This window comes from Oncorhynchus mykiss, chromosome 1, assembly GCF_057628025.1.
Source record: "Oncorhynchus mykiss isolate SJ-2025 chromosome 1, ASM5762802v1, whole genome shotgun sequence".
Classification (NCBI taxonomy): domain Eukaryota; kingdom Metazoa; phylum Chordata; class Actinopteri; order Salmoniformes; family Salmonidae; genus Oncorhynchus; species Oncorhynchus mykiss.
In genome coordinates this window covers 22160128-22231751 of record NC_143022.1, presented here as the reverse complement: position 1 = coordinate 22231751, position 71624 = coordinate 22160128, and the positions used below count along the sequence as shown (strand labels likewise).

Genomic DNA, 71624 nt, shown 5'->3' with positions numbered 1-71624 from the left:
TTGGCCAGATCAATGAATACGGCTGCACAGTAATGTTTCTTATCGATGGCGGTTAAGATATCGTTTAGGACCTTGAGCATGGCTGAGGTGCACCCATGACCAGTTCTGAAACCAGATTGCATAGCAGAGAAGGTATGGTGAGATTCGAAATGGTCGGTAATCTGTTTGTTGACTTGGCTTTCGAAGACCTTAGAAAGGCATGGTAGGATAGATATAGGTCTGTAGCAGTTTGGGTCAAGAGTGTCCCCCCCCTTTGAAGAGGGGGATGACCGCAGCTGCTTTCCAATCTTTGGGAATCTCAGATGACACGAAAGAGAGGTTGAACAGGCTAGTAATAGGGGTGGCAACAATTTCGGCAGATCATTTTAGAAAGAAAGGGTCCAGATTGTCTAGCCCGGCTGATTTGTAGGGGTCCAGATTTTGCAGCTCTTTCAGAACATCAGCTGAATGGATTTGGGAGAAGGAGAAATGGGGAAGGCTTGGGCGAGTTGCTGTTGGGGGTGCAGTGCTGTTGTCAGGGGTAGGAGTAGCCAGGTGGAAAGCATGGCCAGCAGTAGAAAAATGCTTATTGAAATTCTCAATTATGGTGGATTTATCAGTGGTGACAGTGTTTCCTATCTTCAGTGCAGTGGGCAGCTGGGAGGAGGTGTTCTTATTCTCAATGGACTTTACAGTGTCCCAGAACTTTTTTGAGTTAGTGTTGCAAGAAGCAAATTTTTGCTTGAAAAAGCTAGCCTTGGCTTTTCTAACTGCCTGTGTATAATGGTTTCTAGCTTCCCTGAACAGCTGCATATCACGGGGGCTGTTCGATGCTAATGCAGAACGCCATAGGATGTTTTTGTGTTGGTTAAGGGCAGTCAGGTCTGGGGAGAACCAAGGGCTATATCTGTTCCTGGTTCTAAATTTATTGAATGGGGCATGTTTATTTAAGATGGTTAGGAAGGCATTTTTAAAAAATATCCAGGCATCCTCTACTGACGGGATGAGGTCAATATCCTTCCAGGATACCCCGGCCAGGTCGATTAGAAAGGCCTGCTCGCTGAAGTGTTTCAGGGAGCGTTTTACAGTGATGAGAGGAGGTCGTTTGACCGCTGACCCATTACGGATGCAGGCAATGAGGCAGTGATCGCTGAGATCTTGGTTGAAGACAGCAGAGGTGTATTTAGAGGGGAAGTTGGTTAGGATGATATCTATGAGGGTGCCCGTGTTTAAGGCTTTGGGGAGGTACCTGGTAGGTTCATTGATAATTTGTGTGAGATTGAGGGCATCAAGTTTAGATTGTAGGATGGCTGGGGTGTTAAGCATGTTCCAGTTTAGGTTGCCTAGCAGCACGAGCTCTGAAGATAGATGTGGGGCAATCAGTTCACATATGGTGTACAGAGCACAGCTGGGGGCAGAGGGTGGTCTATAGCAGGCGGCAACGGTAAGAGACTTGTTTTTAGAGAGGTGGATTTTTAAAAGTAGAGGTTCAAATTGTTTGGGTACAGACCTGGATAGTAGGACAGAACTCTGCAGGCTATCTTTGCAGTAGATTGCAACACCGCCCCCTTTGGCAGTTCTATCTTGTCTGAAAATGTTGTAGTTTGGAATTAAAATGTCTGAATTTTTGGTGGTCTTCCTAAGCCAGGATTCAGACATAGCTAGAACATCCGGGTTGGCAGAGTGTGCTAAAGCAGTGAATAGAACAAACTTAGGGAGGAGGCTTCTAATGTTAACATGCATGAAACCAAGGCTATTACGGTTACAGAAGTCGTCAAAAGAGAGCGCCTGGGGAATAGGAGTGGAGCTAGGCACTGCAGGGCCTGGATTCACCTCTACATCGCCAGAGGAACATAGGAGGAGTAGAATAAGGGTGCGGCTAAAAGCAATAAGAATTGGTCGTCTAGAACGTCTGGAACAGAGAGTAAAAGGAGAGAGTTTCTGGGGGCGATAAAATAGCATCAAGGTATAATGTACAGACAAAGGTAAGGTAGGATGTGAATACAGTGGAGGTAAACCTAGGTATTGAGTGATGAAGAGAGAGATATTGTCTCTAGAAACATCATTGAAACCAGGAGATGTCATTGCATGTGTGGGTGGTGGAACTAATAGGTTGGATAAGGTATAGTGAGCAGGACTAGGGGCTCTACAGTGAAATAAGCCAATAAACACTAACCAGAACAGCAATGGACAAGACATATTGACATTAAGGAGAGGCATGCTTAGTCGAGTGATCAAAAGGGTCCAGTGAGTGGAGAGGTTGGTTGAGGGTCACGGCGATTTAGACAGCTAGCCAGGCCATCGGTAGCAAGCTAGCATAGGATGGAGGTCTGTTGTTAGCCACCTCTTGCGTTTGGTCAGTAGATTAGTGGGGTTCCGTGTGGTAGAGGGGATTAATCCAAATCACACAACAACAACAAAAATAAGAACAATAGATATAGTTATAGAGGCCTGAGAAGAAAACATAATAATAATACAAATAAATAAATTGTCCGATTGTCTATTCAGATAGCAGCCGGTAAGACAGCTAACGGTTAGCGGGCCGCAGATGGGCGTTCAGGTAACGTCGCGACGGAGGAGCCAGCCGGATCTCCTTCAGGTAGATAACGTCGGCAGTCCAGTTGTGAAGGCCAGATGGGGCTCCGCGTAGGCAGTAAAACGGGTCCGGATAGGTGACTGCAGCCCAGGAGTGAATGATGGAACTCAGGAGTGATTGACGGAGCTGGCTAGCACCGGAATAATTGATGTTTGCTCCGGAATCGACGAAAGCCGATTGTCACACGGATAGCAGCTAGCTAGCTGTGAGATCCGGGTATGAATGTCCAGAGAGCAGTTGAAATCCAGGGACATGGAGAGAAAAATTGGTCCGGTATGTTCCGTTCCGAGCCGCGCTGCGCCGTACAAAACTGGCGATAGATTTTCGATAGATTTTCGAGCTAAAGGATAGCTGATGACCACAAACCGTGGTTAGCTGAATACTAACAATTTGCCAGTAAAGAAGCTAACTAGCTTCTGATTAGCTTCTGGATTAGCTTCTGGGCTAGCTCCTGACTAGCTTCTGGCTAGTTTCTGGCTAGCTTCTGGCTAGTTTCTGGCTAGCTTCTTGGAGTTTCTGGCTAGCTTATTGGAGGATTACAGATCTGAGGTAAATAATACTTTTTTATAAATATAAATTGGTGAGGCGGGTTGCAGGAGAGTGTTTTGAAGATGAGTTGATGGAAAATAAAAATAAAATGTATGTGAAAAAAGTTGTAAATATATATATATACAGGACACAACAAGACGAGGACAAAAGACGTCTGAACTGCTATGCGATCTTGGAGTGATGAAAGATGGAGTTGAACTTGTCTTTCTGCCCATAATTTTATTTAAAGTACAATGTTTTTTTCCATAATTTTTTACATCATTGATCTTGGCTTCATAATACAGTTTCTTATTTTTGTTGAGTTTAGTCACATAATTTCTCAATTTGCAGTAAGTCAACCAGTCAGGTGTGCAGCCAGTCTTATTAGCCACTCCTTTTGCCCAATTTTTTTTAACCATACAGTTTTTCAATTCCTCATCAATCCATGGAGCCTTAACAGTTCTAACAGTCAGTTTCTTAACAGGTCCATGTTTATCATCAATTGGAAGAAGCAATTTCATAAATTCATCAAGTGCAGGATCTGGATACTCCTTATCAGACCAACAAATATTTTTAACATCATCCACATAAGTCACAGCAAAATCTTTTGTATGATCTCTATACTCTATTTTAGGCCCAGCTTTTGGAACTTTGGCTTTCCTGGATATAGCCACTATATTGTGATCACTGCATCCAATGGGTATGGATACAGCTTTAGAACAAAGTTCTACAGAATTAGTAAGAATGTGATCGATACATGTGGATAATCTCGTTCCTGTAGTGTTTGTAAACACCTTGGTAGGTTGATTAATAACCTGAACAAGATTACAGGCACTGGTTACAATGAGAAGCTTCCTGTTGAGCTGACAACTTGACGAAAACCAGTCAATATTCAGGTCCCAAGAAAGTAGACCTCTCTGTTTACATCACATACACTATCAAGTATTTCACACAAATTATTTAGATACTGACTGTTAGCACTTAGTGGCCTATAGCAACACTCCAAAAGAAAAGGCTTTAGATATGCCGAGAGTCCTGCAACCACAACACTTCAATAACACTTGACATTAGATCCTCTCTAAGCATTACAGGGATATGGCTCTGAATATATACAGCAACACCTCCCCCATAAGCATTTCTGTATCTTCTATAGATGTTATATCCTTATATTGCTACTGCTGTATCATCCAATTAATTATCTAACTGAGTCTCAGAAATGGCTAATATATTCATATTATCTGATGTCAGCAAGTTATTGATTTCATGAACCTGTCATGTCCTGACCATAGAAAACCTGTATTTTCTATGGTAGAGTAGGTCAGGGCGTGATTAGGGTTTTTTGTTCTAGTTTATATTTTCTATGTGGGGTTCTAGGTTTGATTTTCTATGTTGATGATTTGTATGATTCCCAATTAGAGGCAGCTGGTTATCGTTGTCTCTGATTGGGGATTATGCTTAAGTAGCATTTTTTCCACCTGTGGGTTATGGGATATTGTTCATGTTAGTTGCCTATTAGCAGTGCATTGTCATCATGGTTCGTTTATTCTTTATTTGTTTTGTATTTTCTTAAGTTTCACTTGTTTCATTAAAAGTATGTGGAACTCTACGCACGCTGCGCCTTGGTCCGACCATCATTATTACGAACAATGTAACAGAACCTTATTTCTAAGGCTAAATATATTATTTTCAGCCCTTTCATGGGTAGCTTATTAGAGATAGACATAATATGTAAAAGAGCAAAGAAAGCAAGAGAACAGTCTCTGTGCAGGGTAGGCCCATACACAGTGCTGTCACTCAACCGTATCAAAATAAGAGCACCAACCACCATACAGTATGGGAAAATGTCATCTGTTTTCTTTAACCCTTCCCCCTCGTCATGGCAGCCTATTTATTTATACCCTGATGAGGCGATAGGGGCTAAAGTTAGAGCAGGCCCATGCAGGGCTGGCACTCCCCTAGTCTGGGTTACCCCGGGACCAGTGTACACCAGCCAGCTCCCTGTAAGGTTGAATACAGCAAAGGAAAATAAAGTGTGTTTTAGACCAGGAAAAGTTGCAAACCACCCCCTCTTCTCCCATGTTCAGGCAGATGTCACAGAGAAACATTTTTTAAGACCTTTTTTCCCCGTTTTAACCACAGATCATAGAAACACGCCGTTTTCACATACAGCGGTACCAGAGCGCCAAGTCTAGGACCAAAAGGCTCCTTAACAACTTCTACCCCCAAGCCATAAGACTGCTTAACAATTAATCAAATGGCCACCAGACTATTTACATTGACATCACCCGCTCCCCTCCATTTGTTTTGTACACTGCTGCTACTCTCTGTTTATCTATGCATAGTCACTTCACCCCTACCTACATCTGCACTGTTGGTTAAGGGCTTGTAAGTAAGCATTTCACAGTAAGGGCTACACTTGTTGTATTCGGCGCATGTGACAAATAAAGTTTGATTCGATTTTTTTCCTTCGACCGCATGGTTTTGTTTTTGCTCTGACATGCACTTTCAACTGTGGAACCTTAGACAGTTGTGTGCCTTTCCAAATCATGTCCAATCAATTGAATTTACCACAGGTTGACTCCAACCAAGTTGTATGAACATCTCAAGGATGCTCAATGGAAACAGGATGCACCTGAGCTCAATTTCGAGTCTCATAGGAAAGGGTCAGAATACTTATGTAAATAAGGTATTTCTGTTATTTAGTTTTAATACATTTGCAAAAACTGTATAAAAACCTGTTTTCGCTTTGTCATTATGGGGTATTGTGTGCAGATTGATGAGGAAAATTATATATTTCATCCATTTTAAAATAAGGCTGTAATGTAACAAAATGTGGAAAAATGGAAGGGGTCTGACTACTTTCCTAATGCACTGTATTATAGACACTGGTATGGTGCTGAAGATAATGAGTTTGAGGTTGAAAAGTTGCGGAGTTGCCCTTTAAGGTACAGTATATGCTTGTATTGTTAGCACACCAATAAGTTACAGATCAAGATCAAGAAATCACATTCAGCACCTTACTGCAAAGTAAGTGATAACAATACCGGTCGTATATCACACAAAATGTTTGTGTTTTATTGATTGAGATAAGTTGATTGTTGAGATCAGAAAGTGAGGCCTATTGCAGCTCTCTGCATCCCTATTCTCAGCTGGATTGGCCGTAGCTGCAGGCTGTCTAAGCAGCTGACTGAACTGTACTGTCTCTACTGATACAAAGCCCAGAGGAGTATTCCCCTCGTTTTCCTCTCAAATTGGGCATGTATGACCTTCTTTATATTTAGAGGTCACATCCAAATTGTGAGTGAACGAATATGGTGCCGGTGTTCCCACGACCCCCAGAGTCCCCCAGAGTGCCCGCTGCCCCCTCGCCCATGCTTGGCACACAGGCACTATGGGCATTTCTGAGGAATCCACCCCTGTGCACCTATCATTCATTACCTTATAAAGTATCCACTGGAGTCAGCCTCTAAGACAAGACACTCTCACCTATCAAACTGTAAAACACAACAGAATCAATGTTTTCATTCATACATCGTTGGCACTCACAAAATGTTCTATGAATGAAAACTCTTTACGAATAATACCGCTTTATTAAGACTGACAGAATTAGAAAGAAGACAAGTCTCATAAATCTATAGTGCAGCGTACTAGTAACAGATACTGGGCCAAATTAGTAGTAACTGCTCTGATATTGGATTGCATAAAAACAAGACGTCCACCAAGAACACACCAAATGACTGCACCATTTATGATTGCATCACCTTGCATTGTACTGAATGAAAATAACTGTGGCGCCATTACACTATACAACCAACTGTAGTGACATACCTCCCACCCTGTCTGCTGGGATGCGTTTTGCAGGAGCCCAGTGGGCAGAGCTGGGAGGATTGTCAGTTGATGTGGCGCACCTGGGAAGGCTTGGCCTACAGGCTATTAAGGGTGAGCACATCAGCCAACACTCTCTCTTCCCTGACTGGCAGGTTGGCTTCCACCACCTTCTGGGTTTTTAGTTTGTTTTCACCATACAACACCCTGCATTCACTACTGATCCTACATTGTTTATGTTATATTTTTGTATTTAGCATTATTTAGTTTAATACATGTATTACTTTTAACATTTAAGTCAGGCGTGGTTTATTTTTGTTGTTACGAACTATGAGCCAGGCCATAACACTGTACATGAATACACTCTATAAAAATGATGGGCTAAAAACAACCCAATTTGAGTTATTTGGTAATCCAGCACTGGTTAAATAGTGGACAGGACACAGCTCATTTTGACATAGCTAGTTGGGTTGTGTGAATAACCCAACATGTTGGGATGTTGGGATTACCCAAACATGGGTTAATTTAAGCATCATTTAGATATTTTTTACTCTCATGCTGGGTTGACCTAGCAGCTGTTTCTTTTTTAATGCAATCTTTAATGTATTTTCATGAGATGTGGCTTGTAGTGGCGTGGCTTTCAGCAAGCTCTTATTGGCAACCAATAAGAATAAATGTAGGTTAAGTTTGCATAATGCAAAGTCAATTTTTCCTTTTTTAAATTTTTTTACACATTCTTCTTTAATATTTTGATTATTTATTACGTATTAAGATATACCACCTTATTGCATCCCAACAATGGGATTTACATAGACTTTCAGGAAGCTCATACACTTCTATAAGCATCATTGAAACTACAAAATGTTTAATATCCAACCTTCACATGTGACAAGATTTCCCAAGAGAGGATGGCTTTCACTTCAGCAGTAATAAATTCATGAACTTCTTTGAGGAAAAAAATCATGATTATTAGAAAGCAAATTACGGACTCCTCTTTAAATCTGCTTATTCCTTTAAAGCTCAGTTGTCCTGAGTCTGCACAACTCTGCCAGGACCTAGGATCAAGAGAGACGCTCAAGTGTTTTAGTACTATATCTCTTGACACAATGATGAAAATAATCATGGCCTCTAAACCTTCAAGCTGCATACTGGACCCTATTCCAACTAAACTACTGAAAGAGCTGCTTCCTGTGCTTTGCCCTCCTATGTTGAACATAATAAACGGCTCTCTATCCACCGGATGTGTACCAAACTCACTAAAAGTGGCAGTAATAAAGCCTCTCTTGAAAAAGCCAACTATCGGCCTATAAAAAAAACTATCGGCCTATATCGAATCTTCCATTCCTCTCAATTTTTTTTGAAAAGGCTGACAAAGGCTGACAAATCAACTGTAAATGTCGGTGTTCCTCAAGGTTCCGTTTTAGGACCACTATTGTTTTCACTATATATTTTACCTCTTGGGGATGTCATTCGAAAACATAATGTTAACTTTCACTGCTATGCGGATGACACACAGCTGTACATATCAATGAAACATGAAATATGAAAATTGCCCTCGCTAGAAGCCTGTTTTTCAGACATAAGGAAGTGGATGGCTGCAAACTTTCTACTTTTAAACTCGGACAAAACAGAGATGCTTGTTCTAGGTCCCAAGAAACAAAGAGATATTCTGTTGAATCTGACAATTAATCTTAATGGTTGTACAGTCGTCTCAAATAAAACTGTGAAGGACCTCGGCGTTACTCTGGACCCTGATCTCTCTTTTGACGAACATATCAAGACAGTTTCAAGGACAGCTTTTTTTCATCTACGTAACATTGCAAAAATCAGAAACTTTCTGTCCAAAAATGATGCAGAAAAATTAATCCATGCTTTTGTTACTTCTAGGTTAGACTTCTGCAATATTCTACTTTCCGGCTACCCGGGTAAAGCACTAAATAAACTTCAGTTAGTGCTAAATACGGCTGCTAGAATCCTGACTAGAACCAAAATATTTGACCATATTACTCCAGTGCTAGCCTCCCTACACTGGCTTCCTGTCAAGGCAAGGGCTGATTTCAAGGTTTTACTTCTAACCTACAAAGCATTACATGGGCTTGCTCCTACCTATCTCTCTGATTTGGTCCTGCCGTACATACCTACACGTACGCTACGGTCACAAGACACAGGCCTCCTAATTGTCCCTAGAATTTCTAAGCAAACAGCTGGAGGCAGGGCTTTCTCCTATAGAGCTCCATTTTTATGGAATGGTCTGCCTACCCATGTGAGAGACGCAAACTCGGTCTCAACCTTTAAGTCTTTACTGAAGACTCATCTCTTCAGTGGGTCATATGATTGAGTGTAGTCTGGCCCAGGAGTGTGAAGGTGAACGGAAAGGCTCTGGAGCAACGAACCGCCCTTGCTGTCTCTGCCTGGCCGGTTCCCCTCTTTCCACTGGGATTCTCTGCCTCTAACCCAATTACAGGGGCTGAGTCACTGGCTTACTGGTGCTCTTGCATGCCGTCCCTAGGAGGGGTGCGTCACTTGAGTGGGTTGAGTCACTGACGTGATCTTCCTGTCTGGGTTGGCGCCCCCCCTTGAGAGATCTTTGTGGGCTATACTCGGCCTTGTCTGAGGATGGTAAGTTGGTGGTTGAAGATATCCCTCTAGTGGTGTGGGGGCTGTGCTTTGGCAAAGTGGGTGGGGTTATATCCTTCCTGTTTGGCCCTGTCCGGGGGTATCATCGGATGGGGCCACAGTGTCTCCTGACCCCTCCTGTCTCAGCCTCGAGTATTTATGCTGCAGTAGTTTATGTGTCAGGGGGCTAGGGTCAGTTTGTTAAATCTGGAGTACTTCTTCTGTCCTATCCGGTGTCCTGTGTGAATTTAAGTATGCTCTCTCTAATTATCTCTTCCTCTCTTTCTTTCTCTCTCTCGGAGGACCTGAGCCCTAGGACCATGCCTCAGGACTACCTGGAATGATGACTCCTTGCTGTCCCCAGTCCACCTGGCCGTGCTGCTGCTCCAGTTTCAACTGTTCTGCCTGTGATTATTATTATTTGACCATGCTGGTCATTTATGAACATTTGAACATCTTGGCCATGTTCTGTTATAATCTCCACCCGGCACAGCCAGAAGAGCACTGGCCACCCCACATAGCCTGGTTCCTCTCTAAGTTTCTTCCTAGGTTTTGGCCTTTCTAGGGAGTTTTTCCTAGCCACCGTGCTTCTACACCTGCATTGCTTGCTGTTTGTGGTTTTAGGCTGGGTTTCTGTACAGCACTTTGAGATATCAGCTGATGTACGAAGGGTTATATAAATACATTTGATTTGATTTGACAACTATGCAACAGAACAGATGAACAGGAATGACATTTACCCTCATGGGTGGTTAAAAAGAACTGTCTGAATGCCACGCCCCTACTAAACTACGCCTCGAGCCTACTGATCTGACCCGCTGGGTCATATCTCAATAACCCAGCACTAATAACCAAGCAGTTTTTATAGAAAAGAACCCAACTAAGAGAACCAACGCCTGCAACCCAGCAGTTGGGTCAACCAAACAAACCAGCAGTTGGGTCAACCAAACAAACCAGCGTTTTTTTGGAACGTAGCAGGCCTACATTTTCTTCTGCAGAAGATAGTATCTCACCTCAGATGTAAATTAAGAGAATAGAGGGAAGTGGGTGATCTGAGCTAAAGAGAAGCCAGAGATCTTTATCACATAGGGGTTTACAAAAAGTTCCTTTCTCTCAGATATAACTTCTCACCACAGACAACCTCCCCTCTCACACAGCCAGGCAAATATAGAATTTACCTCCCCTAACGGTGAGGACTTGGCCTTCTCAGAGTGGTTTTGAATGTTTCTCAAACCACTACTGCCAGCAAATCCGCACACGCCTAATGTCACCTAATTCTGGATAATGCAGTCTGTATGACAACTGCTGCTCAAGGTCTCAAAAAGGCTAAAAACAGCCAAGTAAGACAGCAATGTAGCTGTCAGCAATAGTTTCACTGTCTGTAAAATCATTGGAGTGTTGATGAGAATATACATTTGGCTGCCTTGGGAGCTAATGACCACATTTTATGGTCTTAATTTCCGATGACCCTATACATACACTTTTTTACACTCCAGAGATCCTGGTATCTACGACCAGGACCAGCTATGATCCTTTATTGAATTCAATCCACTTCAATCAGTGTAGATGAAGGGGAGGAGACAGGTTAATGAAGGATTTGTAAGCCTTGAGACAATTCAGACATGGATTGTGTATATGTGCCATTCAGAGGGTGAATGGGCAAGACAAAAGATGTAAGTATCCTTGAACAGGTTATGGTAGTGGGTGCCAGACGCACCGGTTTGTGTCAAGAACTGCAACGCAGCTGGATTTTTCATACTCAACAGTTTCCTGTGTGTATCAAGAATGGTCCACCACCCAAAGGACATCCAGCCAACTTCACACAACTATAGGAAGCATTGGAGTCAACATGGGCCAGCATCCCGTGGAACAGTTTCGACACCTTGTAGAGTCCATGCCCCGATGAATTGAGGCTGTTCTGAGGGAATAGTGCAATAATTGCACACATACAGGGTCTACAGCTCCTAGGGACCGTGAGCAGCTTCCTCTGACATCTTCCCGGAGGCCAGACAGTGGAAACGAGACCATTACACACTAACAGAGCAGGCCTCTAACACAGTCAGGCTCTTTCTCCCAAAGACACCCTGCAGTCCCTGGAGACAGGTAAAGACTAATTGCTGAGTGTCTCACTGAGACAACACGGGGTGAACACCAACAACACACTGTTGTGTCATTACCAGTCAAAGCTGTAGCACTACTTCATGAGTGGGGGACTTGATACAGAGGCGTTACTTCTCACTAACACACTGAATGTTAATTCCACTGAATGTTAAATGGGAACTTACTCATGAACACTGATACTTACTGTATCTTTACGCGACGATAATAACTGTGTCATGCACATTCCATTAAAAATAAATATGTTTTGTGCTAATGTTTACTCTTTGCAATAACTATATATTTACCCGTTTAGGCTTATAACTTTGAATAGAGAAGCATAGGTTTAGGTTACAGTATGATCCATACAATATTAGCTGGAAATAAGCATACAAGCAGAGCATATGGCACCTGACCAGGCCAAAGCCCAACACATTTTTTCGGTATTAGTTGTTGATGCTTCTGCCAGTCATTTCAGCTCAATGTCAAGATGAGAAACCAGGTCTCAAAATAGAAGGGAGGAATCCTATTTGCATAACACAATACATAAAGCCCCTAAGCCAAGGCAACCATGCCAACGCAAACATTTATTGACTTTACACAATTATCATCAACAAACCTCAATTATAAAAATGTGAAATGTAAAAAAATACTTGTGAGGCATGAAGATAACACTTAATTTATTGCTGAATGTATCACACATTAAGGTTTGCATGAAATCTGGGATAAAGACAGAAATATATTTTTTTTATACAGTATAAATTTGTGAGACTGATTTATGGTTGAAAAATCGACATTTTACCCCATGTGTATTTAAAATCTAGTGATATAGCAGGGTCAGAAAGTTCATACGCTTTGTCATATTCAATCACTCCCTGGCTGGACCTTTGCAAAACTGAGGTGTGAAAATATTTGGCTAATTTTAACAGGAGATAATTAAATTTCCTGGATATTTTGGATTGAGACAGAATAGAAACACACTACGGGTAGGACAACTAATTTTTCTGGACTGGCTTTGGGATTTTTGATGACCACAGTAGTGTCATGTCAAGACTATACTGTCATGTCTCAGCTTAGAAAACTTCAGAGAGAGACAGTGAGGTACTCATGATGACTGCACAAGGGGCAACAGGTTCAATACTGAGTGACCAAGTTTTGTGGTTTTATTATGAAACGAAGAGGTCAAAAATGCTCTCTTTCAGAACAAACATATTGCTGTCCATGGAAAAGCAATTTGACCACAAGAATAACAAACACAGAGGTTGTCAAGTCATGCAAATAATTTGAACTGTTCAGTATGCAATAAACACATATTTGTTGCAATTGAGCATAGGAAATATTTCAGTATTTTACAGAAAACTGTTGATTCTTAAACATTCTACTTTGAATACATGTTTTTCTTTATGGATCCTAACCACATAATGTGTGCCTTTCTATTGTTGTTTGCACACTCTCTGTTAGCAATGCTTGGATGCAAGTTAAGATTTTTGCAAAACGGAATGAGATTAAAGTGTAAGGATTAAGAAAATGCATTTAAACAGCCACTGGACAAGATTCCACTTAACATATTTGCAGCACAGAGAATCTTTCCATCAGGATAGAAAAGCTTGCCTCCCTATTGTGACAGTATCATTTACACCCACTAAGCCACTGGCATCATCTACAATAGATGTAGTGCTTACAAAAAACAGTGTATAAATGTTCTCTAGCATTTAAAAATGCACCATAACATATGCATTACTTAACAAAATGTTGTACATGCAATGGGAATTAAATAACAACACACACAATACACCCCTCACCCCAAATATCAATTATTTATGCACACTATAAATGTTATATTTGTCAGTCATTATTATGATGTGTAGATAAATTAGCTGAAAGTGTCATGTCTTGTTGGGTATACTTGGGGCATTACTCTTGCTATCCCTTTCCTTTCATCTTCAATTCTAAAACAAATATGATCTGACTGAGGTATGACTCAGTGGGATACAGCTATAGAATGAACATGTATTACTATTTATCATGCAAGCATTAGCCTAGGCCTACTTTTCCCATTACTTTTACTTCATTGGATGACATCTCACTTTTCAACTGCTCGAACACTACTATTAGCTTCTTGCTAACATTTTGAAAAATCATATATTTGATCCTATCAGGGGATTATAACTATCTATCTCTTTCCACCAAAATGAAACCATCAATAAAAACAGACCTACTGGTGATTGCCCATTAAATGTATCAAGTGAAATACTGTGTCAAGCACAGCATACGCAGGCACATGACAGTCTTACGTAATTATACAACTGGGCAACAGCACTATAAATACAGCTGTGAGGCCTGCGTGTGTTGTTGCTAATAATAAATAAGACTGCCAAATAATGACTGAATTGCTGACGTCATTCAAAAATACTCGGTTAATAATAGCCCTGTCCCAGAGTTAGGCATTCCTAAGTATCTATCTAAGTTACTTACATAGTAATAGCATGTGACTATGCAACAACTTACAGTACCCTCAGAATATAACATGTATTTTAGGCAACTCGGAGAGTAACTGTGTTAAATGTTGTTTTGACAGAGGAAAACAACAAAGGTATGCGCTCAGCTCACCTATTCTTTGATGTTTCTCCAGTGTCACGTTTTTCCCTTTTTCTTTACTGTAGGCTCTGCGTTTGACCCGGTATTTACTGAGAAATACGACAGCAGAGTATATTACTAGTTTGTTTCCTGTCTCAAAATGATTCAAGAGCTCTTCGTCCTCGTTGAAGTGAATAGAATACGCAGTTCCGTGGCTAGAGGTGTCCACTTGATGCTCGAGGATGATGATTCTGGAGCGCTCCTTCCAACATCGCGCACATCTCCGGCAGCAACAGCTGGCTGCAGCCCATTTGTAAATTACCATATATACCGCCCCCTCGGCTGTGCCCATTGGCTTAGCGCTGATACACTCATCCGCCTCCGCTAGCCAACATTTCAGTTGACGAGAGACTACAGAAGAAGGCTATAATTCAATGAAGGCTGTCACAACTGATGCCCCAAATAGTGTGTCAATATGACATGCTTGCTTCTTAGTTTTTATGTTATTGTTAGATGTGATATTTTCATCATACACATTACTGTACATGACAAGACATGGACATGTTATATTATAACACATGGGAATAAATTAGGAAAATGTATTATGAGATTAAAGAGCAACTGGCACTAAAACCCAACTAATCATTTTGAAAACAGCCCAATTGGCATCAAAATGAGTCAGAAACATGTATTCTAGTGTCAAAATGTACTAAAAAGTGTAAATAGGATAATTTTGGTCATTCAGTCTCGTCTAAAACGGAGTTTGGAACCTCAGTGCGTCACAAGTAGGCCTAAATTAAGGTTGGGTTTGGATTACAATTATGTCATCAAATAATGCCCCCCTTTGCCAAACTCCTCCTGCAAATCGCATCTCAGACCACTATGCTTCCCTTGAATGGGGCTCCATTGTTTCATCACCTGCAATGTGTTCAAAGGATCATGACCGTTTTAGACTGAAAGCCCTATACGGATTGACCATGCATGCATGCTTCCAGCAGGAAGCACAGCTAACTGGTTTGCATGCCCTGCCAAAGGACCAGTGGTGGAAAAAGTACCCAATTGTCATACTTGAGGAAAAGTAAAGATACCTTAATGGAAAATTAAAAGTGAAAGTCACCCAGTAAAAAACGACTTGAGTAAAAGTCTAAAAGTATTTGGTTTTACAGTGGGGCAAAAAAGTATTTAGTCAGTCACCAATTGTGCAAGTTCTCCCACTTAAAAAGATGAGAGAGGCCTGTAATTTTCATCATAGGTACACTTCAACTATGACAGACAAAATTATGAATTTACACAAGAACAGTGAGCAAAAATCCCAGAACCACACAGAACCACACCTAGTGAATGACCTGCAGAGAGCTGGGACCAAAGTAACAAAGCCTACCATCAGCAAGGACATGGAAGATGAAACGTGGCTGGGTCTTTCAGCATGACAATGATCCCAAACACACCTCCCGGGCAACGAAGGAGTGGCTTCGTAAGAAGCATTTCAAGGTCCTAGAGTTGCCTAGCCAGTCTCCAGATCTCAACCCCTTAGAAACTCTTTGGAGGGAGTTGAAAGTCCGTGTTGCCCAGCAACACCCCCAAAACATCACTGCTTTAGAGGAGATCTGCATGGAGGAATGGGCCAAAATACCAGCAACAGTGTGTGAAAACCTTGTGAAGACTTACAGAAAACGTTTGACCTCTGTCATTGCCAACAAAGGGTATATAACAAAGTATTGAGATAAACTTTTGTTATTGACCAAATACTTATTTTCCACCATAATTTGCAAATAAATTCATTAAAAATCCTACAATGTGATTTTCTGGATTTTTTTTTCTCTCATTTTGTCTGTCATAGTTGAAGTGTACCTATGCTGAAAATTACAGGCCTCTCTCATCTTTTTAAGTGGGAGAGCTTGCACAATTGGTGGCTGACTAAATACTTTTTTGCCCCACTGTAAATATACAAAGGTGGGTATCATAACATGTCCAGCAATATGATTGCAATGGTTTAGACCTCCAAAAATAATTTCACTCACTGTTCACTTGCTATTTTCACAGTTTGTCAGGCAAGACCTCAGAATGAAAGTAGTTTATGCGACACAAGTACCCTTGTTACACCTCCTATGTTGTTGCCAGTCCCCCTCGACTACTATGAAAAGGATACGCCATCATGAGGCCTCTGATAGTGACCCGAGTTACTGCCCTAATGACACAGTGGCTTCATCAACAATGACAGGTAATGTGCATTATGTGAAAAGTTGTATTCAAAAGTTGCATTAAAAAATACCTTGCTTGATAAACTAGTTGGCTAATTCCCCAGCCAAGCAGATACAACCAGTAGAGTAATTTTGGTTGTGAAGTGCATTAGCAAAAAGCTTTGTCCTTTCTTTAGAACAAAATGCAATTTACCACTTGGCTGTCTATTATATAATCCTGTCACAGGCCCTTCCATTCAACACCACCTCATAAGATTGCCTGCTGCAGTTGTTCAAGAGGATTCCAGTTTGCAGCCGAACACGCAGCATAAAGAAGGCCAGCAAGGGGGCCCTTATCAGCATCATGCGGACATGCCTTCGCTGTGAGCACTCCTATGAATGAAACAGTCAGCCACATGTTGGCTGTATCTGGCCAGCAGCCTTCACCAGTCAGCAGCAACAGCTTTCACAGGCTCATTATTTGTACAAATACAGAAGTTAACCCACTTCATTACTTTGATAACCCAATTGTGAAACATAATTTATGTACACTGACATCATTTGTTGCTTATTTTCTACTTCTTAGATGCATATAACGTCCAGTGCATAACCTGGTCTGATGGAACCAGCCTGATCACTGTGTTCACCATTATATTTCACTTCCAATTTATGATATCTGAAGTGAAATAGAGAAGGTGAACGCAGCAATTAGGTTGATGAGGAAGTCCAGACTGACAGACGGGCTTGATACTGATGTCTCTGAATGGAGAGAGACTTGGCACTCTACAGTCGTGGCCAAAAGTTTTGAGAATGACACAAATATTAATTTTCGCAAAGTCTGCTGCCTCAGTTTGAATGATGGCAATTAGCATATACTCCAGAATGTTATGAAGAGTGATCAGATGAATTGCAATTAATTGCAAATTCCCTCTTTGCCATGCAAATTAACTGAATCCCCAAAAAACATTTCCACTGCATTTCAGCCCTGCCACAAAAGGACCAGCTGACATCATGTCAGTGATTCTCTCGTTAACACAGGTGTGAGTGTTGACGAGGACAAGACTGGAGATCACTCTGTCATGCTGATTGAGTTTGAATAACAGACTGGAAGCTTCAAAAGGAGGGTGGTGCTTGGAATCATTGTTCTTCTTCTGTCAACCATGGTTACCTGCCAGGAAACACGTGCCGTCATCATTGCTTTGCACAAAAAGGGCTTCACAGACAAGGATATTGCTTCCAGTAAGATTGCACCTAAATCAACCATTTATCATCAAGAACTTCAAGGAGAGCGGTTCAATTGTTGTGAAGAAGGCTTCAGGGCACCTAAGAAAGTTTAGCAAGCACCAGGAACGTCTCCTAAAGTTGATTCAGCTGCGAGATCAGGGCACCACCAGTACAGAGCTTGCTCAGGAATGGCAGCAGGCAGGTGTGAGTGCATCTGCACGCACAGTGAGACGAAGACTTTTGGAGGATGGCCTGGTGTCAAGAAGGGCAGCAAAGAAGCCACTTCTCTCCAGAAAAAAACATCAGGGACAGACTGATATTCTGCAAAAGGTACAGGGATTGGACTGCTGAGGACTGGGGTAAAGTCATTTTCTCTGATGAATCCCCTTTAGATTGTTTGGGGCATCCAGAAAAAAGGAGATTACAAGGTGAGCGCTACCATCAGTCCTGTGTCATGCCAACAGTAAAGCATCCTGAGACCTTTCATGTGTGGGGTTGCTTCTCAGCTCACTCACAATTTTGCCTAAGAACACAGCCATGAATAAAGAATGGTACCAACACATCCTCTGAGAGCAACTTCTCCCATCCAGGAACCATCCAGGAACAGTTTGGTGACGAACAAGGCCTTTTACAGTATGATGGAGCACCTCGCCATAAGGCAAAAGTGATAACTAAGTGGTTCGGGGAACAAAACATAGATATTTTGGGTCCATGGCCAGGAAACTCCCCAGACCTTAATCCCATTGAGAACTTGTGGTCAATCCTCAAGAGGCGGGTGAACAAACAAAAACCCACAAATTCTGACAAACTCCAAGCATTGATTATGCAAGAATGGGCTGCCATCAGTCAGAATGTGGCCCAGAAGTTAATTGACAGCATGCCAGGGCGGATTGCAGAGGTCTTGAAAAAGAAGGGTCAACACTTCAAATATTGACTCTTTGCATCAACTTCATGTAATTGTCAATAAAAGCCTTTGACACTTATGAAATGCTTGTAATTATACTTCAGTATTCCATAGTAACATCTGACAAAAATATCTAAAGACACTGAGGCAGCAAACTTGGTGGAAATTAATATTTGTGTCATTCTCAAAACTTTTGGCCACGACTGTACATTAAAATGATACTAGACACAACTTTTACTTGTGTTGTCTTTTTTAAATTATTGAATTGAATAGTATCAGTTAATATGAGGTGGGAGAAACCCTGTATATTCTGTACGAGGATCAGGGAACTCCTGTTGTTGTCACGCCCTGATCATGGAGAGCTTTTTATTCTCTATGTTGGTTAGGTCGGGGTGTGACTAGGGTGTGTCATCTAGGTGATTTATATTTCTAAGTTGGCCTGGTATGGTTTTCAATCAAAGGCAGCTGTTTATCGTTGTCTCTGATTGGGGATCATATTTAGGCAGCCATTTCCTTCTTGGTGTTTGGTGGGATCTTGACTATGGATACTTGAATGTTAGCGGCACGTTTCGGTTGAGGTTATTGTTTTGTTGTGAGTTTCACTTAGTAATAAAAAGATGTGGAACCCAGATCACGCTGCGCTTTGGTCCACTTATTATGATGATCGTGACAGTTGTATACAGGACACCACACAGGAAGATGTTTACCAAGGTTTGCCAACTTTGACATGTTTGCCAAGTTATCCTGATTACCGCCAGACAAAATGCAGATAGGCACAGTATCTCTATCGGCTGGAAAACAGCCGCGGGCAAGGTTCTGACAGATGGGCTTGGCAGTGGCAAGGACACACCCAAGAAACACTGACATACCCCCAAGCCAACTCACGTATTGATTCTGTCATGTCTTGAGGAGCAAGCCAAAAAACGAGGCAAAATCAGCAGGTGTAACTCCCCTTTAAAATTGTTGGACACTTATTCCATTTTACTCAAGCTATTGGTGGCCATACCAAATGATGCAATGGTATAAAGCAATTTCTCTGACAAAAATGTGGTGATGTGAGTGTGACAGAGAGATGCTAGACCTGGACTGTTACGGTGCGTGAATGAGGACCCAAAAGCGAATCAACTTAAACAGAGCTTCTTTAATTACCAAACATAGGTAGGCTCAGATGGACCGGCAGATTCCGACAGGACAGGACAAGGTTACAGCAAACATGACGGCAGTCTGGTTCAGGCATGAATGACACAAACAAACAAGAATCCGACAAGGACAGGAGCAGAAACAGAGAGAGATATAGGGACCTAATCAGAGGGAAAAAGGGAACAGGTGGGAAAAGGGGTGACGAGGTGGTTAGGAGGAGACAAGGCACAGCTGGGGGAAAGAGGGGGAGAAAAGGTAACCTAACAACGACCAGCAGAGGGAGACAGGGTGAAGGGAAAGGACAGAGACAAGACACAACATGACAGTACATGACAGTACCCCCCCACTCACCGAGCGCCTCCTGGCGCACTCGAGGAGGAAACCTGGCGGCAACGGAGGAAATCATCAATCAGCGCACGGTCCAGCACGTCCCGAGAGGGAACCCAACTCCTCTCCTCAGGACCGTACCCCTCCCAGTCAACTAGGTACTGATGACCACGGCCCCGAGGACGCATGTCCAAGATTTTACGGACCCTGTAGATAGGTGCGCCCTCGACAAGGATGGGGGGGGGGGGGGAAGACGAGCGGGGGCGCGAAGAACGGGCTTAACACAGGAGACATGGAAGACCGGGTGGACGCGACGAAGATATCGCGGAAGAAGAAGTCGCACTGCGACAGGATTAATGACCTGAGAGATACGGAATGGACCAATGAACCGCGGGGTCAACTTGCGAGAAGCCGTCTTAAGGGGAAGGTTCTGAGTGGAGAGCCAAACTCTCTGACCGCGACAATATCTAGGGCTCTTCGTTCTACGCTTATTAGCAGCTCTCACAGTCTGCGCCCTATAACGGCAAAGTGCAGACCTGACCCTCTTCCAGGTGCGCTCGCAACGTTGGACAAAAGCCTGAGCGGAGGGGACGCTGGACTCGGCGAACTGAGATGAGAACAACGGAGGCTGGTACCCGAGGCTACTCTGAAAAGGAGATAGCCCGGTCGCAGACGAAGGAAGCGAGTTGTGGGCGTATTCTGCCCAGGGGAGCTGTTCTGACCAAGACGCAGGGTTGCGAAAAGAAAGACTGCGTAAGATGCGACCAATAGTCTGATTGGCCCGTTCTGCTTGACCGTTAGACTGGGGGTGAAAGCCGGAAGAGAGACTGACGGAAGCCCCAATCAAACGGCAAAACTCCCTCCAAAATTGAGACGTGAATTGCGGACCTCTGTCCGAAACGACGTCTGACGGAAGGCCATGAATTCTGAAAACATTCTCGATGATGATTTGTGCCGTCTCTTTAGCAGAAGGAAGCTTAGCAAGGGGAATGAAATGAGCCGCCTTAGAGAACCTATCGACAACCGTAAGAATAACAGTCTTCCCCGCTGACGAAGGCAGTCCGGTGACAAAATCTAAGGCGATGTGAGACCACGGTCGAGAGGGAATAGGAAGCGGCCTGAGACGGCCGGCAGGAGGAGAGTTACCGGACTTAGTCTGCGCGCAGACCGAACAAGCAGCCACGAAACGACGCGTGTCATGCTCCCGGGTGGGCCACCAGAAACGCTGGCGAATGGAAGCAAGCGTACCCCGAACGCCAGGGTGGCCGGCTAACTTGGCAGAGTGAGCCCACTGAAGAACGGCCAGACGAGTAGGAACGGGAACGAAAAGAAGGTTCCTAGGACAAGCGCGCGGCGACGGAGTTTGAGTGAGTGCTTGCTTTACCTGCCTCTCAATTCCCCAGACAGTCAACCCGACAACACGCCCCTCAGGGAGAATCCCCTCGGGGTCAGTGGAGGCTACTGAAGAACTGAAGAGACGAGACAAAGCATCAGCCTTGGTGTTCTTAGAGCCCGGACGATAAGAAATCACGAACTCGAAACGAGCGAAAAACAGCGCCCAACGCGCCTGACGCGCATTAAGTCGTTTGGCAGAACGGATGTACTCAAGGTTCCTATGGTCAGTCCAAACGACAAAAGGAACGGTCGCCCCCTCCAACCACTGTCGCCATTCGCCTAGGGCTAACCGGATGGCGAGCAGTTCGCGGTTACCCACATCATAGTTACGTTCCGACGGCGACAGGCGATGAGAAAAATACGCGCATGGGTGGACCTTGTCGTCAGAGAGGGAGCGCTGAGAAAGGATGGCTCCCACTCCCACCTCTGACGCGTCAACCTCGACAACGAACTGTCTAGAGACGTCAGGTGTAACAAGGATAGGAGCGGATGTAAAACGATTCTTGAGGAGATCAAAAGCTCCCTGGGCGGAAACGGACCACTTAAAGCACGTCTTGACAGAAGTAAGGGCTGTGAGAGGAGCTGCCACCTGACCGAAATTACGGATGAAACGACGATAGAAGTTCGCGAAGCCGAGAAAGCGCTGCAGCTCGACGCGTGACTTAGGGACGGGCCAATCAATGACAGCTTGGACCTTAGCGGGATCCATCTTAATGCCTTCAGCGGAAATAACAGAACCGAGAAATGTGACGGAGGAGGCATGAAAAGTGCACTTCTCAGCCTTCACAAAAAGACAATTCTCTAAAAGGCGCTGGAGGACACGTCGAACGTGCTGAACATGAATCTGGAGTGACGGTGAAAAAATCAGGATATCGTCAAGGTAAACGAAAACAAAGATGTTCAGCATGTCTCTCAGGACATCATTGACTAATGCCTGAAAGACAGCTGGAGCGTTAGCGAGGCCGAAAGGAAGAACCCGGTATTCAAAGTGCCCTAACGGAGTGTTAAACGCCGTCTTCCACTCGTCCCCCTCCCTGATGCGCACGAGATGGTAAGCGTTACGAAGGTCCAACTTAGTGAAAAACCTGGCTCCCTGCAGGATCTCGAAGGCTGAAGACATAAGAGGAAGCGGATAACGATTCTTCACTGTTATGTCATTCAGCCCTCGATAATCTATGCAGGGGCGCAGAGACCCGTCCTTCTTCTTGACAAAAAAAAAACCCCGCTCCGGCGGGAGAGGAGGAGGGGACTATGGTACCGGCGTCAAGAGCTACAGACAAATAATCTTCGAGAGCCTTACGTTCGGGAGCCGACAGAGAGTATAGTCTACCCCGGGGGGGGGGTGGTTCCCGGAAGGAGATCAATACTACAATCATACGACCGGTGTGGAGGAAGAGAGGTGGCCCTGGACCGACTGAACACCGTGCGCAGATCGTGATATTCCTCCGGCACCCCTGTCAAATCACCAGGCTCCTCCTGTGAAGAAGAGACAGAGGAAACAGGAGGGATAGCAGACATTAAACATTTCACATGACAAGAGACGTTCCAGGAGAGGATAGAATTACTAGACCAATTAATGGAAGGATTATGACAAACTAGCCAGGGATGGCCCAAAACAACAGGTGTAAAAGGTGAACGAAAAATTAAAAAAGAAATGGTTTCACTATGATTACCAGAAACAGTGAGGGTTAAAGGTAGCGTCTCACGCTGAATCCTGGGGAGAGGACTACCATCCAGGGCGAACAAGGCCGTGGGCTCCTTTAACTGTCTGAGAGGAATGTCATGTTCCCGAGCCCAGGTCTCGTCCATAAAACAGCCCTCCGCCCCAGAGTCTATTAAGGCACTGCAGGAAGCTGACGAACCGGTCCAGCGTAGATGGACCGACAAGGTAGTGCAGGATCTTGAAGGAGAGACAGGAGTAGTAGCGCTCACCAGTAGCCCTCCGCTTACTGACGAGCTCTGGCCTTTTACTGGACATGAAGTGACAAAATGACCAGCGGAACCGCAATAGAGACAGAGGCGGTTGGTGATTCTCCGTTCCCTCTCCTTAGTCGAGATGCGGATACCTCCCAGCTGCATGGGCTCAGCACCCGAGCCGGCAGAGGAAGATGGTAGTGATGCGGAGAGGGAGGCGACGGAGAGCGCGAGCTCCTTTCCACGAGCTCGGTGACGAAGATCAACCCGTCGCTCAATGCGAATAGCGAGTTCAATCAAGGAATCCACGCTGGAAGGAACCTCCCGGGAGAGAATCTCATCCTTTACCTCTGCGCGGAAACCCTCCAGAAGACGAGCGAGCAAGGCCGGCTCGTTCCAGCCACTGGAGACAGCAAGAGTGCGAAACTCAATAGAGTAGTCTGTTATGGATCGATTGCCTTGACATAGGGAAGACAGGGCCCTGGAAGCCTCCTCCCCAAAAACAGATCGATCAAAAACCCGTATCATCTCCTCCTTAAAGTCTTGATACTGGTTAGTACACTCAGCCCTTGCCTCCCAGATTGCCGTGCCCCACTCACGAGCCCGTCCAATAAGGAGAGATATGACGTAGGCGACACGAGCAGTGCTCCTGGAGTAAGTGTTGGGCTGGAGAGAAAACACAATATCACACTGGGTGAGGAACGAGCGGCATTCAGTGGGCTCCCCAGAGTAACACGGCGGGTTATTGATTCTGGGCTCCGGAGATTCGAAAGCCCTGGAAGTGGCCGGTGGATCGAGGCGGAGATGGTGAACCTGTTCTGTGAGGTTGGAGACTTGGGTGGCCAGGGTCTCAACGGCATGTCGAGCAGCAGACAATTCCTGCTTGTGTCTGCCTAGCATCGCTCCCTGGATCTCGACGGCTGAGTGGAGAGGATCCGAAGTCGCTGGGTCCATTCTTGGTCGGATTCTTCTGTTACGGTGCGTGAATGAGGACCCAAAAGCGAATCAACTTAAACAGAGCTTCTTTAGTTACCAAACATAGGTAGGCTCAGATGGACCGGCAGATTCCGACAGGACAGGACAAGGTTACAGCAAACATGACGGCAGTCTGGTTCAGGCATGAATGACACAAACAAACAAGAATCCGACAAGGACAGGAGCAGAAACAGAGAGAGATATAGGGACCTAATCAGAGGGAAAAAGGGAACAGGTGGGAAAAGGGGTGACGAGGTGGTTAGGAGGAGACAAGGCACAGCTGGGGGAAAGAGGGGGAGAAAAGGTAACCTAACAACGACCAGCAGAGGGAGACAGGGTGAAGGGAAAGGACAGAGACAAGACACAACATGACAGTACATGACATGGACACTGTAATTGATTAAGAATATATTGTGCAATATATACCTAACTTGGCAAACACTTATCACACAGGATTTAACTGTAGGCCTTTGATGCTGTAATATACAGTTACGTTTCAACTTCACAACATTTTTGTATTGTAAATAATATTAATGAGTTCAACGCCTTATTTAAGTTGCATATTAACAACTTAGGCTGGTGTTGCACCAAGTAACATTTCACACACTCCATATTTTCAAGCATTGTGGTGGTGGCTGCATCATGTTATGGGTATGCTTGGAATCGTTAAGGACTGGAGAGTTTTTCCCAGAAAGACAGCTGTAATCGCTGCCAAAGATGATCCTAACATGTATCGACTCAGAGGGTTGAATACTTATCTAATCAAGATTTCTTAGTTTTACTTTTCATATTTTTTTTTTAAATACAAATGTTCCCCAAAAAATTCCACTTTGACATTTGAGTATTTTGTGTAGATCGTTGACAAAAAAAGACAATTAAATACATTTTACTACCACTTTGTAACACAAGAAAATGCGGAAAACGTCAAGGGGTGTGAATACTTCTGAAGGCACTGTATGTACTATACATACAGTGCCTTGCGAAAGTATTCGGCCCCCTTGAACTTTGCGACCTTTTGCCACATTTCAGGCTTCAAACATAAAGATATAAAACTGTATTTTTTTGTGAAGAATCAACAACAAGTGGGACACAATCATGAAGTGGAACAATATTTATTGGATATTTCAAACCTTTTTAACAAATCAAAAACTGAAAAATTGGGCGTGCAAAATTATTCAGCCCCTTTACTTTCAGTGCAGCAAACTCTCTCCAGAAGTTCAGTGAGGATCTCTGAATGATCCAATGTTGACCTAAATGACTAATGATGATAAATACAATCCACCTGTGTGTAATCAAGTCTCCGTATAAATGCACCTGCACTGTGATAGTCTCAGAGGTCCGTTAAAAGCGCAGAGAGCATCATGAAGAACAAGGAACACACCAGGCAGGTCCGAGATACTGTTGTGAAGAAGTTTAAAGCCGGATTTGGATACAAAAATATTTCCCAAGCTTTAAACATCCCAAGGAGCACTGTGCAAGCGATAATATTGAAATGGAAGGAGTATCAGACCACTGCAAATCTACCAAGACCTGGCCGTCCCTCTAAACTTTCAGCTCATACAAGGAGAAGACTGATCAGAGATGAAGCCAAGAGGCCCATGATCACTCTGGATGAACTGCAGAGATCTACAGCTGAGGTGGGAGACTCTGTCCATAGGACAACAATTGCACAAATCTGGCCTTTATGGAAGAGTGGCAAGAAGAAAGCCATTTTTTAAAGATATCCATAAAAAGTGTCGTTTAAAGTTTGCCACAAGCCACCTGGGAGACACACCAAACATGTGGAAGAAGGTGCTCTGGTCAGATGAAACCAAAATTGAACTTTTTGGCAACAATGCAAAACGTTATGTTTGGCGTAAAAGCAACACAGCTCATCACCCTGAACACCATCCCCACTGTCAAACATGGTGGTGGCAGCATCATGGTTTGGGCCTGCTTTTCTTCAGCAGGGACAGAGAAGATGGTTAAAATTGATGGGAAGATGGATGGAGCCAAATACAGGACCATTCTGGAAGAAAACCTGATGGAGTCTGCAAAAGACCTGAGACTGGGACGGAGATTTGTCTTCCAACAAGACAATGATCCAAAACATAAAGCAAAATCTACAATGGAATGGTTCAAAAATAAACATATCCAGGTGTTAGAATGGCCAAGTCAAAGTCCAGACCTGAATCCAATCGAGAATCTGTGGAAAGAACTGAAAACTGTTGTTCACAAATGCTCTCCATCCAACCTCACTGAGCTCGAGCTGTTTTGCAAGGAGGAATGGGAAAAAATGTCAGTCTCTCGATGTGCAAAACTGATAGAGACATACCCCAAGCGACTTACAGCTGTAATCGCAGCAAAAGGTGGCGCTACAAAGTATTAACTTAAGGGGGCTGAATAATTTTGCATGCCCAATTTTTCAGTTTTTGATTTGTTAAAAAAGTTTGAAATATCCAATAAATGTCGTTCCACTTCATGATTGTGTCCCACTTGTTGTTGATTCTTCACAAAAAAATACAGTTTTATATCTTTATGTTTGAAGCCTGAAATGTGGCAAAAGGTCGCAAAGTTCAAGGGGGCCGAATACTTTCGCAAGGCACTGTATAGGTAGGGGTAAAGTGACTAGCAGCAGTGTATGTGGTGAGTGTGAAATTGTGTTTGTGTGTGTGTGGCGTCCGTGTGCATGTTATGCGTGTGTCGGCATGTGTAGTGTGTGTACAGTATGTGTGTGTCAGTGTATCAGTGTAAGTATGTGTGAGTATGTGGGTAGAGTCCAGTGTTTGTATAGTCAGTGCAAGAGAGTTAGTGCAAAAAAGGGTCAATGCAGGTTGTCCGGGTAGCCATTTGATTAGCTATTTATCAGTCTTGTTTAAAAGTCTTATGGCTTCGGGGTAGAAGCTGTTCAGGGTCCTGTTTGCTTCCAGACTTGGTGCATTGGTACCGCTTGCCGTGCAGTAGCAGAGAGAATAGTCTGTGTCTTGGGTGGCTGGGGTCTTTGACAGTTTTTTGGACCTTTCTCTGACGCCACCAGGCATAGAGGTCTTGGATAGCAGGGCCTCAGTGATGGACTGTCTGGGCCGTATGCACTACCCTCTGTAGTACCTTGCGGTCGAATGCCAAGCAGTTACCATTCCAAGCGGTGATGCAGCCAGTCAAGATGCTCTCAATGGTGCAACTATAGAACTTTTTGAAGATCTGAGGACCCATGCCAATCCTAAACAACACTGTAGTCCCGGTCTTGGTCTGTGTTGTTCATAGATATGTTACTAGTATACTTTTTGTGCCTTGTTCTGAAGAAAACATAGATAAACCACAGAGAAGACATCTATTTCTGTTCACTGTATTGGGTTTTCAAAAAATGTTATTGGTCGGAAATGTTCTAATGAAGGCCTACCATTGGTATGACAAGAGTTCAACTCAAGTTGGATTGTGGATAAAAATGACCCATTTTCTTTCCATGATGAAAAGTGAAATAATCCTTTCATTTTGGTTCAGAGCAAATTCTAGGAGCTCCCTATTTGCTGACTTGCTTGCTAACTCACGTACATTGGCTGTGTGTCAGTAAAAAGGTAATTCAAGATGAATGATGTCAATAATACAGCCTAAGAACAGAAGGGGATAGTGGTGGATAAAATTACAAAAAAATACAATAAAATGCTCCAAAGAGAGGTACACTACTGTACATAAAACAATTTGATAGGTAACTCAATTGGTGAGTGTATAGATTGGCACTAAGAGCATCAAATATCCAATACCTCTGTCCTTAATGTCTCACTTTCTCACAATCTGCATTGAATCTCACTGCATACTTTTCCAGCTAGTATTACTTACATTGGTTGTGCTTGCTTTTGCTAGATCTACAATACATTTTTCACCGTTTTACTGAACTCACACAGCTAATCAAGGCTTATTACTCTTCAATAATCTAGCCACATCCCTTAGGCCAAACATAGTACTGTCATGGTTTATTATATATAGCATGCATTTGTCAGTTCAAAGATGTCAAAAGTTAGTCCACATACTATCTTAATAGATACGGTATATTTAGAGGTAATTACTCAATCATTTATGTGAGCTACACTATTCTTGACTATTTTGGGAGGTGGCACATTGCTTTGGACACTCCTAAAAAGTATTTAAGGACAAGTGTTATTAACATCGAACAATCACAGAAACACACACCCACACTGATCTCCAAGGAGGCCTTTCATGATGCAAGAGTTAGCAACATCCCAGAAGGCCGCTTCCACCCTGGCGATAGGCTACATCCCTGTGTGCAGCTGGATTCACCAAATCAGTGGAGAAAACACACAACACCATCACCTTTAAATAAAAGAGTAAACCACCTGCTAAGAATCATAGAAGCTGTGTTGACCTTTTGTCTAAAAGTTATTCATTATGGAGGTTTAGGTTCAAAGACAGGGCAGAGGAGATCTGTTATGTTACATTCAGTTACATTATAAATGGAATAGTGGTCGACATTATCATGTGAATTAATGCATGTATAGTATCATACATCTTACACGGTTGTCCAATAGCATCCAATAGCATACAACTTGGATGACGTATAGTATTGCACGTCTTTATCTGAGACCAGGTTGCTTCTTGCGCTGTAACAACATAAGATAATTAGGGGGAGAATTTACATTGACGGTTAGGGAACCTAAAGACAAAGGTTAGGAGAACTAAAAAGAAAATGGTTAGATTAATTTACGTAGCAGGTTAGTGAATTGGGTTAGGTTTAGTATCAGGGTTAGCTAAAATACTACAGTTGTCCCTGACACCCCTCAAACATGCAACCTTTGGATTGCAAGACTGTTGCGGATTTCACCCACCCATCCTCACTGACAAACCTCCCTAAAGTAGACCATTAGTAGGTATCATACATCTTGGAGGTGTTCAGAAATAAGTAAAATATATTTTGCATGGCTCTGAGGCCAGACATACCAAAGTATGTTTCCCCAAAAGCCTTATGAATCACATGAAGAGAGTATATTCTAAGTCAGATGAAGGAGCCTTTGGAAAGTGTTCACATTTAGACTTCTTTTTTGTTTTCCTGAAACTGCTCACTTCTGCTTTCGACAACATCAGATGCTGCCATTTTAGTATGTGTGGTGAGGCTGTCAAATTCAGAAATAGACTCCATGGTCAGTGTGCATATGTGAGAGCAATTCTTCATGTGTGTACTTTTATAGCTGCAAGCTTATCTCCATCAGAACAGCTTTAGCTGCACTACAGGTGTCCTGCTGTCTTCAAGACAATCACATGCAGATAACATTTCCCTTACCCCTTATTACTAGAGATCAGCATCAGTACATACACATATATAGAATTATACCTAATTAAGCTTTGGTTTTCTTTGAACTTTTGTTGTTGTAGGGTTTTAACATGTGCTATACACTTCAGAATGGATAAAATACAACCATGCTTGTTTGCATGAAATCAAAAAGGTATTCTATTTGCATACTAGGGAGGTATCCATGTAATTAAAGTAACTTCAGAAAATGGAGACATAGCCATAGTCTAAATATGGATGATGGAAATAAATAGTAGGAATATTAATTAATCAAACTGTAGGCATTGTTTTTTTGTTAAGTGGTGCAATCCATAGATGTCACAATGATCACCAATAGGACACATTTACTGTCAATCAAGTATTTTCTGAAATTCAATATACTGTAAACTGAACAAAAGTATTAACGCAACATGCAACAATTACAGTTCATATATAGAAATCAGTCAATTTAAACAAATCCATTAGGCCCTAATCTATGGATTTCACATGACAGGGAATACAGATATGTATCTGTTGGGCACATATAGCTTAAAAAAAAGGTAGGGGCGTGGATCAGAAAACCAATCAGTACCATTTCCCTCATGCAGCGTGACATATCTCCTTCGCATAGAGTTGACCAGGCTGTTGATTGTGGCTTGTGGTCCCACTCCTCTTCAATGGCTGTGCGAAGTTGCTGGATATTGGCTGGAACTGGAACACGCGTAAATTCAGAGCATCCCAAACATGCTCAAATCACTCGCTCACATCTACCCGGTACAGTTGAAACCTGGGATTCATCCTTTTTTAATTTGTTTTATTTTTACCCCTTTTTCTCCCCAATTTCGTGGTATCCAATTGTTGTAGTAGCTACTATCTTGTCTCATCGCTACAACTCCCGTACGGGCTCGGGAGAGACGAAGGTTGAAAGTCCTGCGTCCTCCGATACACAACCCAACCAGCCGCACTGCTTCTTAACACAGCGCGCATCCAACCCGGAAGCCAGCCGCACCAATGTGTCGGAGGATACACCGTGCACCTGGCAACCTTGGTTAGCACGCACTGTGCCCGGCCCGCCACAGGAGTTGCTGGTGCGCGATGAGACAAGGACATCCCTACCGACCAAGCCCTCCCTAACCCGGACGACGCTAGGCCAATTGTGCGTCGCCCCACGGACCTCCTGGTCGCGGCCGGTTACAACAGAGCCTGGGCGCGAACCCAGCTGGCGCTGCAGTACAGCGCCCTTAACCACTGCGCCACCCGGGAGGCCCAGGATTCATCCTTGAAGAGCACACTTCTCCAGCGTGCCAGTGGCCATTGAAGGTGAGCATTTGCCCACTGAGGTCGTTAAGACGCCAAACTGCAGTCAGGTCAAGACCCTGGTGAGGACGACGACTTCGCAGATGAGCTACCCTGAGACGGCTTCTGACAGTTTGTGCAGAAATTCTTTGTTTGTGAAAACCCACAGTTTCATCAACTGTCCGGGTGGCTGGTCTCAAGATGCTCTCGCAGATGAAAAAGCTGGATGTGGAGGTCCTGGGCTGGCTGGCATGTGGTCTGTGGTTGTGAGGCCGGTTGTGCATTCTGCCAAATTCTCTTAAACGACATTTGAGGCGGCTTATGGTATAGAAATTAACATTAAATTATCTGCCAATAGCTCTGGTGGACATTCCTGCAGTAAGTTAGCTACCTCAAAACGTAAGACATCTGTGGCATTGTGTTGTAACAAAAGTGAAAAAGGTACACCTGTGTAATGATCATGCTGTTTATCAGCTTCTTGATATGCCACACCTGTCAGGTGGATTAGTTATCTTGGCAAAGGAGTAATGCTCACTAACAGGGATGTAAACAAATTTGTGCACAACATTTGAGAGAAATAATATTTTTGTGCAGTATAGAACATTTCTAGGATAGTTTAATTCAGCTCATGAAATCAACACTTTACATGTTGCATTGATATTTTGATTAAGTGTACAATAACAGGTCAATGGTGAAATGAATTACGTTTCCTAAAGAAGCCAAACATGAAAGGTGGGTGAGTGAATGCACAGGGCAGTAGCCTCAAATCAACAGAGCAACAGCAGTGCGCTCTCTGGGTAAACAGTGTGTGTTTCCAAGGCAACCACTGAAAAGTTAATTGGATTCAAAGAGGGAGATTTCGGGGAGAATGAATGAGAGGGCAGGACACCCCATTTCAAATTCCCAGGACCTCTTGGGGCGTTGCACAATCGCGAGCTGATGGCATTGCGTCATCTTTTGGCAATTACAGACGCTCGTGCATGATAAGCGAAACAATAACTAATGTAGACACTTTTAGTTTGATTATTTTCAGGAGGCTACTATTGATTAATTAAACAAACAATGCTTAATTAAAGAGCTATTGAGAACTAAAGAATGTATCTTGATGGATCCTTATTCATTTTAATAGCATGTCTGCACCACAAATATGACTGTGGCCTAGTCAACCCAACATAAATAAAAACCAAGTCATAATATACAAATAAAAATATTTGTTTTCTGGAGCATGGTTTCTTCATATGTAAAATGTATTTGAGGTTTAAATTCAATGCGCACTACTGCAATTGTGTTAACGTTCCCAAAATGCCTTCATGCCGGTGTAATTCATGTTTTGCAAGGGAAAGTGAATAGTTTCTAACTTGTATAAATTTGTATAGTTTCCCCCCGGCTGTGGACTGCTTCGGACGAGCACATCAACGCATTGTTCCGGAGAATCCAAGTGAAAAGTCCATTGTTGTTGCGAAGTTTTTAATCTGGGGATTTAAAGAACATCACATGCTCGGCTGGGGGAGTGGGTGCTCGCGCACAATACGCAAATAACACTCTAATTCCATGATCGGACTCTAAATCACAGGTTTCTTACCTTTTCCTATTCAAAACATTTTTCTACACTTAAAACTACATTTTATGTTAGTTTGAAGCCTTTGGAAAAGAGGACCGCAAGAAGGATCCGGAGGATAAAGTGGATTCCCACCGCGATAACTTTTTCCAAGGAAGACAAGTGCGTCGACGTCAGTCCGTGATTTATTACCCAAATATGACGGTTTACAGCCAGCGGTCTTTGATGGTCCTTGCTTTATTAGGGATCCTATCAGGGATTATGTCTCTGCTATCGGTCAATCTGATTTTCCATTTACAAACACAACAGATTGCTGTGAAGGAATCTCCCCCCACCATCTCCATCGTGCCAACTAATGTTTGGGCAGTGCTGATGCCAGTGTCTACAGTGCTTTCTGCTCTGTCTCTCACGCTCAATTTGAGCTCTGTCGTGGTCTGCCTTCTGCACAGCTACTTTACAACCGAGATATGCAGAGGAGAAGATGATACTGAAAGGTAAATCCATCAACACACCTATACTTAGGATGCTATTTGTTGTAGGCTAACATCAGTGATACACCAGTAGTTTATTTGGTTGAATAATGTGCTTTAATTAGCCTATATTAATGTTTGACATTGATAGAAATTAAAGAATACTACATTCTTATACATTCATAACTTTCAGTGTGCAGAGGCTGCTTAAATGACCGACCCCTATCTCTAAACTTGGTATGAATCCTGGACAAACAATAGCATTTCCTCATTATGCACCCAGTGCACGGCCCCTGGCCTCAGTGGCCCTGCTCTTTCCCACTTTGGCTTATAAATGTACTTTAATTTAGCTTCTGTGCACTCCAGTGCAAGTAATGACAAAGCATTCTGTTTAAAACGATCGATTTTGAGCAGAAAAGTATCCCACATGATAGAACAATTATGGACAGAAGGCCTAATTGCAACCTTGAATTGATTTATTTTGGTCTAAATACATAATTTAGCACTTTCCACAAATAGTATGGTCATGTAGCTGATTGCATTTGCTTCATTTCCTCCCACAGAGCAGACTGGTTCCTATTGGATAGCCGAGCTGTCCGACATGTGGCCATCGGACTATTTTGCCTTGGGGTTTCAGTATACTTAGCAGGTAAGACCAACAAATAACGGTAAGGCCTAGTTAATGACCAGAACATATTGTGGAACAAAGCAATCTGCATCCAGCTGGTCTTAACACGTGTCACCCAAAACTCATTGGCAAAATCAAAAGTAACAAACTGCTACATATTTGGTAGCATTATGTACACAGTAGTCAGCCCACATAACTCTATTCCACATCAAGTAACTCCCAAAAGCAATAAAATCAGATTTAAAAAAGACAAATACACCTTATGGAACAGTGAGGACTGAAGCGTCACACACACATGGGTACATATGTACACACACAGGTACCCGACACACATATATGCGCACACACACACACACACACACCTGGATAGTGTGTTGCATTAGAGTAGTGGCCTGCAGAGAGACAGTTAATATGTTGTAACATTTATTTTAATGTTTAAAATTATATTCTAATATATATTACTGCATTTATTTTTTGCTGGATCCCAAGAAGTGTAGCTGTTGCTTTGGCAGCAGCTAATGGGGTTCCATAATAAATACAAATGAACCTCACGTGCAAGCTTTTAAATTAATCTGCTTTAGCTAAATTATCAGACATTACATACGTTTAGACCAACGGCTAAACAATTAACAGCTTCTACCAAATAGTTGTGATCCTAGAAAGGAAAACTTAATTTAGATTCCTACAGATATTTTCCAGTTAATTTGCAGCAGAGGCAAAAGTCACTACTTTCAGAGTCCCTCCAATTGATTGATACACAAGGCCCAAAATAATGACTTTGACATGTTAATGCATGTCCTGGCAAAGCAAAGCTGCTGGCTTTCCATTCCATTGAGTCTCTTGTTGAGGTGGTGGGGGCAGGGCACCATTGTGATGGTAGGGTGAATGACCTCCTGACCCCACATCTCCCTTTCAGAGGGAACTTAGCCAGAGCCTCACTGCAATGCCACAATGTCGTCATCATCATCATGTCCCAGAGCTGTGTTTCTCTCCTCCTTCCTTCAGCACTCTTGGGTCTGTGGTTCTTCTCCTGCTGAGAGATGTCCAATATAGTAAAATAGGTCAAAAACACAACCGTGGCAATGCACTACATTAGTTATCCACCCCAGGGAGAAAAAGGGATCTGAAAAGTGATCTTTCTTACAGTGTATAGACTCATCTTTCTGTACCGGTCACTGTGTCCATCTCCCCCTCTTACTCTGTTTATCTTTCTCTCTCTATCCCTCTCTCTCTGCTGCAGCTATGTCCATCTACATGCTGCTGGTGTTTGAGGTAGAGACAGGCATAGCGAGCGCATGCGTACTGGCCTCGGGCATCCTGATTCTGCTGATGATCGTGATTCACTCCCTGGTCAAAGCCGCCCGTACCGCCCAACACTACCGCGGTGGGGAACACACTGACACCTTGTACCAGAACCAGCACGGTGGGAGCACCCCTGCCGCCCGGCAAGGCAAGCTCCAAGACGGGGAAAAACCCAGGAGGCACCGCAACAACTCCCAACTCCACCGGCATTTGTCCTACCCCCCTCCCTGCACCGACCCTAAGCAGCATCACCAGCATCAGTACTCCCCATCCCACAGCCCTCAGAGCCACAGCAGTGACAAGGAGGGCTACAGTAGCGGTGGAAGTGGTTCTAGAATGCACAGGACCCTGTCAACAGAGTCAGGGCTGCTGCAGTCTCCATCTAAGCCCTGGAATGGCATTAACAATGAGATGCGGAGCGTGCTGGCCCGCAAGTCAGGAGCCTCCAGTAAAGACTCTACTCTGGTGTAACCTGACCTACAAAGTCTTAGCAGTTAGTACATTCCTAACCAACCATCAAACGTTCCGAAGAATACAGTATGGATAGAAAATATCTGAAGCTATTTAAAAGCTCTGAGCTATCCCTTCATGATCCAAGCACCACTAATACTATTACTGTACATTTCAATACAGACATACAGTGAAACTGTCATTTTAATACACCTTTCCTAACATCTCGTTCCCTTATTGCCTTTGTATTGACTTTTTACACAGAAACCATCACTATTAAACCCTCTAGAATGTTTACGTACTGGTATTCCAATGGAAAATGTTAGTAACTTATAGCTACAGCTAATGCTATAGTTGCTACGTGATTATACAATTTAACAAGTGGCAGAGAAATGCTTTATATTTTCAAAGTTGTTTGGTAAAGACCAAAAGGTGGTCTTTGAAATATATTGCCAAAACTGTATATTACACAATGTGTAGATAAATTTGGTAGTGTTTAGTCTGCATACTGTGAAACAAACATAAGTCATAACTTTGAATAAAGGTTGTGAGTATGTTGATACAAAACACTGTGTAAAAAATAAAGTGGAGCATTTTAAGTAAACCAGTATTAGCACATTCAGCTTCATTCTAGTGCACTTACTTGAAAGTCAAGAGAGTGCCTAGAAGTCCTTGAGTCCAAGTATAGCTTTGAGTGATGCCTGAGGAACGACTAACCTTGGACAGCGTCTTCCAGAGGTCAGGAGGAAGTGGATGGGGGATGTGGTGGAGTGGCAGGGGGAATGGGAGAGGGGGTCGCTTCATGTGCGCTGCATGCATGTGCCAATGGAGGGAAATAATAAAGTAAACAGAACTGAGACACAAAAATGGCAAATAAAATAATGCAAAGAAAGGATGATTGCACAGGAAAATAACTACAAACAATAAATGGTGGCCCACGTCTATGAAAAAGTTACCTTGGCTTTCACTCAAAAGGAGTTCATAAGCCTCATCAACTCCACCCTTGAGCAGGGAGATTGTGTTTTTTCTCCTCAGCAGTGATGAGTGGGTTGTGGGCAATCAGACAAATGAAGGATACAGTGTTGTTACTGTGTAAAGGACACAGTGTTATTATGGTTTCCCAGAGCCAAAGTGAGTGGTTGTTTACTGCCTCTTACCTGCGCCCCTGGGAGGTGCTGATCTGTTCCTTCATGCTGATGGCTTGACGAAGGAGGCCATCGATGCTTTTGAAGTACAGGCTGCTGTTTGTCATGCTTTTCACTGCACTGGAAATGAAAATATGAATGTGTGTTAACAAATACAACATTGAATTGCCGATCAATGTTTTCAATATAATTAAAATCCTAAACAGTAGACTTTAGACCATGACTCCAATTCCATCGCATAACTTTGGGTCATTGGACACCCCCTTTAGCCTTGTGGGAAATGCCCTGGCACTGCCCGATGCACCTGGCTGTGTTGAGTAACACTTGCCTAATAAATCTGACTTTTATACCAATTCTTGGTATACAGTCTGAAACAAAGCACTGCAAAATCGTAGAGTTTAATGACAAGCCAGAATGTTGAATAAATTACATTTGAACTTTACCAGTTGTCTGTGTGGTTGGTCCTTCAGCTGCTCGAAATTTTAAACAAAATATCCACAGAAAAGTATTGTTTCCCCAACTTTTTAGAGCACCGGTACAACACAATTTATATCACCTGGGGCGGCAGGGTAGCCTAGTGGTTAGAGCGTTGGACTAGTAACCGGAAAGTTGCGAGTTCAAACCCCCGAGCTGACAAGGTACAAATCTGTCGTTCTGCCCCTGAACAGGCAGTTAACCCACTGTTCCCAGGCCGTCATTGAAAATAAGAATTTGTTCTTAACTGACTTGCCTGGTTAAATAAAGGTAAAATAAAAATAAATAAAATAAAAACATGCGCAAGTCCATGTACAGTTGAAGTCAGAAGTTTACATACACTTAGATTGGAGTTTTTCAACCACTCCACAAATTTATTGTTAACAAACTATAGTTTTGGCAAGTCAGGGAGGACATCTACTTTGTGCATGACAACTAATTTTTCCATTTTTTATTTTTTTTTTACAGACAGATTATTTCACTTATAAATCACTGTATCACAATTCCAGTGGGTCAAAAGTTTACATACACTAAGTTGACTGTGCCTTTAGCTTGGAAAATTCCAGAAAATGATGTCATGGCTTTAGAATCTTCTGATTGACTGAAATGATGTCAATTAGCCTATTGGAGGTGTACCTGTGGATGTTTTTCAAGGCCTACCTTCAAACTCAGTGCCTCTTTGCTTGACATCATGGGAAAGATCAAAAGAAATCAGCCAAGACCTCATAAAAAAATTGTAGACCTCCACAAGTCTGGTTCATCCTTGGGAGCAATTTCCAAATGGCTGAAGGTACCAAGTATGCATATGCAAGTATGAACAGCATGCAACCACGCAGCCATCATACCGCTCAGGAAGGAGACACGTTCTGTCTCCTAGAGATTAATATACTTTGGTGCGAAAAAGTGCAAATCAATCCCAGAACAACAGCAAAGGACCTTCTGAATATGCTGGAGGAAATAGGTACAAAGGTATCTATATCCACATGAAAAACGAGTCCTATAAAGACATAACCTGAAAGGCCGCTCAGCAAGGAAGAAGCCACTGCTCCAAAACCCCCATTAAAAAGCCAGACTACGGTTTGCAACTGCACATGGGGACAAAGATCGTACTTTTTGGAGAAATGTCCTCTGGTCTGATGATACAAAAATATAACTGTTTGGCCATAATGACCATTGTTATGTTTGGAGGAAAAAGGGGGGGGGGGCTTGCAAGTCGACGAACACCATCCCAACCGTGAAGCACGGGAGTGGCAGCATCATGTTGTGGGGGTGCTTTGCTGCAGGAGAGACTGGTGCACTTCACAAAATAGATGGAATCATGAGGCAGGAAAATTATGTGGATATATTGAAGCAACATCTCAAGACATCAGTCAGGAAGTTAAAGCTTGGTCGCAAATGGGTCTTCCAAATGATCAATGGGGCGGCAGCGTAGCCTAGTGGTTAGAGCGTTGGACTAGTAACCGGAAGGTTGCGAGTTCAAACCCCCGAGCTGACAAGGTACAAATCTGTCGTTCTGCCCCTGAACAGGCAGTTAACCCACTGTTCCCAGGCCGTCATTGAAAATAAGAATTTGTTCTTAACTGACTTGCCTGGTTAAATAAAGGTAAAATAAAAAAAATAAAAAAAAAATAAAAAAAAATGACCCCAAGCATTCTTCCAAAGATTTGGCAAAATGGCTTAAGGACAACAAAGTCAAGGTATTGGAGTGCCATCACAAAGCTTTGACCTCAATCCTATAGAAAATTTGTGGGCAGAACTGAGAAAGCGTGTGCGAGCAAGGAGGCCTACAAACCTGACTCAGTTACACCAGCTCTGTCAGGAGGAATGGGCCAAAATTCACCCAATTTATTGTGGGAAGTTTGTGGAAGGCTACCCGAAACACTTGACCAAAGTGAAACAATTTAAAGGCAATGCTACCAAATACTAATTGAATGTATGTAAACTTCTGACCCACTGGATATGTGATGAAATAAATAAAAGCTGAAATAAATAATTCTCTCTACTATTATTCTGACATTTCACATTCTATAAATAAAGTGGTGATCCTAACCAATTTTTACTAGGATTAAATGTCAGGAATTGTGAAAAACTGAGTTTAAATGTTTTTGGCTAAGGTGTATGTAAACTTCCGACTTTGTAAACACCTGTTAGTATGCATGCATCGCGTGCATGTACTTCCGTCTTGTGCACCTGCCTTCGTTCATGAGCAAACATCCGGATTGCAACACATCGACCTGCGTTTAGGCCCTCTAACTCTTTTCTATTTTTACCAGTGACCTGCCACTGGCATTAAACATAGCATGTGTGCCCATGTATGCTGATGATTCAACCACATACACATCAGCAACCATAGCTAATGAAGTCACTGAAAACCTTTAAAAGTTGCAGTCTGTTTTGGAATGGGTGGCCAGTAATATACTGGTCCTGAACATCAAAACTAAAAGCACTGTATTTGGTACAAATCATTCCCTAAGTTCTAGACCTCAGCTGAATCTGGTAATGAATGGTGTAGCTGTTGAACAAGTTGAGACTAAATTACTTAGTGTTATTTTAGATTGTAAACTGTCAAGGTCAAAACATAGATTAAATGGTTGTAAAGATGGGGAGAGGTCTGTCCGTAATAAAGAGATGCTCTGCTTTTTTGACACCACACTCCAAAAAGTCCTGCGGGCTCTAGTTTGATCTAATCTTGATTATTGTCCAGTTATATGGTGAAGTCCTGCAAAGAAAGACCTAGTTAAGCTGCAGCTGGCCCAGAACAGAGTGGCATGTCTTGCCCCTCTTTGTAATCAGAGGTCTAATATTAATACTATTCATGCTCTCTTGGCTAAGAGTTAAGGAAAGAACACGTCACTACTTTTTTTTTTTGTTATAACAAACATTAATGTGTTGGTAATTCCAAATGGTTTGCATAGTCAACTTACACACAGGTCTGGTACACACAATTTCCCCCACCAGACATGCCACCAGGGGTCTTTTCACAGTCCCCAGGACCAAAACAATTTAAAGGAAATGTACAGTATTATACAGAGCCACAAGTGCATGGAATTCCCTTCCATTTTATATAGCACAACTGAACAGCAAACCTGGTATCACGGCACAACAACTCTCCCCATGTGACCTACTTGTGTGTATGTACTGATATGTATGTGTAACTAAGATTGACGCACACACACACACACTACATGTTGTTTTTAAATGCATGTCAATTGTAAAGTCTTTTGTCTGTAATGTCTTTTTTGTTATGTGTCGGACCCAAGTAAGACCTGAACTGCTTTATTACAGCCAGGCGCAACTTTGTTAAAATGCGTATTTGAAATATTCTCTCTCATTGGTATATTCTCTCTCATTGTTTCTAAAACCGTATCACAAGCGAGGATTATTAACATTTCTATTCGTTAAAACAAAGTGTCAGAATTGTAGTTCACATGGAGCCAGCTGTGGTCCATACCTTCAGCTGAGAACCCAAAAGGGGGTTGACTCGCAGTTCTATTAAAATTACACAGAAGTCACTGGACGAAGGCGTTTTCTGTACAAGAGAGTTTTGTTAAGACACCTGACGCTTGGTCTGAACATTAACACACATCACTTGCGGTACAGGTTTGGAAGCATAAGGACCTTATCTTTCATATCAGCGAGAAATACTTAAATTGATACACACCTTTAAATGGTTCCCACACGGCCATATCTCCATGTTACTGCGCATGTTTACGACAGACAGAGGGTCCACCTGTGCTAATTAGCTATCTAGCATGCTCCAAACACCAGTTTGTAACAGAAGAAGGCCACCAAAAACATGTTGTCACTGAAAAATACTGTTGGCTGCAACTGTGATTAAGCCAGTTAAAACAGTGTAGAGTAAGTGTATTTGTGATGCGAAATGAAAGTAAAGGACTTTATGTTTCTAGAACCGTATCGCAATTGAGGCTCCTTAAGAGTACATCTTGGGCTAGATTACCTGCATGCATATTCCACAGTGTAGATTGCTCCTTGGCTTTGCTCCTCCCAGCTCTGCATATCTGTCTGGAAGAGATGATCAGAGAATAATATTATGAATTACGTTACTGCAAAAGTAGCTACCGGTATACATTTAGTTTTTAGACAGCCCATTATAGCTACTGTAAAGTAACAAAACTACATTTATTCTCCTTAGCAAGTTAATATGTAGCTAAACTGCTTTGGATTCACTAACGTTACTTACTTTGTGTTGTACTAGCTCTGGGAGGGACCTTCTAACGTGTTCTTGCAGTCGATAAAGAGCCACTGATGGCTCGTTAGCCAACACGTACATGTTTTCCGTGAATTTGTCAGTCACTGCAGAGATAAACATATAATAATATATACTGTTACGAGAAATAGTTACGTTAGCTGTTTAGCTAATGCAGCTACTAGCTAAGGTTAGCTAGTTGGTGATGACAGTTGACTTTAGCAAACAATTGTACTATAAAGTATTCGCTAATTACCTCTTTTAACTTTCAGTTGCATCTCCTGGTCCTCCATCTTATACACAGTAAACGATCTACAATTAAATATTTGCAAGGGTTTAATTCGTGTTAAAGCGTTATCAAAAATAAACATGCAGTTTCCGTGTTACTGTCATGCGCATCACAAATCATGTTCGGAATGCAACACGAATAAAAAATGAGCTCCTAGATATTTATTCTCTCGACATATCTCGCGTTTACTGGTGAATTGAACAATTATCGTAGATAAAATCAGTCAAACAATTTCATACATTACACATGCACACATTCAAAAACACTTAATTGGATAAAGTTATTTATAAGCAATGTAATGAATGGATGGACAGTTCGGGCGGCTTACCATTATCAATTGCATCATGGGATTTTGTAAATAAACTCACTTTCAGTTTTGATATCAGGAAGTTGGAGTGAAGAATAAAACATTGATGTTGCTATTTTATCCGATATTGTGAGCTGGACATATAAACCATTGCTTGCGACATAAAGGTAAAAATGAATCTATTTATAATGTTCCATTGAGACTTTCCTATTTTGCAAGAGCTGATGTGGAATGGTATTCCATCATTTCAGCTTTGAAAAGTAAGAGATAGTGAGATAATCATAGACATTTGTTCCATATTTGTTCTATTGACTTCTGTTGGCTAAAGCTAATCTATATAGTAATATATATCTCTACTTTGATTCAAGAGACCATGGATGGCACAGATGGTGTTGAGATACCAGATCTTGCAGCCAGTTTACACATATTCTCAGATGACCTAGCATTGGAATCCACTACATGTCTATCAGGGGAGGCCAGAGGAGAGTGGTTAAATGGTATGACTGTCAGTCCTACAACTCTTTGCTGGTTTTGCATGGTCTATAGGCTTTCTCATACAGTAATCACACTTGTCCATTTGTCTGCAGTGAATGTGTCAACACCATTTTCAGTTTGCATAAAGTCTCAAATGATTATAGGCATTGGGGTATGCAAATGTGATGAAATATCTGTATTGCTCCTTGCTACCAGGTGTGATGGTGCCTACAGAGAACATGGGTGTGGATGAGGAGGAGAGCCTGTTGAAATACTCCACCACCCTCACGAATAGGCAGCGTGGGAACGAGGTCACAGTCAGACCAGCTACTTTAGACAGTAAGTATGTCTGTCTGAACTCAGAAAACACAATCAACTCTTTGTTTATGGCAAATTACCTTAAACACTACTGTGTATGCACTCTCATTCATAATCTATTAGATAATGCACAGGAATGTTACAGGAATGACCCTAAAATATCTCTGTGGTTTTATGTACACTGTATATGTATATTCCTGTGTATTTGTATATAACTGAGGGAGGTATATTATGCATATCATTTAGTATATGGACAATGAAATGTACAAAACACTGACCCTTTGATGTCTCATCAGTTCTGTCCATCCACCAGCTAGCTGCCCAGGGGGAGGTCTTACAGGTGTCCACACACCTGAGCAAAGGTGAGAAATGTCCATATCCACTTACCAATAGTGCAAAGAGTAGAACTTGCCTGACTTGTGTAGTATTGTGGAACCAGCATGATGACTTGTAGGCAGTGTCCTGTGTAAAATTAAAATGTTTGTTGACCTTGCAGACAGTTCATTATTAAACCGGCAGGATGAACGGGGCTTAACTCCTCTCATGTGGGCAGCAGCGTTTGGAGAGAAAGCCATGGTGGATTTCCTCCTGGAAAACGTTTGTGATATTTCTAGACCCTTGTTAATTTAATTCAATGTTTAGTCATAAACAGGGTGGTGGTTGATTATAACCTGTGTGGCTGCTATGACCTTGTGTCTTAGGGGGCAGATCCTAGTACGATAGCATGGGAACGGGAGAGTGCCTTGACCCTGGCGAGCTCAGGAGGCTATGCAGTCATAGTGAAACGTCTTCTTGAACATGGAGTAGATATCAATGCTTATGACTGGGTAAGGGTGTAAATTAGGATTCTTGATTTCTTCAGAAATATCACACATCAGTCTTCAATATGTTTTTGGGTGATTTAATTAATGGGATGTTGTATGTTTAAGAATGGTGGTACTCCTCTCCTTTACGCTGTTAGAGGGAACCATGTAAGGTGTGCTGAGGCCCTCTTAGGTACGTTGCCTCATACCCCTGCACACAGGTCATTTTAATTAATGATCTCCAAAACCAAAATACTGTAGTCATCTCAAAGTGGCACAAATACATATGATGGTCTTATGATTGTAATTCAGATAAAGGGGCAGACATGAACATTGAGGCAGATTCTGGGTATAGTCCAATGGCCTTAGCTGTTGCCCTCGGACACAAACAAGGTAAGCACCCTCTCTAATCTGTCATCTTCAACAACAAAAAAGTTGTACTTTTTTTTTTACACTTCCCTGGCAAAAGTAAATCATGTAATCAAGTAAAAAAAGTTTTGTAAATCATGTGTTGTTTCAGTCCAAAAGGTGTTAGAGGACCATATTCTGAAACTCCTGAAGAAAAAAGCATGACACCAGCTAAGGGCACCAGGATGTGGTTAGAGAGGACGTTGTGCTGAACAGAGGATCACCTGCTGGCATCAGTGGTGAGGTGGTTGACCAAAACACTGAAGCCACAAAAGGCGGTTGGTTGGTAGTGAAGACACTTGGAACGGAAGCTCCAACGTTAAGGGACACTGTGGTTCTTATCTTGTACATTTATTCAACATGTTTTTTATATTATGGAAATGCTTATATTTCTTTTTTTTTGGGGGGGGGGGCAAACTATCTTTAAATATCTATTTAAAAAAACTGGAGGTTTTGCACCAATGGATAGTAAACAAATGTTCAAAAACAAAATGCATACACATTTTACGATGTTCATTTGGAATGGGAAATCAAATGCACAGCACAAGCATTTGAATATGCAGGTGGTTGCATGACCTTAAAGCCTGGAAAGCTGCAATAAAATCCAGATTCTTTGTCTGAGCCAAATCCTCCCTTTTCCCTTGTTGTTTGTGTGCGCAAGCAGGTAACCAACTTAAAATGTCCTCACCAAAAGCAGTCAGATATGGTTCTCAAAACAATTGATTTGGGGTGGTAGTCTTCCAGCAGTCATGTTATTCAATGGCACTATACCCTCTCGTTCCCTATATGTCTCTCCCTCTCTCACACAGAAACAGAAATGTCACAAAGCTCTTTCCCCCAGGATGTCCAAGGAGTAAACAATTATTCTGCCAAAGAAGTCGGCACTGTTCTCAAACACTATTTGTAGCTTGTGCACCGTGGGGACCTCCTGGATGGGAAATCTGGGGGTGTGGAGTTAAGAACCAGATAAGCAGAGGAGTAATGAAAGAGAACGGCACAGAACAATGTTAATTGAAAGCTGCTCTGTAGCTACTATGCATTAAAATCAACATTTCTGTATTACAGTATTTAGGTCCAGGCATAACTTTTCTGTACTATTACAACTCATTTAAGCAATTATTACAACTAAGACTAGTGTCCTGTCCAGGCGGTGCAGTTCTACATCAAGCTCCCTCACATTTGAATTACAAGGCCATTCTGTCTCGAACAAGACTTACTACAACTAATTTGAACTGGTATGATTTTAGAGACATTTAATAATACATTGAAGAATATTTGTAGTGAGCTGCTGTCTTCTGGGTAAAAATCTATGATTTTAGCCAAGTCTCCATCTTTTGGGCATCTTGACGGGAACACAAGTGAAAGCCTTTTCAGGATCATTGACAGTCTGTCTCTTTTTATTTTTATTTTACATATGACGTGTTATAGCATAGTATGACAATGAATCATTGAAAATAATACCTTAATAATAAATAATTTGGTGAGAACTTATTTGTCCTTGTCACGTTCTGACCTTTATTTCCTTTGTTTTGTATTTATTTAGTATGGTCAGGGCGTGAGTTGGGTGGGCAGTCTATGTTTGATTTTCTATGATTTGGGGATTTCTATGTTTCGGCCTAGTATGGTTCTCAATCAGAGGCAGGTGTCATTAGTTGTCTCTGATTGAGAATCATACTTAGGTAGCCGGGGTTTCACTGTGTGTTTGTGGGTGATTGTTCCTGTCTCTGTGTTTGCACCAGATAGGACTGTTTTGGGTTTTCACGTTTCTTGTTTTTGTATTCAGTTGTTCATGTGTACATTTACATATTAAAAGAACCATGGACACTTACCACGCCGCATATTGGTCCTCTGATCCTTTTTGCCTCTCCTCTTCGGAAGAAGAGGAGGAAATCCCTTACAGTCCTATTTCACATGTGAATTGTTCTTCATGGTGGTACACTGACCAAAGGAGTTATGGGTGTGTGTGTGTATATATATTTAACACCTTCCAATCCACGTTTTACCTGAAAAGCCACCTTGGAACTGCACCTTTAATTCTGAAACTCTGAAGGACTGTGGGAATTCCAGAGTAACTCACTGAGAATCGCCCTGTAAAAAGTTAACATAAAGTAGGTGCTAGTGTCATGGGTTAGTCTGCTGCAGGCTTTCACCTCACCTTTTGTGTGGTGTGGTGTAGTGTGCACACACACAGTATTCGGAAAGTATTCAGACCCCTTAACTTTTTCCACATTTTGTTACAGGCTTAAAAATAGATTAAAATAGATTTTTTTTAAGACTAAATGTTCCTCATCAATCTAAACATAACAGCCCATAATGACAAAGCAAAAACTGTTTAGACATTTTTACTTTGTTGAAGCACCTTTGACAGCGATTACAGCTTTGCGTCTTCTTGGGTATGACTCTCCAAGCTTGGCACACCTGTATTTGCAGAGTTTCTCCTATTCTTCTTTGCAGATCCTCTTAAGCGCTGTCAGGTTGGATGGGGAGCATCACTGCACAGCTATTTTCAGGTCTCTCCATAGATGTTCGATCGGGTTCAAGTCCGGACATTCTGAGACTTGTCCCAAAGCCACTGCGCTGTCTTAGCAGTGTGCTTAGGGTCATTGTCCTGTTGGAAGGTGAACCTTCGCCCCAATCTGAGGTCCTGGGTGCTCTGGAGCAGGTTGTCATCAAGGATCTCTCTGTACTTTGCTCCGTTCATCTTTCCCTCGATTTAGACTAGTCTCCCAGTCCCTGCAGCTGAAAAACTTCCCCACAGCATGATACTGTCACCATCCTGCAGCTGTAAAGAGGAGGGTTTATTCTCCAGGTCTTTAACCGTTTCAAAACTTCTTGGGGTTAGACCCACAGAGAGAACTGCTCCTTAAAAGTAACCAACTTCGGCCTTCCAGATAGCCTGAGTGCACTTATTTCTCATTTACCTGAGCCAGTCAACCTGAGTACGCGTGTCCCGAGCCTTTCACCAGATGCATTTCTTGAGGTAGAGTAACACTGCAAGATCACGGTTGAACCAGGGGCTGAAACTGTTTTTAATTCCCATTTTCATTATGGGGCCGTGTTTGTTAACAATACCACTGAAAATATCAAAAAGAAGGTCCATGCGTCTTTGACAGAGGGGATGAAGCTGATTCTATACCATTTTACAGAGGCCAGTTCATGAAGGAATGCTTGCTCATTCAAGTTGTTTAGCAAGCGTCTATGACAAATCAGGACAGGTCGTTTCACTGAGCAGCCATTACGAACACAGGCTGTAAAACAGTGATCACTAAGGTCATCACAGAAAACACCAGACTGATACCTATCAGGATTATTTGTGAGGATAACATCGAGGAGAGTAGCCTTTTCAGGGTGTTTGGAGTCATACCTTGTGGGATTGGTAATAATCTAAGAAAGATTTAGGGAGGGCCAATGCTTTAGGACTTGGTCAGGTATATTAAGCATATCCCATTTTAGGTCACCCAGCAGGACAAATTCAGACTTAGGGTATGGGGTCAGGAGAGAGCTTAGGGCAGGTAGGGTACAGACCGGTGCTGATGGAGGATGATAGCACCCAGCAACAGTCAACAAAGAGCCATTTGAAAGTTTAATGCTTAAAACCAGCAAATTAAATTGTTTGGGGACAGACTTGGTGGAGACAACTGAAGGTGATCCTTGGTAAAGATTGCCAATCCCCCACCTTTGGAAGGTCGGTCTTGCCGAAAAAGGTTATAACTAGAAAGGTTAACATCAGTATTCAAAACACTCTTCCTTAACTTCTTGGTGACAGGGGGGCAGTATTGAGTAGCTTGGATGAATAAGGTGCCCAGAGTAAACTGCCTGCTACTCTGTCCCAGATGCTGATATATGCATATTATTAGTAGTATTGGATAGAAAACACTCTGAAGTTTCTAAAACTGTTTGAATGATGTCAGTGAGTATAACAGAACAAATCCAACCAGGCAGTGGGTAATTTGATGTTTGTCGTTTTTCAACTCTTTGCCATTCCAATATACTGCCACGCCCTGGCCTTAGTTATCTTTGTTTTCTTTATTATTTTGGTTAGGCGAGGGTGTGACATGGGTGATGTATGGTTTTTGTCTCATCTAGGGTGTTTGTACTGTCTTGGGGTTTTTGTAGATTTATGGGGTTGTGTTCATTCTAGGTGTTTATGTAGGTTGCCTAGATTGTTTATCATTGTCTCTGATTGGGAACCATATTTAGGCAGCCATGTTCTTTGGGTGTTTCCTGTCTTTGTGTTCTCTGCACCAGATAGGACTGTTTCGGTTTTGCCACGGTTGTTATTTTGTAAAGTGTGTTCAGTTTTTTTCCCTATTAAAAACATGCTACACCTCTTCAGAGGAAGAGGAGGAAATCTGCCGTGACATATGGTCATGTTGCACTTCCTAGGGCTTCATGTCAACAGTCTTTAGAACTTTTTTTACATGTATTTTTTTTTACCCCTTTTTGTGGTATCCAATTGTTAGTAGCTACTATCTTGTCTCATCGCTACAACTCCCGTATGGGCTCGGGAGAGACAAAGGTTGAAAGTCATGCGTCCTCTGATACACAACCCAACCAAGCCGCACTGCTTCTTAACACAGCACGCATCCAACCCGGAAGCCAGCCGCACCAATTTGTCAGAGGAAACACCGTGCACCTGGCAACCTTGGTTAGCGTGCACTGCGCCCGGCCCGCCACGATGCGCGATGAGACAAGGATATCCCTACCTTCCTTAACCCGGATGACGCTAGGCCAATTGTGCATCGCCCCACGGACCTCCCAGTCGCGGCCCGTTACGACAGAACCTGGGCGCGAATCCAGAGTCTCTGGTGGCACAGCTGGCGCTGCAGTACAGCGCCCTTAACCACTGCGCCACCCGGGAGGCCCATAGTCTTTAGAACTTTGTTTGAGGCTTCTACTATGAAGGGGGAGAGAATGAGAGGTGATTGAGCCAGGTGTCTGGCAGAGTGCCACAGGCTCCTGATGCGCGGTCACGAGAGATTTAGCTCTCGTTCCATAGATTTTCTACAGACATAGGAATTCTCCGGTTGGGACATTATTGAAGATTTATGATAACATCCTAAAGATTGATTCTGTACTTCGTTTGACATGTTTCTACGACCTGTAATAACTTTTTGAACTTTTCGTCCGACGTTCGGCTGGACCTGAACGCGTGTTTGGATTTGTTTACCAAACGCCCTAACAAAAGAAGCTATTTGGACATAAATTATGAACTTTATCGAACAAATCAAACATTTAATGTGGAACTGGGATTCCTGGGAGTGCATTCTGATGAATATCATCAAAGGTAAGTGAATATTTATAATGCTATTTCTGACTAATGTTGACTACACAATATGGCGGATATCTTTTTAGCTGCTTTGTTGTCTGAACGCTGTACTCAGATTATTGCATGGTTTGCTTTTTCCGTAAAGTTTTTAAAAATCTGACACAGCGGTTGCATTAAGGAGAAGTGTATCTCTAATTCCATGTATAACACTTGTATTTTCATCAACATTTATGATGAGTATTTCTGTACATTGATGTGGCTCTCTACAAAATCACTGCATGTTTTAGAACTACTGAACGTAACGCGCCAATGTAAAATTGGATTTTTTTATATAAATATGGACTTTAGCGAATAAAACATACATGTATTGTGTAACATGAAGTCCTATGAGTGTCATCTTATGAAGATCATCAAAGGTTAGTGATTCATTTTATCTCTATTTGTGCTTTTTGTGACTCCTCTCTTTGGCTGGAAAAATGGCTGTTTTTCTGTGACTTGGTGGTGACCTAACATAATCGTTTGTAGTGCTTTCGCTGTAAAGCCTTTTTTAAATCACACTGTGGCTGGACTAACGAGAATTTTATCTTTAAAATGGTGTAAAATACTTGTAAATGCTTGAGGAATTTTAATTACGAGATTTTTGTTGTTTTGAATTTGGCGTCCTGCACTTTCACTGGCTGTTGGCGAGGTGGGACGCTATCGTCCCACATATCCCAGAGAGGTTAACCCTTTCACACGTACCATCTCACGGGCCACACAGTGGTTACTGAAGCGCACGATCACACCCATGTGATTAGAACGCTTATTTAGAACGGCCGGTTTCGAATGACGCAACAATCAGCATTTGAGCTGGCCACACTTTTTTCAGAAACTATTTACAAAAACATAGTCCCTACAAAGTTATATCCATAATGTGAGCAGTTTATTTTTGGATGCAATGTTCAGATATTCACAGATATTCCTTAGCATAACACAATCATCCAAATCGGAAAACTGTAGGCTACATTTGTCCTAGCACTAACTGAGAAAAGATTGACGCAACGCAACACAAGCTGTCATATTTTATAACTCTCGGCTGACAAACTACAATATGAATTGGCTTATAGCAATTACTATTTATAATTAATCACATCACGGATGAGCTCACCATTGATCGAAATGAATGAGTAAAACACTTTCTAGAAATCAAAAGTAATCTGACGATGATTCGTTTCAGCGCACTGCCATGCTTTTTTTCCTCACAGAAACTAAAGATAATAAGACAAGATGAGTTTGGTCTGTTTATAGTATGCAAGTTGAAGGCTTGTGTTGTCTACCATCATTCACATCCCACCATTCACTTCATGAAGTTCTCAAAAAATGAGTAAACCTTTACTCACCTCATTTTGTTATAGCATCTTTGGTCCGACAATTACGTGAAACCCCAGATGCATTGTATGTCAACAAACATGGCTCCACACATAGCTGGAATTAGCTTAGCTCATCATAATCAGTACAACCCTCATAAGTATTTTACACACATAATATATGTGCCCATCACAATCTATGCAAGAATCGGAATGCATGATTTATCACCGGAACTTGATAAACATGTGAATCAAACTGCCCTTTACATCAAATTCACTGCCCTTTACATCACATTCACAGTAAATATGTCAATAATTACCACACAAAACATTTTCTGATAGTGATTTATTGATACAAGAGGCTCGTGCCAGCAGTCAATCACGTAACCTCTCACTCCCACTCTGAACCATTCAGTGTTGTTGTTTATGTATGTGTATGTACGTAGCTAGTGAGATAAGCTGTAGCATTAGCAATGTCTTCCAAAAGGAGACAACTCACAAATGCGGAAATTCTAGAGATATTTTAAAATTCTGACAATGGGTCAGTCAGGAATCAGATTGTCACAATGACAGTGAGAAGCTTCCCACCAGCCATTGAGAACCCTGAATCTGAGGACCACTTGTCCACTGACAAAGTCCCAGTTCCCTTTGAAGATGCTGGTGGTGGTGGAGGCAGACCGACTGGATGAAGTACAGGAGTTCTGTGGTAGCTGGAAGGCCGCCAACCATTTCACCCCTCCTAGCCCTGCTGTTTGCTTTGATGAGTCCCAGTCTGGAGTGCAACGCCCCTTACCATTTCCAACTGAGGCAGAGTGCTTCAAGTTGTTTCTGACAGAGGAGCTGGTGGGAGACATGGTAGAGGAGACCAATCGCTATGCCTTGGAGCCACAGCAGAAGAGAGAGCCAAGAGTTAGGGGGAAACTCTCTAAATGGGTGACAACCACAATTAGTGAAATGTATACCGTCCTGGTGACAGTCCTTCTCATGGGATAGTAAATAAGAACTCCCTAAGAGAAGACTGGAGCACAGATCCAATGTTTGCAACTCCCTTCTTTTCCACCCTCTTTTCCCAAGACCGCTTCCTAGTTCTACTGCAATGACTGCATTTCATCAACAATGCTACTGCCACCATAAATTACCCATTATACAAAATAAGAAATGTCAACAGCTGGCAGTAAAGTGGCATAACAAATGAGACATCCATGTCCTCTCCACTGTCCATACAGCAACAATGTAGGACACGGGGAAGGTGGACCACCAGACGGGAGAAAGAAAATCAAACCAGGCTGTGTGCTTGACTATAACCTCAAAATGGGGGCAGTGGATAAGGCGAACATGATAAATATATTTGTGGAATGCACTCGGAAAACGACCAAGTATAAGAAGATATTTTTCCATCTGATCAACACTGCCCTCAATGGCCACATAGTTCACATAGTGAACCAGGGTGTCTGTAGTGACACCTCTAGCACTGCGATGTTGTGCCTTAGACAGCTGCGAGTCATAAGGCCAGGGCAAAATACAACAAGCCAATACATCTCTGACGCAATTAGCATTGTTTTACAGAGCTAATAGAAGACTGTAGTTAGCTACCTAAGCATTGAATATAACACCATAAAGGTTGTGAAATGAGTAACGTTACCTCGCGTGTCAGCGGTTATAAGGAATATACACAAAAACATTATGCTACAGTAGAAATGACAACACGACATGCAGAAACTATTATAGCGTAATAAGGCACTTTGATAGAAATGCACACATTTCCAAAGTTATTATTGGTAACAAAAACAACTATGACTGCGATGCAGGCAACAGACGGAGAGTGTGAACACGTGTGTGCAGGATGGAAGATGAGCAAATGTCTGCAGACTTGAACTGCACAAATAATTGGGAAGTGTTTGGGGAATTTTCTCCGGGACAGAAATGTCTATAAAATGTGTTGGTCTGCAGAAGTAAAAATGACTACTTTTATGTGAATGAATGAGGCGGAACACACCTCAATTCAAACTGTTCTTAGAAAATAAAAAACTTTTTAGAAAATAATTTGAAATTGACAACAGCCTATAAATAAAAACAGGCTTGGTACGAGGGCTGCGCAGATTACATGTACTGTTGCGTAACAATCACATTCTGGAATGGAGAGAACATTATAACGTCACGTGCATAAAAAACTCTGGGGACGACCGTTAGAGATATTTGGGGGGGGTGGGGGGTACCTGTACCTGACAGGGGGAGACAGGCCAGGGCAGACAGTGAACAGATCGCCAGGTGGAATCCATGCAGCGGTGCAGCAGGCAACGGGAGTAAGTGTCACTACTGGTCTTTGAACAGCAGTAGGGGGCTTCAAAGACTCCTGCCACTTGTTGGGCCCAAAGGCCTCGACACATCTCACGTAGTCACACCTTAGTGCTAATTGAAGTTGTATCTGGTCTGTCCTAGCAAGCCTGGCAGCCTTAACTCAGCATTCAGTCCCCATAAAGTCAAATATATCATTGTAATGTACTTCATTTAAAAAAAAAAAAAATTAATCTTGGCTTTCAAAATAGCATCAGACCAAACACTACTCGCTCTGTTCCAGGTTGAATGGTGTCTTCAGGTCTCTGCTGTTTGTTTGCTAGAGCACCCTCCGTATAACTTGGGAAAAGGACACCTTGGTAGCTATAATCCCTTCAGTTAATTGTGGCCAAAATTGTAGAAGGAAGCATCCGGCATATGTCCCTGCCGAAAAATCCAAGTTGATCTAACTCCAAATCTATCCTTTTGTAAAAAACATGTTGAAAAATGAGAGCTCACATGCAGCTGTCTCTCTCTCTCAAATAGAGGTGTGCCAAGCTTGTACCGTCATACCCAAGAAGACTTGAGGCTGTAATCGCTGCCAAAGGTGCTTCAACAAAGTACTGAGTAAAGGGTCTGAATACTTATGTAAATATTATATTTCAGTTTATTTTAATTTTATACATTTGTAAAAAAAGACAAAAAACAGTTTTTGCTTTCTCATTATGAGGTATTGTGTGTAGCTTGATGAGGGGAAAAAAATCAATGTAATACATTTTAGAATAAGGCAGTAACATAACAAAATGTGGAAAAAGTCTAGGGGTCTGAATACTTTCCAAATGCACTGTATATGGTGTAGCCTTATAATAGTAGTAATATCATGTACCCACAGGGTGCCTCCCAATTTATATTTTAGTAATTTAGCTCAGATTCAAAGCAACTTACACTGAGTGTACAAAACATTAAGGACCTGCTCTTTCAATGACATACACTGACCAGGTGAAAGCTATGATCCCTATGATTTCAGACTCAGATTTGCATTGCCCCCTCTCTTCTACACTGCTGCTATTCTCTGTTATTATCTATGCATACACTTTAATAACTCTACCTACATGTTCATATTACCTCAATTACCTCAACACCGCTGCCCCCACACATTGATTCTGTACCGGTACCCCCTGTATATAGCCCCGCAAATTTTTATTTACTGCTGCTCTTTAATTATTTATTTTTCTTATCTCTTACCTAAAAAAAAGTATTTTCTTAACTGCATATTTGGTTAAGGTCTTGTAAGTAATAATTTCACTGTAAGGTCTACCTATACCTGTTGTATTCGGCGCATGTGACAAATAACATTTGATTTGATGTCACCTGTTATATCCACTTCAATCAGTGTAGATGAAGGGGAGGAGACAGCTTAAAGAATGATTTTTAAGTCTTGATGCAACTGAGACATGGATTGTGTGTGTGCCATTCAGAGACAAAAGATGTACAGTGGGGCAAAAAAGTATTTAGTCAGCCACCAATTGTGCAAGTTCTCCCACTTAAAAAGATGAGAGAGGCCTGTAATTTTCATCATAGGTACACTTCAACTATGACAGACAAAATGAGAAAAAAAATCCAGAAAATCACATTGTAGGATTTTTAATGAAATTATTTGCAAATTATGGTGAAAAATAATTATTTGCTCTTCTTTAAGAGGCTCCTCTGTCCTCCGCTTGTTACCTGTATTAATGGCACCTGTTTGAACTTGTTATCAGTATAAAAGACACCTGTCCACAACCTCAAACAGTCACACTCCAAACTCCACTATGGCCAAGACCAAAGAGCTGTCAAAGGACACCAGAAACAAAATTGTAAACCTGCACCAGGCTGGGAAGACTGAATCTGCAATAGGTAAGCAGCTTGGTTTGAAGAAATCAACTGTGGGAGCAATTATTAGGAAATGGAAGACCTCCAAGACCACTGATAATCTCCCTCGATCTGGGGAGATCAAGATCTCACCCCGTGTGGTCAAAATGATCACAAGAACGGTGAGCAAAAATCCCAGAACCACACGGGGGGACCTAGTGAATGACCAGCAGAGAGCTGGGACCAAAGTAACAAAGCCTACCATCAGTAACACACTACGCCGCCAGGGACTCAAATCTTGCAGTGCCAGACGTGTCCCCTGCTTAAGCCAGTACATGTCCAGGCCCGTCTGAAGTTTGCTAGAGAGCATTTGGATGATCCAGAAGAAGACTGGGAGAATGTCAGATGAAACCAAAATATAACTTTTTGGTAAAAACTCAACTCGTCGTGTTTGGAGGACAAAGAATGCTGAGTTGCATCCAAATAACACCATACCTACTGTGAAGCATGGGGTGGAAACATTTTTCCTCAAAAAAGTAGATATTGTGAGAGGGGAAAAAAGTCAAGTGCAAGTTCACAAAAGGCTGGTCATTTTATTTTTAACACTTTTCACTACTTCCCACAAATGTAAAATAATTGGATTGGTCTTGGCATGGGCTAAAGGGAGTTTCCATATACCAGTAATTTCCTTTCAAATCCATGAAGAGCAGTGGTGCATACTTCAGAAGAAAGGAGAGATGATTGGGTACCCTGGTCCCAGATCTGTTTGTACTTTTGCATACTCCATTGTTATTGTCGAGCAAAACATTGGCATTAAAAATTCCATAAGGAGTTGGCAAGAGAGCAGAAACAGACTGGCACCCAGTCTAATAATTGCGACCCACGTTTTCATCATTGTTGTTGCCACACATACGCCAATACTGTCCCTCTTGAGGGCATGCGCACCTGTCATGTAATTATAGTTACCTGGTCAGAGTTCCAGCACGCTTCTTCATATGAGTCATGTACTTCTTCCCGAATTGCTTAACATCTCTGTTCAGAACAGAGCTTACTCTGTAAGATACATTGTGGCAATTTTACAGTCATTACTTCATCCTGCTACAGAAGGACTATGTATATTTTCCAATTATTTATATACTGTATACACTAGCTGACTGACAGGGGCCGCTGTGTTGAAGCCACCATGCCTCTCCATCTTGGCTCTCCCTCACCAGTGTAAAAAAGATTTTGAAAGCTATAGAAATGCATTTACTAATGTCTACATTTGTTTTTGCCACATTTATTCTAGTACAGACACCTTAATGCATACTTTAAATTATATTATGTATGCTAAGCATCATTTTAAATAAATAAAACATCTAGAAAACATTGTCCTGAAAGAATAATTTTCAAATCAAAGTTTTTTGGTTGTGTACATAGTTTAGCAGATGTTCTAGCTAGCGGATGTAGTGAAATGATTAAACTAGAAACAGGGGCTGCAGTACAAACACATACATGTTACCCCCTCAGCCCTCGTGCTAGCCATTTTACCCCCTCAGCCCTCGTGCTAGACATTTTACCCCCTCAGCCCTCGTGCTAGCCATTTTACCCCCTCAGCCCTCGTGCTAGCCATTTTACCCCCTCAGCCCTCGTGCTAGACATTTTACCCCCTCAGCTCTCGTGCTAGACATTTTACCCCCTCAGCCCTCGTGCTAGCCATTTTACCCCCTCAGCCCTCGTGCTAGACATTTTACCCCCTCAGCCCTCGTGCTAGCCATTTTACCCCCTCAGCCCTCGTGCTAGACATTTTACCCCCTCAGCCCTCGTGCTAGACATTTTACCCCCTCAGCCCTCGTGCTAGACATTTTACCCCCTCAGCCCTCGTGCTAGCCATTTTACCCCCTCAGCCCTCGTGCTAGCCATTTTACCCCCTCAGCCCTCGTGCTAGACATTTTACCCCCTCAGCCCTCGTGCTAGCCATTTTACCCCCTCAGCCCTCGTGCTAGACATTTTACCCCCTCAGCCCTCGTGCTAGCCATTTTATCCCCCCAGCCCTCGTGCTAGCCATTTTACCCCCTCAGCCCTCGTGCTAGCCATTTTACCCCCTCAGCCCTCGTGCTAGCCATTTTACCCCCTCAGCCCTCGTGCTAGACATTTTACCCCCTCAGCCCTCGTGCTAGCCATTTTACCCCCTCAGCCCTCGTGCTAGACATTTTACCCCCTCAGCCCTCGTGCTAGCCATTTTAACCCCTCTGCCCTCGTGCTAGACATTTTACCCCCTCAGCCCTCGTGCTAGCCATTTACCCTCGTCAAAACCGGATGCAGTTTGATTGCCATCTTTAGTGGATGAAAAATTCACAAACGTTACCCCTTCGGCCCGAAAATTAGCTTGAGGGAGCGAGTGAAGAGCTATGTTCTTATACCCATACTAACATACTGTACACAATCAGTTAATTTGAGTATACTGTAAATGAACGGTAGCTGTGTTCGAATACCCACACTAAAAATACTGTGTACTCCATACTTAATGAGTATATACACTACATAAGTTAATTTTAGTATACTGTAAACGAACAGTATCCTTTCAGTTAAGCATACTAGAACTACACCTGTCTACCGGAAGTTGATTCTGTTGCTATGTAAATCGCCAAAGTTAGGTGACCTAAGCGCTTCCAAATCGGTCATGTTTGCGCATATATCTCTATAGAAAGGCCCATGGAGTTGGTGGAATCGTCCTTTAATTCATGGCCACATGCTCAGCTGGACCAGGGGCGCTTTAATTAGGCGAGGTGAAAATGTCTGACAGATCTCAACTCATTAAAAAGGAGGAAATCGCCATCGCCCGACCTCGCTGCTTTCTCTTCCTCAACTCTTTTTAATCCAGACATTCTGTGCGTCTGTGAATCAACGTAAATCCCCCGAATCAGTTCAGATGAAAGGTAACAATCTGTTACGATTGGGAGAGCCGGCCATCAGTTATTGTTTATAGTTATTACCGCGGAGAGCAGCTTGGAGCGCACGCTTCAAACATATTGTGTTATGTAAATGGAAAATGATCACAGCCCTACAGATCATCACAGGCCAATTATGCCATTGAAATATGGTTAAAATGTAATGAAATTACATGTACATATAAAGACTAAGCTGGAAGGATGAAATATGAAATGTAATTGTTTGCTGAACTGATAAATTCTGATATCAACTGGAGATTATAGATTGAATAACTGATAACAGATAGATTTATAAGCATTATCCTTCTCATTATTATAATGAATGGATATGATCCTAAATTACTCCATTCTTCTTCATATTGAATTCCTATGGAACCTTATTTCTGAATTATCTAATTCGGTTAATAATGAGAATGATTCTGATTTGACTTTATGATTTGAATTTGATTGTATACATGTTATTCTGTTTCCTTTGTTATGCAGCAAACTGCCTAGTAAATATACACTTTGTGGTTAAAGGAATTCCTGCCTCAGTCTCATCCATTCCTCTGTCACATGACCTGTTCACCTTGACTATTGTCAGTCATCCTACCTGTCCAGCTACCCACAATAATCTTTCACTCTCCTATATGCAAATCTCAATGGCAGTGATTTTTCTTAAGGCCCTTGGAAATGACCTGTATATCTGCAGCTATATAAAAATTTAAAAAATCTGCTTGTTTGTGGCTAGTAAATTGCATTTGTGGATAGTGATTTACATTTGTGGATAGTGATTTACATTTGTGCAAAGTGATTTACATTTTGTGGGTTGGTGATTTACATTTGTGGGTTAGTACACACATACATTCATATCTTTAGGTTGGTTGTTTTTAAGATCAATTTCAAGATTTCCACCAAAGACGTTGACTCTCCGATCACTTTCCCTGGCTTGGACAAGATACATTTAAGGTACACTCAAGATGTGACGATGTATAACGTCATTCAAGGGCTAAGGGTTTAAGCCCGACATCCCGTCTACTTTGTGTTTTGACTGCAAGGCATGCAATTTTGTCCTTGAAACATTTAATCTAAGTACTGTAGACTTGCCTTCATTCCTATAGACTGTTCCTTCTGGGGGGTGCCAATATGGCCGATCGGAGGCTTCAAAGCCACTCAATGGCCCTAACGTCAGCAATTCCGGGTTTATATACATCGTTGGTCTGTTGTGGAACGTTCAAGGGGGATTTCAGCGTTGCATGCCAGACGCCTTTTTATTTTTTACATCTACAACACACGTTTATTTTGAACTGTTTATCAAATGTGGTGATATATAAAAGTAAAAACATCTAACTCGCACCTACATCTGTTAAAATGTCGAACTATAACACGCTTTCTGCCCTGCTCTGTGTTTCGCTGCAAATCACTGAGGAAGCCATGTCTGATTTCCTAAATGAAGGCAAGTTGCCGTATTACAACAGAGATGAAGCACTTCGATGTACGACAGTACTGGCATAGGAATTCAACACGATTACCTCTTTCTCCGCTAGATGGCAATCGTGTTCCTTGGCTTTTTTCTTATTCCATTCATGACATTATTTGCCGTTTTGCCAAAGATTAGGTTCATATGGGGTTTTGCTCTTCCATGCAGTGCAGAAGATGGACGAGGTCAGCGCTAAAGGGCATCCTCCTTATTAAAGAAAGCGCAAGATTTGTTATATTTTTAATCCTATGTTGTTACACTAGTACTTCAGTTTGCCACTGCATCTATTCCTCCTTTTAAGGCCAAGGTTTAAACTCAGAATCAATGTGTGTAGGCGATCCACATAGGCCTACTGTAGCCAGATATGAATCCCAATTTTATGTGACCATGGTTTATAGGCTATCTGTAATTGAGGTAAAATGGTTTAAAATGGCATTTAAAAATAGTGCGTTCTTCAGACCATTTCATCAATACATTGGTGCCAAGAGATATTGAGGTAATGGATGAAAGGTCATCTAAATTACAATTGATCAAAGGGGATTGGAGCTGAAGCCAACCAACCACAAACAAGGTGCATTGATCAACAAAATTGCAATCTTCAAGCATCCATTTTAATAGATAACACAGTTCCATCATATTATGAAAGGTTTAGATGTGGGACAAACTGCTATGGCAGACCTAAGGTTTAGATGTGGGACAAACTGCTATGGCAGACCTAAGGTTTAGACATTTCACATTTCACATTCAATGGAGATGCCTTTAAAGCCATTTCGAATAATTGAATACACCCTTTGGAGGCCAGCTTTGTAGTTTTTAAAGCTAAATTAAGTAGATTTGAGGGCTTGCTATATCCTTTACATAGGTCTCTTGGTTAATAACACCTAGAAGGAGAAGAGGTGATAGAGGATGTTGTGTTTTCATAGGAGCTCATTATCACCCCAGATGAACCTCCTGCTGAGATTTTGGCATGGTGCTCCCTGCTCTGCAGATAATCAATAAGTCTGAATTGCAAAACCTGATGGAGTTAAGCCTGTATGACAATTGCCATCAATGGGGGGTGGAGGTTATAGGGGTTGGACTAGCAAAACTGCAGGGACTGTCCTCCTCACATCTTCCCTTGTACCTCACCACAGTGATTCAACAACACAGTGAGTGGCCAGATTGGGGTTGGGTGATTGATGATATGCCAGTCTGGCTCAAGCCAAGATGTCCTGGGGCTGTGTGAAAGAGGGAGTGAGAACGAGATAGAGAATGAGAGATCTAAATCTATTATATTAAATGCTATTCCCTGCAACCTGTGTATTGGACTAAACAAACAGTTGTTGGGGGATAGAGAGAGAGGTTGAGAGAGATGGAGAATAGAGAGAATGGTTGAGAGATGGTCTTGTAGATAGAGAGAAAAGAGTAAGGAGTGTGGGTCTGTTTACCGGTCACTGGGGAGATAAATAAGTCTTACAGGGCGGATTGAGGTTTGATCTATCCCAGCCAGGGTTTACGAGCTGTGGGCACTTGTGCAGATTGTCCTGATGAGGAGGATCATTAATCCCAGTTGCTTACTGAGGGACAGAGGACCCTGCCTGGCAGCAGGAAGCAGATTTAGGTCTGCAGCGCCTGGGTAAATGATAAATGAACTCACTAGCTGACAGGTTGAATGAACTAACCCTGTTTGCAGTTCTGCTAGTTAAAAGTCAGCCAGGAGGGAAAACCTGAATGCTTATGAGGGAGTGGGCGTATTAGTGAAGGCTGGACTAACGAGGATTGAAAACACTGTGAAACAAAAAGAAAAGGTAATGCACCTCCCCTCATGTATTTATTTTAGTTTGGCGGTTGTGTTAGTTTTTAGTTAATTCAACTAAAACACCGTTTCTGAGAGGCTCAGAGGCCCAGACGCAGGCCTTTGTTGAATTGGGGAAGGACATGAGAGTGACACGACAATGTTATGCATTTGTAAATCATTTGCTTTAGACAACATTTGCCGTGCTCTGAGGCTCCCCTCTTTTTAATAAAGCAGAAAATGGGCAACACTGCACGTCACATCTGCTTGTGGTGGAGTCTGTGCTGCTGTATCTGGAAGAGCCACTCGCTCATCTCAACACTAGAATTTTCTTCTTCTTCAATTTAGTGAGGTTCTTAATTAAACCATTAAGAAGCAAAGCATTTGCACAATATGCTCTGCTGCCTTCATTATAAATCGCAATCACTTGTAATGTATTCGCTTACAACTTCAAGCAATCTATTTTCATGCGTTGTCTGCCTTATTGTGTGGAAGCTTTTCCTGCTTTTCAGAGGAGTAGCAGGCTTTCATTATTGGCCAAGGGTAAAGGAGAACAGGCATGCCTACACTATTCTAAATGACAAAGAAGACTGATAGACAGCAGAAGAACCTCCTAGTGTTCCGTAATTGCCTTTTGTTGTTTACAAAGATGATTTTTTTAGGACTACAATACAAGAGAGTACAATGCCAAAACATGGCTAAATCAAGAATGATACATGAAACTGGAAGTGTATTCATGGATGAGATGTTTCTTAATGTTTAGAGGACCTTGAACAACTGAATACTGTGGTGCTGCTGTACACACTTATTAATTCATATCTCATAGTGTATGATACTGAGTCAGACAAAATATTATTTTGAAATTGACAGTGGTGCTTGTACCTCAGTTCACCTTAGGTGAAAAGCAAAATGCTCATTTCAGGCCATTATGGTTGCTGGAGAGCAAGTGGAGTGTGCAATGTTGAGTTACCTCATGTTCTCTCTGAACCATGCAATAAATCAGGGTTCCCCAACTGGCGGCCCACCACTGATTTCATTTGGCCCCCCAAGTTTCTTAAAAAATCTGGAAATCTGTTCCAAAGTTTTCCCACTCATAATATAGAGAGAGATACAGTATATGTGATCGTATACAAGTGCAAGCAAGGTTTGAAATGATCATTTTTTTTGTCAAATATATCTATTTAGGCTTCTTGCAGTCAGATTGCAGTTCCGGCCTCCTGATCATCCGCTCAAGAAAAAATTGTTGTCATGGCTGGCTGAAGGACTGGACCAAGGTGCAGCATGGTAAGCGTACATTTGACCTTTATTTAAAAATGACACCGACAGAACAAAAAACCAACCGTGACGCTTTGGGCTCTGTGCCCTGAACAACTACAACGTTAACTTTCTACAAAACAGGTGGGGGAAAAGGGTACCTAAGTATGGTTCTCAATCAGACAACAATGGACAGCTGTCCCTGATTGAGAACCATACCAGGCCAAGACATAGAAATACAAAACATAGAAAGAAGGACATAGAATGCCCACCCTAGTCACACCCTGGTCTAACCAAAATAGAGAATAAAAAGCCTCTCTATGGCCAGGGCGTGACAATTGTCCCACGGCTGAATCTAGTTGATGATCCCTGCAATAGATTATAGGAGTAGAGACTGAACTGAGATTCTTTGTGTTTTGTATATGTACATTCATGAACTCGGTAAGGTCAATCCCAAGTCACTGCCTAGTGCCTCCCTCACATAAACACTAGAATATATAAGTATTAAGTGGAAGTATTAATCACTGACCTTGTACCAAGCTATGCTTTACACTGGAAAGCCTAAGGCTTAATAATACAATGTTTTAAAACTCTGTAGTATGACAAAGGTTCATCTTGTGTGAAAAAGTAACTTTTATTCCTTGTGCTATTCCTGAATAAAGCAATGCATGTGCAGAATGTATGGCTGTTCTTAATCTAACTTCATGCTCCAGCAGCCAAGAATCCCCACTTGTTCATGATGTGGTTGGATGCCCACAGGACATGCCTTAGCCTCAGCTGATGTCTGTGGGAGGAATAGGGTCAGTCGTAATGACAGGAGCTCTACAGGAGCTCTCACTTGGGGATATAGCTGAAATATACCTTGTACACCTACATCTGCTGCATGGCACATCATGGTTAGGGCATATGACCTCTTGTAAGGTAAGACAACAAAACCCTAGGCTTGTTTCTTTGCTGTGCCGTGGTAGTTAGAGCATCTAACATTGATAATTGAGGGAGGAGCTGAGCCCCTTCCTGAGATACAAGACATTAGACCCTTAGACAGTAAAGCTCTCATTGACTGTGACCTTCAGATATCTTCTGCAGGTATTAGTTACATCCTCTCCTCCTCTAATTTCTTCATTCTCTTCTTTTCTACTCTCTCCTCCTCCTCTCCTCTGTGCAACTCCCAGCGCCGTTGATGTCTTGATAGCATTTGATCAACATGTCCTTGAGAAGTGTAACCCTGCTTGGAAAGAAGGTGAGTCGTAATCATGCCCACACACACCAGGCACAGCTAGGTGCAAGAAACACCTGAGGCATGAAATTCTCTAACACCTATGGATTTATGTGGGCAAATCTGTACAATTCAGGGGGAAATGCTGTGGGTCAGGATTGGAAAAATGCATGGAAGATTTTGCAAACCTACCCAAATAGGAGGGGGAAGGTGTACTATAATAGGGATAGAAGTAGAGTCATGGATACATGGAGGTTATGTACTCTGTGTTATTATGTTATCATGCAAGGCAACACTGTATCACTCTACTATTGTACTCTGTATCTTTGTTAAAATTGAAAGATGTATGATTGTGATTAAATACTGACTGTAGAGCAGAATTTCAGTTATACAACCATAAACCCATTGATATTACAAAGGATATTTATGCAATATCTGTATATTTCACTTTATATTCTTTACTCCAGGGTCAAAAGCAGTTCATCATTATTCTGTAGTATACAAGGGTATTGAAAGGTGATGTGTAAATATGAACATTATTATCTGCTTTGTCTGTTTTTGGAACCATCGCCATTTATCATTTTTTGTTTTGTACCATGTTTTGTGCTGCTACCATGTTCTTGTCATGTTGCGTTGCTGCCATGCTGTGTCGTCAGGTGTTGCTGCCATGCTATGTGGTTGTCTTAGGTCTCTCTTTATGTAGTGTAGTGTTGTCTCTCTTGTCGTGATGTGTGTTTTGTCCTATATTTTTATTTAATTTATTACAATTTTTAATTACAGCCCCCGACACCACAGGAGGCTTTTTGGTAGGCCGTTATTGTAAATAAGAATTTGTTCTTAACTGACTTGCCTAGTTACATTTGTTTTATTTTTATAACTCACCTCTGCCTGTGTCTAGACATCTGAATCCAACTCTACCTGTGTCTAGACACCTGAATACAACTCTGCCTGCATCTATACACCCGAACAGGGCAGCTTAGTTTAACTCCGCCAAATAATATTTGCCGCAATTATCACCAAATTGCAAATTCATTCTCATTAGTGCTGACTCTTGCAGATGGTGTAACAGACAGGAGCACCAGACACCTGCCTTTCTCTCTCTCCCACTATTTTTCTCTCTACACTGTGTGCAGGCAGAGAGGATGAGGTGGAGGTTATGGGGTTGCGGAGAGGAGGGGGGAGTTAGGACGGCAGGGGGGTATTTGGCTTGTTCTTCAGCATAGGCAGGCAACGCTGTAATTGGGAGACTGTGGAGAGGAGAGCCAGGCCAGCAGGTGATAATACAACTACGGTGGGAGGAGGGGGATTTGGGGGCTGAGGACTGGAGTCCTGGGTGAAGGGGGGTTCCTGGAGCTGCCTCCATCACCCACTACGTCATTGTCTGGGTCGATTCCTTCTCAGGTCCCCCCACCTTTATTCAGCTGCTCAGTCTGGTCAAATCCAATTGAGATCCGTCTCAATGGATTCTAAGCCCAGGCCATAAGTGCTGCTCCCTCCCTATTTCCATTTGAATGCAATTCAAACAGTTTCACTTTCAATCTAATCCCGGTGCCTTAGCCTCCCATAATGTGGACCTATTCTCCTCTCCCCCTGCAGCCCCTTGCCAATGTAAAGATGAACCCTCCAGACAGGTGCCATGGCTCTGAATGTAAATTTGTGTTTTAGAAATCAAGACATTGTCCTCTGAAATTGAGTTAGCACAGCAGCAGAGACCCTCAGATCTGTTTCTTAGAGGTCTTACAGTAGGCTAAGCTTCTGTACTTGAGCCATTTTCACAACCAAACAAGAAAGAAGGTTGGGTTGAGTGGTTGAATATGATGACTATGAGAGAGTTTGTGGTGTATTCGTACTCTGGTGAAATAGCTTGTACTGTACGCATCCATAAGTATGTTGTGACTGTCACTTTATACACATTTCTGTCACAAATCAAGAAGGAATAGCATATCATATCCCCACGGACTAAATTTGATGGAATGGTTATCTGTAACTACCGGAGAGGCTGTGATATTAAGTGGTCTACTGTGGGGACATAGTCATGCGTGCATCCATCCATATAAGTGTGTGTAATGATATAACTGTCACCTTATACACAAAATACCATTGCTCAAGCACCCTGGTGAAGGCTTTTAGAAATACGCATGTTCTATTCAACTTCCATTGTCCTCAATGAGTGGCTTGCACATCCTGTTGCTTATAGACATTACTGCTCTCAATGCTCAGGGTTATCTGAATTCCTCATGTCTACACTCTTGGTATAGTAGAAGGGAAATTACCTCATATATATCACAAACCTGCAGCATTAAAAGAACAAAATGAGAATCATTCAACTCATACCTAAAATAATACTCTAACCCCATCCCCTGTTTTCTTCAATCATCCTCCTATTCTTCTGATGAGCTGAAAATGTGAGCGATTATTCCTGAATGGGTTACAGGGTGGAGGGTTCCCCGTGACAGAGGACCCTTCGGCCGTCCCAGTTAACTACCGCATCAAAAAGCACATGAGCAATCCATCAGGAGAAGGTGTTCCAAGTGATCCATCTATCTCAGGGCCTCTCCTCCCATGCAGCCCAATCAGCGCTTATCACCACATACAAGTCCCTGACCGCAGAGCTTGTTACTGTAACTTGTGGCGAAGGAAAGAAGGCATCAACTGGGTAGTGCTGTGCAGTACAGTTAGTTGCATGGCACATTGGAAAAACTGGGCTGTAAGCTACCGGCAGCCAGTCGCATTACGAAACAATGCATCTTGTGACCATGTGTACAGTACAGTGACTTGTGTAAAACATTGAAGCTATTGTACAGATATTGCCAGTCAGTCACATAACACTTTTCAATTATTGAACTGAACATTGACTGAATTTAAATGATATTGCCCCTAACCCTGACTGACATGAATGACTTTGGCAGAGGATGATGTTGTCTTGAAGTGGTCTGTAATAGGTTGTCTGTAGAGGTGGTGTGCTCAGCCCAGGCCATTTAGTTTGACCTGCTCATGTTGGGCTTGGATGAGGATTCCTGTACAGTATACAGAACAGTGGTCTGGAATGGTCACAGAGTGGAAAACTGCGATGTGGAAGAAGGAGTGAAATGATTGGAAAGTCCTCTCCTTAATCTGAACTGTTAATGCATGGATGAGTGTGCACACCTCCCCTTCCCCCTTGTGTGTGTGTATGTGTGTGTGTGTGTAATCTTGTGAAACCTCTCTGCTGAACGTGTATAAATCCTGGGTTCTGCTTGTGTTTCTGATCTAAAGAATCCTTTGATCTCTATAGCTTACATCATGTTCCCAATTATTAGATTCTGTGTTACAGTCATGTGGACAAATCAGTCTGGATTTACATACTGCATTAAGATTGGATTTCTACTTAACAGAAATTGCGTTTCCTTCCAGGATAAGTGTTCAAATGTTTGCAAGTCTTGTGAATATATACTGTCATGCTGTTTCTTAGAGTCAAAGGCAGTGTAGAGATGAGCTATAATGGGAACATAATCAGATGGATTAATGTGGTCCGTTTGTCACATGTACAAAAATAGGCCTACATCTTGACACACAATGTGAGAAGTAAAATCTAAGATTGATTTCATACAAAACCAAGAAATCGGATTGATGAGGATTTCACTTTGGCAACATCAGATGGTAGTGAATGAGATTGCCAGGAGAAAGTGGATTTCTACCACTTATTTCATTGCTTCTGTGACTGAGGTTCACAATCCGATTTCTATGAAACAGGTTTATTGAAAGGATTTTAAATGTGAATTGGAGATTTAGAGTAAAACCAATTTAGTGAGTGGTAGTCACCAAACCTTCTGAAGTCAGTCTCAAGCTGTGAATCATTGTACTGAAATGAAATGGAAGTGGGGATGTAAGTGGACAGGAGAAGAATCTTTCGATACTGGTATCGTCACAACTCGGAACCAAAAGCATCTACAGAGAAATCAACAAATACAAAATCAACATTTAAAATAGACACATAAACAGAGGTGAAGATGCAGCATACAGTAAAAACAATAAATAAAAGACAACAAAAACAAACATGAAAAACATACTTCATTTTCTAGAGAATGTGATCAGCAAGGATCCTGTTTTGTTGTAATGATTTACTTTCCCTAATCAACTTTGGCTTACAGCAGGTCAGCCACCAGGGGAGACTTGTCGATGTCATGTATTGTCATGTTGTGTCCTGTTCCTGTTTCTCTTCACCCTGTCTCCCTCTGCTGGTCGTACTAGGTTACCGTTTCTGTCCCTCTTTCCCCCAGCTGTTCCTTGTCTTCTCTGACTACCTCATTCACCCCTTTTCCCACCTGTTCCCTTTTTCCCTCTGATTAGGTCCCTATATCTCTCTCTGTTTCTGCTCCTGTCTTTGTCGGATTCTTGTTTGTTGTGTTTTATGCCTGAACCAGACTATCGTCATGTTTGCTGTAACCTTGTCCTGTCCTGTCGGAATCTGCCGGTCCATCTGAGCCTACCTATGTTTGGTTATTAAAGAAGCTCTGTTTAAGTTAATTCGCTTTTGGGTCCTCATTCACGTACCTGACAGAAGAATCCGACCAAGAATGGACCCAGCGACTTCGGATCCTCTCCACTCAGCCGTCGAGATCCAGGGAGCGATGCTAGGCAGACACGAGCAGGAATTGTCTGCTGCTCGACATGCCGTTGAGACCCTGGCCACCCAAGTCTCCAACCTCACAGAACAGGTTCACCATCTCCGCCTCGATCCACCGGCCACTTCCAGGGCTTTCGAATCTCCGGAGCCCAGAATCAATAACCCGCCGTGTTACTCTGGGGAGCCCACTGAATGCCGCTCGTTCCTCACCCAGTGTGATATTGTGTTTTCTCTCCAGCCCAACACTTACGCCAGGAGCACTGCTCGTGTCGCCTACGTCATATCTCTCCTTACTGGACGGGCTCGTGAGTGGGGCACGGCAATCTGGGAGGCAAGGGCTGAGTGTACTAACCAGTATCAGGACTTTAAGGAGGAGATGATACGGGTTTTTGATCGATCTGTTTTTGGGGAGGAGGCTTCCAGGGCCCTGTCTTCCCTATGTCAAGGTAATCGATCCATAACAGACTACTCTATTGAGTTTCGCACTCTTGCTGCCTCCAGTGGCTGGAACGAGCCGGCTTTGCTCGCTCGTTTTCTGGAGGGTCTCCGCGCAGAGGTAAAGGATGAGATTCTCTCCCGGGAGGTTCCTTCCAGCGTGGATTCCTTGATTGAACTCGCTATTCGCATTGAGCGACGGGTTGATCTTCGTCACCGAGCTCGTGGAAAGGAGCTCGCGTTCTCCGTTGCCCCCCTCTCCGCATCACTACCATCTTCCTCTGCCGGCTCGGGAGCTGAGCCTATGCAGCTGGGAGGTATCCGCATCTCGACTAAGGAGAGGGAACGGAGAATCACCAACCGCCTCTGTCTCTATTGCGGTTCTGCTGGTCATTTTGTCACTTCATGTCCAGTAAAAGCCAGAGCTCATCAGTAAGCGGAGGGCTACTGGTGAGCGCTACTACTCCTGTCTCTCCTTCAAGATCCTGCACTACCTTGTCGGTCCATCTACGCTGGACCGGTTCGTCAGCTTCCTGCAGTGCCTTAATAGACTCTGGGGCGGAGGGCTGTTTTATGGACGAGACCTGGGCTCGGGAACATGACATTCCTCTCAGACAGTTAAGGGAGCCCACGGCCTTGTTCGCCCTGGATGGTAGTCCTCTCCCCAGGATTCAGCGTGAGACGCTACCTTTAACCCTCACTGTTTCTGGTAATCATAGCGAACCCATTTCTTTTTTAATTTTTCGTTCACCTTTTACACCTGTTGTTTTGGGCCATCCCTGGCTAGTTTGTCATAATCCTTCCATTAATTGGTCTAGTAATTCTATCCTCTCCTGGAACGTCTCTTGTCATGTGAAATGTTTAATGTCTGCTATCCCTCCTGTTTCCTCTGTCTCTTCTTCACAGGAGGAGCCTGGTGATTTGACAGGGGTGCCGGAGGAATATCACGATCTGCGCACGGTGTTCAGTCGGTCCAGGGCCACCTCTCTTCCTCCACACCGGTCGTATGATTGTAGTATTGATCTCCTTCCGGGAACCACTCCCCCCCGGGGTAGACTATACTCTCTGTCGGCTCCCGAACGTAAGGCTCTCGAAGATTATTTGTCTGTAGCTCTTGACGCCGGTACCATAGTCCCCTCCTCCTCTCCCGCCGGAGCGGGGTTTTTTTTTGTCAAGAAGAAGGACGGGTCTCTGCGCCCCTGCATAGATTATCGAGGGCTGAATGACATAACAGTGAAGAATCGTTATCCGCTTCCTCTTATGTCTTCAGCCTTCGAGATCCTGCAGGGAGCCAGGTTTTTCACTAAGTTGGACCTTCGTAACGCTTACCATCTCGTGCGCATCAGGGAGGGGGACGAGTGGAAGACGGCGTTTAACACTCCGTTAGGGCACTTTGAATACCGGGTTCTTCCTTTCGGCCTCGCTAACGCTCCAGCTGTCTTTCAGGCATTAGTCAATGATGTCCTGAGAGACATGCTGAACATCTTTGTTTTCGTTTACCTTGACGATATCCTGATTTTTTCACCGTCACTCCAGATTCATGTTCAGCACGTTCGACGTGTCCTCCAGCGCCTTTTAGAGAATTGTCTTTTTGTGAAGGCTGAGAAGTGCACTTTTCATGCCTCCTCCGTCACATTTCTCGGTTCTGTTATTTCCGCTGAAGGCATTAAGATGGATCCCGCTAAGGTCCAAGCTGTCATTGATTGGCCCGTCCCTAAGTCACGCGTCGAGCTGCAGCGCTTTCTCGGCTTCGCGAATTTCTATCGTCGTTTCATCCGTAATTTCGGTCAGGTGGCAGCTCCTCTCACAGCCCTTACTTCTGTCAAGACGTGCTTTAAGTGGTCCGTTTCCGCCCAGGGAGCTTTTGATCTCCTCAAGAATCGTTTTACATCCGCTCCTATCCTTGTTACACCTGACGTCTCTAGACAGTTCGTTGTCGAGGTTGACGCGTCAGAGGTGGGCGTGGGAGCCATTCTTTCTCAGCGCTCCCTCTCTGACGACAAGGTCCACCCATGCGCGTATTTTTCTCATCGCCTGTCGCCGTCGGAACGTAACTATGATGTGGGAAACCGCGAACTGCTCGCCATCCGGTTAGCCCTAGGCGAATGGCGACAGTGGTTGGAGGGGGCGACCGTTCCTTTTGTCGTTTGGACTGACCATAGGAACCTTGAGTACATCCGTTCTGCCGAACAACTTAATGCGCGTCAGGCGCGTTGGGCGCTGTTTTTCGCTCGTTTCGAGTTCGTGATTTCTTATCGTCCGGGCTCTAAGAACACCAAGCCTGATGCTTTATCTCGTCTCTTCAGTTCTTCAGTAGCCTCCACTGACCCCGAGGGGATTCTCCCTGAGGGGCGTGTTGTCGGGTTGACTGTCTGGGGAATTGAGAGGCAGGTAAAGCAAGCGCTCACTCACACTCCGTCGCCGCGCGCTTGTCCTAGGAACCTTCTTTTCGTTCCCGTTCCTACTCGTCTGGCCGTTCTTCAGTGGGCTCACTCTGCCAAGTTAGCCGGCCACCCTGGCGTTCGGGGTACGCTTGCTTCCATTCGCCAGCGTTTTTGGTGGCCCACCCGGGAGCATACACGCGTCGTTTCGTGGCTGCTTGTTCGGTCTGCGCGCAGACTAAGTCCGGTAACTCCCCTCCTGCCGGCCGTCTCAGGCCGCTTCCCATTCCCTCTCGACCGTGGTCTCACATCGCCTTAGATTTTGTCACCGGACTGCCTTCGTCAGCGGGGAAGACTGTTATTCTTACGGTTGTCGATAGGTTCTCTAAGGCGGCTCATTTCATTCCCCTTGCTAAGCTTCCTTCTGCTAAAGAGACGGCACAAATCATCATCGAGAATGTTTTCAGAATTCATGGCCTTCCGTCAGACGTCGTTTCGGACAGAGGTCCGCAATTCACGTCTCAATTTTGGAGGGAGTTTTGCCGTTTGATTGGGGCTTCCGTCAGTCTCTCTTCCGGCTTTCACCCCCAGTCTAACGGTCAAGCAGAACGGGCCAATCAGACTATTGGTCGCATCTTACGCAGTCTTTCTTTTCGCAACCCTGCGTCTTGGTCAGAACAGCTCCCCTGGGCAGAATACGCCCACAACTCGCTTCCTTCGTCTGCGACCGGGCTATCTCCTTTTCAGAGTAGCCTCGGGTACCAGCCTCCGCTGTTCTCATCTCAGTTCGCCGAGTCCAGCGTCCCCTCCGCTCAGGCTTTTGTCCAACGTTGCGAGCGCACCTGGAAGAGGGTCAGGTCTGCACTTTGCCGTTATAGGACGCAGACTGTGAGGGCTGCTAATAAGCGTAGAACTAAGAGTCCTAGATATTGTCGCGGTCAGAGAGTTTGGCTCTCCACTCAGAACCTTCCCCTTAAGACGGCTTCTCGCAAGTTGACCCCGCGGTTCATTGGTCCGTTCCGTATTTCTCGGGTCATTAATCCTGTCGCAGTTCGACTTCTTCTTCCGCGATACCTTCGTCGCGTCCACCCGGTCTTCCATGTCTCCTGTATCAAGCCCGTTCTTCGCGCCCCCGCTCGTCTTCCCCCCCCCCCCCCCATCCT

The 71624-nt window shown here is 43.0% G+C and overlaps 4 protein-coding genes across 10 annotated transcripts in view; 2 read left to right on the top strand and 2 right to left on the bottom strand.

Annotated features, from left to right (window-relative positions):
* The window catches only part of LOC110506993 (myocyte-specific enhancer factor 2B), a 33769-nt gene extending 19249 nt beyond the window's left edge, over nucleotides 1–14520 (bottom strand). Inside the window, exon 1 of the mRNA XM_021586891.3 lies at nucleotides 14252–14520. The gene's annotated coding sequence lies outside the window, so the exon portion shown is untranslated. The remainder of the gene's footprint in view (nucleotides 1–14251) is intronic.
* A 16918-nt stretch (nucleotides 14521–31438) lies between these two features.
* On the top strand, nucleotides 31439–36828 carry LOC110506434 (transmembrane protein 221). Its single transcript, XM_021586079.3, has 3 exons — nucleotides 31439–32885; nucleotides 33425–33510; nucleotides 34730–36828. The coding sequence occupies exons 1-3, from the start codon at nucleotides 32590–32592 to the stop codon at nucleotides 35260–35262; spliced, it is 915 nt and encodes a 304-aa protein (XP_021441754.2). The 5' UTR covers nucleotides 31439–32589; the 3' UTR covers nucleotides 35263–36828.
* On the bottom strand, nucleotides 33316–41691 carry borcs8 (BLOC-1 related complex subunit 8). Of its 6 annotated transcripts, none has more exons than XR_002471004.3 (6): nucleotides 41324–41691; nucleotides 41062–41174; nucleotides 40819–40883; nucleotides 36399–36506; nucleotides 35885–36050; nucleotides 33316–34522 (listed from the first exon to the last, which is right to left on the bottom strand). XR_002471004.3 is itself a non-coding variant. In XM_021586643.3 (6 exons), exons 1-5 carry the CDS (start codon nucleotides 41436–41438, stop codon nucleotides 35981–35983), a joined length of 471 nt encoding a protein of 156 aa, XP_021442318.2. In that variant the 5' UTR covers nucleotides 41439–41691; the 3' UTR covers nucleotides 33316–34522; nucleotides 35959–35980. The 6 variants fall into 6 exon arrangements, 4 of the variants coding, with proteins under 4 accessions (XP_021442318.2, XP_021442378.2, XP_021442077.1 ...); XR_002471008.3 differs by having other exon boundaries at nucleotides 33316–34519; nucleotides 41324–41685; XM_021586643.3 differs by having other exon boundaries at nucleotides 35959–36050.
* rfxank (regulatory factor X-associated ankyrin-containing protein) lies at nucleotides 41682–45494 on the top strand. 2 transcript variants are annotated; one of them, XM_021586194.3, is made up of 9 exons: nucleotides 41682–41830; nucleotides 42032–42160; nucleotides 42354–42476; nucleotides 42752–42817; nucleotides 42952–43052; nucleotides 43157–43282; nucleotides 43385–43451; nucleotides 43571–43651; nucleotides 43779–45494. In XM_021586194.3, exons 2-9 carry the CDS (start codon nucleotides 42037–42039, stop codon nucleotides 43829–43831), a joined length of 741 nt encoding a protein of 246 aa, XP_021441869.2. In that variant the 5' UTR covers nucleotides 41682–41830; nucleotides 42032–42036; the 3' UTR covers nucleotides 43832–45494. The 2 variants fall into 2 exon arrangements, with proteins under 2 accessions (XP_021441869.2, XP_036823141.1); XM_036967246.2 differs by lacking the exon at nucleotides 42032–42160 and having other exon boundaries at nucleotides 41696–41830.
* The last annotated feature ends 26130 nt before the right edge of the window (nucleotides 45495–71624 follow it).

Excerpts from the sequence above, each read along its gene's own strand:
- LOC110506434 (XM_021586079.3), top strand. The coding sequence starts at position 32,590 with ATGACGGTTTACAGCCAGCGGTCTTTGATGGTCCTTGCTTTATTAGGG. Across the intron at positions 32,886-33,424 it reads GGAGAAGATGATACTGAAAG|AGCAGACTGGTTCCTATTGG; the intron begins GTAAATCCATCA and ends TTCCTCCCACAG. Across the intron at positions 33,511-34,729 it reads GGTTTCAGTATACTTAGCAG|CTATGTCCATCTACATGCTG; the intron begins GTAAGACCAACA and ends TCTCTGCTGCAG.
- borcs8 (XM_021586643.3), bottom strand. The coding sequence starts at position 41,438 with ATGTTTATTTTTGATAACGCTTTAACACGAATTAAACCCTTGCAAATA. Across the intron at positions 40,884-41,061 it reads CAGAGCTAGTACAACACAAA|ACAGATATGCAGAGCTGGGA; the intron begins GTAAGTAACGTT and ends CATCTCTTCCAG. Across the intron at positions 36,507-40,818 it reads ACTGTGGAATATGCATGCAG|TGCAGTGAAAAGCATGACAA; the intron begins GTAATCTAGCCC and ends TTTCATTTCCAG.
- rfxank (XM_021586194.3), top strand. The coding sequence starts at position 42,037 with ATGGATGGCACAGATGGTGTTGAGATACCAGATCTTGCAGCCAGTTTA. Across the intron at positions 42,818-42,951 it reads GTCCACACACCTGAGCAAAG|ACAGTTCATTATTAAACCGG; the intron begins GTGAGAAATGTC and ends TTGACCTTGCAG. Across the intron at positions 43,452-43,570 it reads GTGTGCTGAGGCCCTCTTAG|ATAAAGGGGCAGACATGAAC; the intron begins GTACGTTGCCTC and ends ATTGTAATTCAG.